Genomic DNA, 67,894 nt, shown 5'->3' on the forward strand with positions numbered 1-67,894 from the left:
AAGAGATAACACTACTTATTATACCTTTGCCTTAGTCATCAATGTACTGTCTCTTATAATTTTACAAGCAGCAGTTTCACATAGTGTATGGTCCAAAACCTGATTACTCACCAGGTAAGTATGAACAAAAAGAATTAAAACGTGGTTTTAAGTAGCCTGGTCATCAGATTTTCAAAATAAGGAGTTAAGTGAAAATGCTTACAAAAATGTCTCTGAATTCTCAAAGTAATGTGTATCTAACCATGGTATTTCTTCGTCTCATTCATCTTAATAGGAAAAGAGATGCCGTTACGGAAAAACAGAAAAATGACAAAAGCAGAATTTTTGCATGACACATGCAAATTTTATTCAATTCTTGAATGATCGGTTTCAGAATATAAAAATCTCCTTTTATGGAGAAAAATCTTCGGTATGCCCCAAGAAGAAAATAATATTTTACATCTTCTTCTTTCCTCCTACGCGTGCGCAGAAAAGTTGTAGCAATCACCATGGCCTCAAGTTGCAAGAAATAAATATGTCGGTAGACCGAGGATTTTGATACAATCTTCCAAAAAACTATTAGGACACACTAGTATTCCTCATCTTTGCATGCTCTGATTTAATGTTTTTACATGTTTTACTCTTAAAATATGTCGTGTGACCTTGATATTGACAACAACAAAGATACGGTAAATGCGACCTATTTTTTTCTGGCACTCATATTTTGCAGTCTTTCTTGCTTTACAGTGAGGATGAGTTCGTAAAACTTTGTTATATACCTATTTCTCATGTCTTTCGCTTTGTGACAGAAATATCTTAAAGGAAACCCATTATTTTTGACTCATTATATAACTTTAATCTTAGTTTTATAGAAAAATTATCAAATCTCAAATATATTTTCAGTAAAAGCAAATAAAAGCACCTACTATGCATTTTCTTATTGAAAATTTATTTAAAATATATATATATATATATATATATATATATATATATATATATATATATATATATATATATATATATATATATATATATATATAAGTAGCCACACATTTGGATAAAATTGTTATTTTTTCCCTTCCTCATACCGTACGTCATCTATTTACTCCTATTGTTCTACAATACATAATATAAAAGCCTGTGCTATCTCTAAATTTGTATTCATTTATTTTAATTTTATAAAGGACAGATGTCAACTTTTAATAAGACCGTTTGTAAGATTTCAAAGAATCTTGAATCATATTGAAATACCTGAAATGAAAATTGTTGCACGGAAAAAATTCAATTTCAAGCTTCATTTTGAGACACTTTTAATTAAATAATAATTTTATGAGTTAAATATTCTTCCTGGCTAAAGAGCGGATATCTTTAAATTCATATTCATGACAACAGACAACAGATAAAAGCAGACGCTTCTATTCTTTAATGTATAACAATGTGTAAATATCCAGGCTTTAACGAAGGAATAACTCTAGCTGATATTGTGGGAAAAAAGAGACAACTTTTGGCATCCATTGTTTATTCTCAGAAAATACATCACTATATTAAACATGTATGAAATTTTCTATTTCGGGCCAATAAAACAATATTGGATACAAAAAGAAATTAATTCGAAAACAGGCATTCAACAACAGATCCTAGCTAGCTGGCTGTATAAAACTTTTCGTTTTCTTCATCATGCTATTTTCATTTATTAAGCATTAGTTTAAAAAAGATTTCTCACATTCCTTCTATAATATTAACTCTTTTACATCTCTTTTAGTTTTAAAAAGAAAATACATGTAAAAATTCTTTCAAATATAAAAATTTGACGTCAATTTCCATTGAAGTCCAGATGACAAATCAACATCTTCACCAAATTGTCATAAAGAATTACACTTCTAATATTGTCATAAAGAATTACACTTCTAATATTGTTATCCATTAATTAAAGCACGTTGTAAAACACTGTTTTGAAATACCTTTAAGGACATGATTAATTGATTTTGTTTTGCTAATTAATGTACTGAGGGATTTATTTTGTGGTTTGATAATATTATAGAAAATCTAATGTATTCCCTGAAAAAGTTTAAATTCGACACTTCAAATATTTTTCAATATATTCCTATATGTAAGATAAGGATGGATGCCTCTTAAAGATTTTAAATAGGAAAACTTTGTAATTAATATGTATTTCAACAATACATTTCAGCTATAATAAGGACTGTACAATTGCCTCTATTAATTAATGTAAACGTTTTAGTATACCTTTGCCTTAAAGTCATTTATGGCGTATTTTTTTTTATAAGTTCAGACTAACTAAAATTAAAAAAAATCTTTCTATTTGTTTTATTACTTTATTTCATTACACAATTTAAATCAATCATGTTTCAAATATATAAGAAATTTAAACCAATAACCGATTTATTTACCGACTCCCCATTTAAATAACAGACACAGTTTAAAGTCAATTTAACTATGGAAACATAGGGTTATTAAATTTTAAGTTCAAAATCGGTGAAAATTTTATTTTGAAGGTAAATAACATATATCATGTTTATCTACACTCAATCTCGTATTTTTATTTTTTAGCATCAGATACGCCATATATAGCTTTAAATGTAGCTTTGTTCTCATTCAATTTGACCAAGTATTATGTTCTCATTCAAACTCGTATGAGCATAATTACAAATTAAATAAAAAAAACAGTTCATGTGCTTGTAATAGTATTAACCATCTTTTTTTAACCACAGCTTTACATCACCTCTTTTGAAAAGTTTACACCAGACATACCTTGCATAAGCTTTTATAATATTTCATTTTTAGGCACAGGTATCTCCTTCCCGTATCTTTTGAAATTGCAATTAGTGTCTAATTAAATTTCGTCTTCGGTCTTTTCCTTCTATTTTCTTCCCTTTCTGAGTGGGTGTCTTTGTAACTGGGGCGTTTTAAACCGATTCGAGCGTTTTTGTTCTTTTTATCGGAAACGACAGTAAGCATTCGGATAATTTTAGCTCCGAAGATCACACATCTATCTGGATGAGTAAGTGATGTTCTGTACGCCTCATATGCATCTGTGTAATACCCGGACAATTGTTGAGCGATCCCAAGGATATGCCAGGAGATGTTTTTTAGATCAAAGGGAACAAATTTTCCTTCATCAGTATCAAGTAAGTCCTTCAATTCGCATAAGGTATGGTCGCGGCCTTTTATGTTTCCAAGCCGTATGTTGCTAAGGACAATGAGAAAAAGTGTCAATACGTATGGAGGAACATGAAAACATGCGTTATCTGAATGTGTTACATGCTGTTCTATTCCTAATTCATCTAGATAGGAGACTAAAGAAGAAAGACCAATATCTACAGCTACAGCTTCTCTAAGCTTTGTAGTCCATGATTTGCCCTTACCATATTTCATGAACTCAGCTTTTTTGACAAAGCCATGTATATATAAAACATGATGTTGTTCTAGATCTTTCTTTATCTTTCTCGCATAGCTAAGGGCTTCTTCATATCTGGACTTTCTGTAAAGGTACATCCCGTAGAAAAGATTGTCCGAAAGGAACCCATGTTTGGCTGCAACCTCCAACAAGTAACCAGATTTACAAACATCACTTGTCCTTCCGGAATTAAGTACAAGAAATGCCAAATGGGTGAACAAAGTACAAACTTGTTCTCTTACAGCTATCATTTGAACAGGAATCAAGGTTTCCTTTTGCATAAGTCTTTTTATGGTGAGCATATAAATTTTCAGGTACGGTAATTTTGCAAATTCTAAGTAAAATCCTACTTTATGATTAATCTCATTGAATAAATTGAAATCTAAACTAAAATTCCTAATCACATGAAGAGGAGTCTTCATTTTGTACTTTTCAGGGATACATGGCATTAAGCAGGTATAACCCATGCTATATAACAAATAAAGTTTTTCAAGCAACTTCATTCTGGAACTACCCACAATTTTAGCATGAAACATGTTGTTTTCCTGAATGAAAAAGTTTGGTAAATTACCCTTATAAATACAAAATATTAAATGCTTAAAGCAATTCCAAAAACAGTTTATCAAGTTTTCTGGTGACCAAAATGATTCTTCCTTTTTCTTGTATCATGTAAAACATTATAGTTTTCAAAAAGTAGGAACACAACAGTTCTTTATCATCCATCAATGGCTTGATTATTTTGCTGAGAAAAATCTTGAACAGGCCATAACACGTAAACTGAACATGGTTCATGCAGTGTACACATTTCAATTCAATAAGATTGAAGGAAATTCGCCATTCATAATCCTGTTTTGGCGAGTTTTTACGACCAATTGGAACAAAATGACAACCTGTTCTTCTGGCGTATTGCAATACGGTAGAATCGGGCCAACCTTTCGTTAGGCAACGTTTTATCCATGAAGAGACTACTTCTGGAAGAATATCACATTTCATTGAATGAGCATTGTCATATCGAAGTCCATTTCCTAACTGACCTCTTGCACAAGGTCCGTGTATTTGTGAATTTTCAACAACTAATTTTTTGGTGGATTCCCTATACTTTGAACTCGACATGTAGGTTCCTTTTTCCAATGTGACATAACTATTACGAACAATAGGCCAATCAGACCACTTTTTGACTTTCAGGAGGACGGATCCCGGACTATCATTACAATACTCCATCATGATCAATGTTTCTTGGTTGTATAGGTTTTCGTGGCTCGGATGATAAATAACTTTGTGGTCAGTCCACCAGTAGAGAAAATCGGCGTCAGATTCTTCAAATCGGAATCCCTCCCTGTGACTCCCAGTCACCACACGGAAAAATGTAGGGCGTTTTCTACAGGGTAATTTCACTGTCGATGAAGCTGAATTATAGATAGTTTCTTCAATATCCATTATCTCTCTCCTGATATCCACTATTGTCGGAGTACCAACCTCCATTTGAAGCAATAGGTACACTTCCTGAGAAAGATTTGATTCACTTTCCATTTTAAACATGTCCGTATGCGTGTTTTGTTTACAGCTGGGCTGGTACCCTGGCATTACGGTCTCTACTGGTTCCCTGATATTAGAGAGTACAATCGATCAGATTAAAGGGCAGGTAGCCTAATAAGTGTTTTATATTAATAAAGCAGGATGATAAAAGGTGTAACGCTTTTGACAGGTCAATGTTTTGTGTAACTAAGCGCAGATCTTCTAAATGACAAATTTGAACGGTCTACTGTGTTGTATCGTCACTGCACACCGTGAGAAATTCTTTGAATATTTAAAAAGACGATAGGATATATATAGCTGAAATGAGAAACTTTGTCGGTATTTGTCATTCGCTATATTCAAATCACGTGCATTAAACATGCACGTGATATGAACTCAATAGCACTCAACAAAACTCGATTGATAAGAAAGAAACTCATGGAAATTATTTAAGAGAACTAAGTTATCAAATCTACTTTTGTCACAACTTTTGTAGAGAATATAAGGATTCACTGGTATTGACCGACTGTCCAATACTACATCCAACAAGGCGACGACAGAAACTGTTTGAAAATCTCATGTAGAGAAGTTAATTTATAAGAATTTTATCTTAATTTTTAATTAACAGTATTCTTTAAATAAATATATCATTATTATAAGCAGAATATGAACCAATAACTTCCTTTAACAATTTGCACAGAAATTAATTTAAATTGATGTCGAAATATCTTTTACTACTTTAAATTAAACGTCAGAGACGAATATAACTTTCATGGCGGAATTTTAATTTTTGGAAGGTAAAATCTGGTTTTAAAAAATCCAACTCATGAAATATTGTGTTTTGCGTGTATGGGAGGGGAAGAGATCCCTGATACGCAAATTGATTTAATTTGATTCATCGAGAAACTTTTTTAATACCTTCTGAATGATAAACCCATGCCCTCCAGCATGATAGAACGTAGCAACGGTAAACAATGCTTGACGACAGGTGATAGCCCCCCCCCCCATTCCCCAATTTACGAATTTTTTCCCACCGCTGCAGTAATGTTTGTCAATAAAATGCTTTTGTTAGCATAATACTACAAGTCAAAAGGGTGTTGGGGACCGATTGTGGAACTATTCTGGTGGAAAGGTTAGGGCCTGCATATGAAATTCAAAATTACATATACAATGCCCATGCTTATTGACAATTATACTAATATATAATTTCTATTTTGTACAATTTTACTAGTAACTTATTAATTTTATTTTATACAGATTTTAAGGTGCGCAAAAGTGTCTGCAAGCTCTGTAATTAATGATTCTATTTTTTATTCATATTTTAGCAATCTATCTTCCAATCAAACCTTCGTTTAAAGTGATAGGTATACATGAGGCGCCGTTCTGGTATTAATTGCTGTAAGTGATATCGCTTATTCAAATAGGTGATATCATTGAAAAGGGGATTATATCACCTATTGGAATATGTGATATCACTCATTTCAATAGGTGATATCACCTACTCGTTTTGAATTGGTAATATCACTTATTTGAATGAGTGATATAACCTCTTTAAAATTCTTACTACATTAAATAATGAGTGGTCCCTTCTTTACGACAATGTAGCTTCAATGGAAAGTAAAGACTTTCGATGAATTTATTTCTTAGCATTCATTAAAAAAATGAAATTTATTTCCTTACTCTTAACCAAACATTTTAATTAGATAATACAAAATTTTCTGTACTTATTGAACTTAATTTGAGCCACATCCCTTTGTATTTGGCAATGATTGGTCAAATAAACTGAAGATTCGCCATATGATCTCCCTTTTGTGCAGACAATGAAGAAGGAGGGTAGATGGGGGGGGGGGGGGTCGTACGTTATACGCATATATGTACACAGAAAAGGATCAATAGATAAACCCGATTTTAGATATGAAAAACTGATTCCGATTGACACTTAGCAAATTTGGGCTGCCCTATTCCCCTGTGTTATGGTCTAAGATAATTTAAAATACCATATATAATTGGTCCCTTTGAAGTTACATGTATATATTATTTAACTAGCAGTCAGATATGCCATATTTACTGATTGTCACTCTTTTGTTGTGCTTTACAATGTCATATTAAATGATTAGAGAGGTAGTTTCCAAGTTGAAGTAAAACATTCATATTTTCACATGACATTGTAATGAATCAAAACTTCAAAAATATTTTTGAGAACTATCTAAGCTCTTAAAATTTTCATTATGTTTCTGTGCATCATTTATAAGTTTAGTTCTTTTTTAGTTGTAAAAAGGACAATTTATGGTAAAATGTATTTCATTTTCCACTACATTCAAATAACATTTTCCACCTTTTCTTTTATCTCTTATATATTCGAATAAGTGATATCACCTATTCAAATAGTTAATATCACTGTATTGCAGTAAATACCAAAACGGCTCCACTCAGGTATACTGCCTGAGAGAAAATTGACTAAAAGCACTATATCACAATTTTTAGTAAGCATTCTATCACTTTGTTTTGTTGTTCGCTGCAATTCTTTATCAGTGTGATAAATATTCTATATAAAAAGAATCTTCTATACACATATTAAAGAATAAGCAATAAAATCTTTATATCGATATTGGCATTTTTTATTTGCCTCAATATACATGTATACATTTAATAATTTTACAAATCCAGGAGGGTCCGACCCCCCCCCCCCATCCCCCTAGAACTGCGCATGCTCTTCTTTTTTCTGAATTTTCTGAATTGCCTTTTCGTTTTATTTATTGTATTAAAAATCGCTTGGCACTATTTTTAGCACAGGGGCATGTGAAGAGTTATTACGTACAAAACAGGTAGTCGGAGGACTTTAAAATCAAATTACATCTGTTAGAACTGTTCAGTAAAGGCTAAATTAGACATCATGTATTGTGTAAAATTTTGACAATATCGAACGTAAATATACACATTATATGTGACCTAATGTTTGTATTTTATTTAATGTATTCAGATAAGTTCATCCGTGGTCTAGGGGTATGATTCTTGCTTAGCAAGTGATAGGACCCGGGTTCAAATCCCGAACGATCCCTTTTTTGAAATTTTTTTATTTATTTTTTTTTTTTTTATTTTTTTTTTTTTTTTATTTTTTTTTTTTTTTTTTGAATTAGTAAATGATAGTATTCAACCTATGAATTAAAAAAGTTATGACGTCTGGCATGTGCAAACTTATAAAATCATTATTACAGTGTGATAAATATTCTTTTAAAAAAGAATCTTCTATGCACATATTAAAGAATAAGCAATAAAATCTTTATATCCATATTGGCATTTTTTATTTGCTTCAATATACATGTATACATTTAATAATTCTACAAATCCAGGGGGTCCGACCCACCCACCCCCCCCCCCCCCCTTAGAACTGCGCATGCTCTTTTTTCCCTAAGCGGAGGACACAGATTCTCTGAATTAGCTTGTATATTTTATCCTGAGATATAATTGTGGATCGATTTCCAACTAGAAAATGCATACACATCAAAATTGGTACCGTATATGATTTACATACAGGTAATTGATGTTTTATTCACATGTCCTTAAAATATATTTAAGATTTTTTTTAATAATTATATTCATATAATATGACTAAATATAATGATGAAGTTTGAAGACAATTAATGGGTGGATATAATGACTTTGAGAATTCAGTGTCATTTTTGTGGGAAATATCAGTTACTTACTAGTAACTTCTGATTTTAAAACCCAATAGACGGACAAATTTAAATTAAAACAATTCGTTCCATTTATAGAATTTATTAAGTATGATTACACTATGAACACAATCATCAATATTTCGACTACCAATCAAATTCAAATACGTATTGGTTAGAGACCATTCTTCAAACATTTTTCGTGAGAATAAATTATTTATTGGCAAGGAATTATCAAATTTTAAACAGAAGTTGCTTTTATTAATGAATTAAACTGAGTTGCCCTTCCTGTGGGAACAAGATATTATCAATAACTAGCGTGTCTTAACATTTTCTCTATGAACACATTTTTCAAATTATCTCGGAATCTAATTCTACTATGTGTTTTATGGTGCAATTAAAATTCAAATTCTGGTACAGTACATGAGCCCTATAATTGTCTCTAGAAAAAAAATGACATCTAGCATCAGCTGATGAGAAAAGGGGTTACTCGAATCCGGTGACCTAGATACCTAAGTACATGGCATTCTTTCATGATTCTCTATATGGCCAATTCCTTTAGTGTGTAAAATTCCTACGAATTTGTGAAAAAATGATGTTTCAAACTTAATTATTGAATCTGCCTTCAGTTCGTGATGTAAGGCTTTTTTTTCATCGAATTGGTAGACACATTACCAAAAACGTTTGCCAGAGTTACCAAAAACGTTTGCCAGAGAAATCTTTTAAATTTTAAACTAAAAATCAAAAGAATTTCAGTAGAAGTTAAACATTGCACATGTGTTAACAAATAGTGCGTTTCGTTTGTGTGATTTATAAATATAATTTTAGATTTAAAATTAACCCCTCAAATTAACTTCAAAGGTGCAATTTTTAAAATAATTGTGAAGCTAATTATAAGCGTGTTGTGCAATATTTCAATGATGTTTTATTTTCATAGGAAATAAAGGAGAAAATTTTCAGCGGATGTAAATATCTTTAACAAAACAAACAGAAATGTTATATTCCTATTCCTTAGTAGCACGCTTACTGTTAAAATTTATTTTGATATTTTTTTGATGGTTGGGATTTTTTTTTCAATTATTGTATACAAAAGCAAGGGAAGGAATGGCATCACTTCCATTCACTACCTCCAACAGCTTTATTTGGACAACCTTTTGTACGAAATATCATATAATGTGTTTCTCTTAAGTTAAGGGTAAGTTCAATGTACATGTATCATCCATTTCTCAATTTTCTTCAGATAACATTTATATTGACCGATCATCTTGGTACTTCTTTTCAGCATACATTGCTGAATGCCCATCGTCGGAACTCGAGGGTTTCTCTCCGTTACACTACATTCCACTACACTGAATATAGTGTAATGGAGAGAAACCCCGTGGGTTCCGACGATGCTGAATATCAGTACATTTAAACTTATAACAATAAATAAAGCCTTTGGGATAACTTTTCCTAGGACAAGATTCCTTTTTTATGTTGGAAAACATTGTATAATGGGCATCATTCAGGTCAATTCATCTTTCTATCTTACAACATGAGCCGCTTTGCTTCAGTATTTTGAAATCAGACATACAATCATGTTATTGATTACTTGGTTACAAAATCACTTCAAGGTAGGTATGAATTTGATAAATTGTAGTTGCGACATCCTTAAGAAAAAGATAGTTTTAGAATAATCATGAGTATGTACATGAAATTTGACCCCTGTTGTGGTTCCAGCAAAAACCAAAAGTGATGATTTGAGCAAGTTTGGATCTTCACTTTATATGGAAACTTTCACCAAATTTTATCTTCTCCGTATGAATTTTCTTCAGAAAATTTTGAAATGAAGGTATCCTATTTTCACATATTCTGTAAACAAAATACACTTGACAAACAGGCATACTTTGAACAAATAAGAAAATAACTAGGGGAGCTAAACATACTCATTCCTCTGTTTATTTTGCAAAATCTGTCTAATCGAAGCTTGTCTTTTGTCTTTTTGCTCTTCCCTCCTTCGCTTCTAAGTGGGGATCTGAAGATCGTTTCAAACTGAATGACTTGTTGTTGTTTTTTTGTTTGTTTGTTGTGTAACGTCCCTCTCGAGAATTTTTCACTCATATCGAAACGCCACCCCTTGCCGGAGAAGGGCTGCAAATTTTGTCCTATACTCGGCACTCAAGGCCATTAAGCAGTGAGGGATCTTTTTCCGTGCCAACACCTACTGCGACACGTGACCTCGGTTTATACGATCTCATCCGAAGGACCTGTCTCTACGTCCCGCAGTAGGATTCGAACATGAATCAGCTCCTTACTTCGCGACTCTATCTAGCAGACGTTTTGTTTTATAAATCAGATACAGGAGTCAGCATTCTGATATTGGTGACTCTGGTTATTGTACAACTAACCGGATGAATTAGCGATAATTTATAAGACTCGAATGCTCCAGTATGATAACCGGACAATTATTTTTTGAGAATAGTCTTGTTGTAGTTTAATATAAAAAAAATCATTTATTGGCTGCTTGGTCCCTGCAAATTTTGTTGCAATACGTCGAACTCTGGCAAATTATTGCAATTTAAAAAAATGTGAAAAATAAAGTTCGAAAAAGATTCCCCTTACCTCCCAACCCCCTCCCCCCACCCCCATCCCCACCGAAATATATGAAGGAAGCGTAGTTTTCTTTTTGGTACTGTTTGTTTGTTTTTGTTTGTTTGTTTGTTTGTTTGTTTGTTTTGTGCTTGTAATTTTTTTGGGAGGCTGCCCCTATGAAAAACACGGGCCTGTCAAAAGGCATTATAACGGCTATTCAAAAAGGCATAATCACGCTTTTTTCGAAAGGCGTAATAATGCCTTTTTGAAATGTATTATAACGCATTCTGAAAGGCGTGATAAAGCCTTTTGGAAAGAAAGGCGTGATAAAGCCTTTTGGAAAGGCGTTATAACGCCTTTTGGAAAGGCGTAATAACGCCTTTTCAGATGGCGTAATTACGCCTTTTTCGCGTTATTATGCCTTTATTGGAGTTACAACGCCTTTTTACTTTTCACGTTATTACACCTTTTTTGCTTTAAAATGCCTTATGAAAAGGCATTATTACGCCTATTAATTTTTTTCACCCAATGATGGGTCTTAAAATGCTTTCGTTATTATTTACTTTGTTGCACATTTCTTTTTAATAATTCTGCAAATCTTTGTTGTAAGATGCCCACTTGTAAAAGTGTAACAGCGTGTTCCTAACAATAATGCGCCGATATAAAAATGATTAATGACCCCCGTAGAATATAGACCAGGTGTCATTATTCGACGTCGAAAAATGACTCCGGGTACCGCCCTAACTCCAGAACCCCTGACCCTGGGGCCATGAATATCATAATTTTGGTAGAGGGCTCAATGCTTATTACAATCAGGTAAACAGTTTGCAACTGACTGCTTGATGTCCAGGATTAAAGAAATTTGTTAAAGATTGCACTCATTTCGATGGTTTTGGACCTACCCCTAAGGCCCCCCCCGGGGGGGGGGACCATGAAATTCACAATTTTTGTTTCCCTTTACTCATAGATGTTCAATGCCATAATTGGTTGAAATTGATTCAGCGGTTGGAAAGAAGAAGCTGAAAATGACGCACGAAGACTGACGAAAATGGATAGCAATACGTCACCTGAGTGACTCAGGTGACCTAAAATTATTTTGAAAAAATATAGTTTGGGTTGGTATTTCCTCCTAGTTTGAATCAGAGAAGGTCTTCAGCATTACTATGCATCATTAAATCGCATGAAGATCTCTCAATTATTGGAACTCTTTGATTATACAGGGAATAAGAAGAATAACGTTCAAAATACGTTGCAAATCTCCTAATTTGGCCCAGTCTTATGTTTTCATAATTAAAAATGCTACAATTTTTGTGGAAAGCGCTTCGTAAGAATAGATTTATGGTACCCATTTAACTATTTTTACATCACCCTCTATGAAAAATTTTCGCCAGATATACCTTACATAAGATTTCGAAATATCTTATTTTTGGGCACAGGTGAGCTCAAATATTCTTCCCCTATTGTTTAATCTTACAATTAATTAAAGTTTGTCTTCGGAATTTTCTTCCAGTTTTCTTCCTTTTCTGAGTTGGTGTCTTTGGGGGCGTTTCAAACCTATTCTAAAGGTAGATATTACTATTAATCATTCAATAGATGTTCCAAATTCGACGCATCATAGTGGGAGGGGGAATGTAAACCTTTTTTTAGGATTGTAAAAAACATCAAAAGCATTTAAAGTACATGACTGCAGTCCAAATATCTTCCTTCATTGCACTTGGACAAACCGTGCTGTAAATTGCAAAATACTTAAAGCTTTTATGACTCATCAATTTTCAATTTAAAAATACTAGACTTTGACCCCTGCGTGCACGGGTTGACATTGTTATGAATGCATCCATGTGCATATCGGATATTTACAAAATAGATACATCGACACATTCATATTGTAAGGTACTTTTGAAATAAACAATGAATGTGAATATAATTCTGTTTTTTTTTTTTTGTTTTTTTTTTTTTTGTTTTTGTTTTGTATTTTTTTTGTTCTTAAAATTGGTGCGTAACGGCGTAGCGCAGAATGGGTTTGACCCCCCAGTTAGCTATAAATCAAGTCATGAGTTCGAATCACGCCGGAGCTTACATAAATTTCACCTTTCCAAACAAATTTAATAAAAGAAATTATGGATATTTATTGAAAATATGACAACAACAAAGAGTTGAGCACTGCTGATACATATCAAGCAAAGTAATGAAAATGAAGAAATGTGCTAAGCTGGTATTTTTACACAATCAGTTATTAAACTAAAGGTGTAATAAATTTTGTAACAGTTTTAACACTGCAGGTCTTAACTTGTTCAAAATATGACCTCAACAATAAAAGAGTTATTAAGCACTGCTAACACATATACTTTATATGTACACAGGTTATAGACATGTATATAATCTGTAAAAGCAGAAAAGAAAATGGACAAATGTGCTATACTGGTATTTCTACACAATTTAGCAGATGTGAAGCAGAACAAATTATCTTGCAAATACCCCCCCCCCTTCCAAAAACAAAAACAAAAAAAAAACATACTGGTTGTTCAAGAGATCATAATAAAAATTAAGAATATCAAATATACTTTATCAAATATATGATATAAGAAAATGCTCTCATGACTGTCTGTTTTGATAAAAATTAATGTAATATCCTTGAATTAGTAATATTTTGAATCGATTCGATTAAAACCCAAACCTCGGTTTTTGAATAATTTTGATTCGATTTTTGGAAACAATATGTTTGCTTCAGTTGTTTTTAAACCTGTTATAGTTAATGAAAATTCGAAATAAATAGTAACCAATTTGAAAGTTTTTTTCATCTTTTATGATTCAACAAATGTAATGCGTTTTACTTTTTAGCTCACCTGAGCTGAAAGCTCAAGTAAGCTTTTCTGATCACATTTTGTCTGTCGTCAGTCTGTTCGTCTGTCTGTCCGTCTGTCTGTAAACTTTTCACATTTTCGACTTCTTCTCCAAAACTACTGGGCCAATTTCAACCTAACTTGGCACAAAGCATCCTTGGGTGAGGGAGATTCAAAATTGTTAAAATGAGCTACCGCGCCCTTTTTCCAGGGGAGATAATTAAGAAATATTGAAATTTTTTGGTACATCTTTAAAAATATTCTTCTCAAGAACCATTTGGCCAGGGAAGTTGAAACTAATGTGGAAGCATCCTCAGGTAGTGCAGATTCTAAATTGTTAAATTCATGACCCCAAGGGGTAGGGTGGGGCCTCAATGGGGGGTTGAAATTTTACATAGTAATATATAGGGAAAATCTTTAAAAATCTTCTCCTCAAGAACCTTTTGGCCAGGAATGTTGAAATTTATGTGGAAGCATTCTCAATTTTGTTTAAATCTTATCATGACCTTTCATGACCCTTGGGGGTACGGTGGGGCCACAATGGGGGAGGGGTATCCATGGGAGTATTTATAGGAAATTTTTTTTATGAATTTTCTTTTCCAAAACTATTTGACCAGAGAGGTTTTCTGAAATGTAATTTCATATAATGCACATTCGAATTTGATGATGACGATCACAGGGGTCATGATAGGGTACAACCACAATGGGAGAGGGGGGAACAAAATATTTACTGTAAATTTTACATATGAAAATCTTTGGAGAAAAAAGTTAGAATATGTTTCAAAAATTTAATATAAAAAACTAAATTTGTACAGATATTTCTGATTTGTTAAAGCTGTTTGGGTTAGAGTAATTGACCATTAAAATTAGTTGCTCAAGTGAGCGGCGTGGCCCATGGGCCTCTTGTTTATGCTAAGTATAAAATATATGGGATACAAAAATTATCATTATCTTAGATAAGCCAAGCAAGGGTATCCTAAGTAGGAAAGTAGGAACTTGAAGGTACTTCTTGCTGCAATAATGAAGTCTTTTCGGGGGGGGGGGGGGTACAACTCTTTTTGGATCATACAATATCATTTCCATTTTTTAATTGAAATCATACAAATATGAAACATGTTAAAATAAATGTTTCTGATTTCATTATTCAGAGCATAAATTTTTCCAAAATATTTAGTAAAGTCTGAGTTTAGCGCAAACTTTAAAGTTTACTGACCTTGACCGATTTTGGGACAGCCAATGAGAATGCATGGTTAACTCACCCTATATTTTACAAACGATCGATATTTTAGCAGCATTGATAGAATGAACTGTACGGGCCGCAAGGGCTGACTTCAGACTTCCTATCAAGCGTAGTTACCATGACAACCTTATATATTTTGAAGATCTAGCCTAGAACAGGCTGTCCCTTCTATATAACGTACTGAAGATCAATAACAATAAACATATTTCACCCACTTTTTTTTAAAGTTAAAGAAATCTTTGGAGGTGAAGTTATAAATCTCAGCAGTGAAGGTAATAGTAGACATGGCGAACAAATTCAAGTTGCAACCATTTAGACACATTTCAAATTGAAAATATCGGTTATATTGACGTTATTTAATTAATAACTAATTAATTATTTATTATTTATTAATTATTTAATTATTTCGATTTATTTCAAAGTTAAGAAATGAAAATAATGTTATTGTAATTTTTGGCGGAAAAAGAATGCCTACTTCACCAAAATGTGATTCTAGCTGGAGTTGTAACACACACATCCCCCCTCTTCCCCTCAAAAAAGCATAAAAGAAAGGAAGGATAAAATAAAATCGGGTAGTTACATTAATATTGCTTCTACGATCATGAGCTTTTTGCCTCCGTTGAGATGGCCAGAGACATAAATAACATAATTATAATAAATGTGTCTCCGAGATGGCGAATGATTACCCACTCGGCCACAATATCACATTTGCATGGATAAACCCAGAAACGTGTAAATTTTCATTGGAAATTTGCTATATATTTTGTTCATATATATTTATGATTTCTTATCTATACTACTATATTAAAATAATAGACTCGAATTTGCTATATATTTTGTTCATATATATTTATTATTTCTTATTAGAGAAATTATAAAATAACAAATATATATCTACTTAGTACAAATTACTTTTGTCTTCTCTGATTTGAACACCGTGATTTAGCGTGAATGTAATGCGCACGCGCAAGATTGTAAAATCCAAAAAATCCAGATGATTTCCGGAATTTTTGGAGGAATTTTCGTTGATTATTAATTAGCGAAGCTTAATTGAGAAAAAATAAAAACAAATTGGTAATCTTCAAGTTCCAGTGATGTTTAAAATATATAAAACAACAGACAATACTCTTCCGATTTATCGGTATTAAAGGCCAAAAATTCGAGTCTATTATTTTAATATAGTAGTATAGATTCCTTAGTCTAGTGGATGCCGCGCACTCGAACAGTTTTTAAAAAATGGAGGACGAACTGCTTGAATTATTTTATAAGTTTGGAATTCAGATTGAAGGAACATTAGAAGAAAAAACGTTGGGGGATATTGAAAGCTGGCTGTGTTATGCAGTTTCAACAATAGTAGAGCAAGAGTGGATTCCTGAGGGCTGTCTTTTTTCGATGGAAAAAGAAAGAGGAGAATTTCAAATTCGATTTCAAAGTGAACATGATCACTCTTGGGCGGGCGAGGGATTGATCTGTCATACGGAACACGAACATAAATTTTACAAATACCTGATCTTGATGGAATATTGGGAGGATGGTCTGGTTTCTCTGAGTTCTAAAGTCAAGAATCCACTTGCAGGTAAAATTGTTCGTGCTTGTCAGTTTACATTGGAAAATGAAACATGTATGTCAAGTTTATTTAAATACATGAGATTTTTAAAACGGATATTTAATACTTTGTCCTCTCAAAAACCCGAAAATTGTGATTTCGTTTGTACACCAAAATACAATTTATTCTGTATACCTATATGGAAAATAGAGGAACAGTTTAATCTTTTTGAGAAGTTATATTTTGGACTTCAAAACGAAATCGGAACTCCAACAGAATTAGCTATAAGAAGAAAAATTAAGGATATTGAAGGTGAGATTTATAATTCAGCTTCATCGACAGTAGTGCAAAACAAGATTCCCACGTTTTTTAGAGTTTCAACTGGAAGTCAAAGGGAAGGATTCCGACTAGAAAAATCTGACGACGATTATCTTTACTGGTGGGCAGATCACGTGGTGATCAGTCATCCAGAACAAGAAAACCAATATAACAAACGTCAAACAACTCTGATCCTGATGGAGTATTGTGATGATAGTCCGGGATCCGCTCTTTTGAAAGTCATTAATCGGTCTGGATGTAGAAAGGTTCGTAATAGTTACGTAAAATTGGGAAATAAAACATACATGTCAAGCTCAAAATACAGAAATTCTACTCGAGGATTGGTAGTCAAAGATTAACATGTACATGGACCTTGTGCAAGTGGCCTGTTGAGTAATGGAATACGTTACGATAATGCTCATTCATTAAAGAGTGACTTTTTCCCTGGAGAAGCAGCTTCATGGATAAATCGGTGCATAGAAAAGGGTTGGCCTTCCAAATCTGTACTAGAATACGCCGCAAAAACAGGTTGTCATTTTGTTCCTATTGGCCGCAAGGACTCATCACACCAAGAGCACGAATGGCGCATTTCTTTTAACCTAACCGAACTTGAGTGTGTACATTCCATGAACCATGTTCAGTTTATGTGTTATGGGTTCTTCAAGATATTCCTCACTGATGTTATCAATCCAAATTCCCACAATAAAGATCTGCTGTGTTCCTATTTCTTGAAAACTATAATGTTTTACATGATACAGGAAAAAGAGGAGTCATTTTGGATCCCTGAAAAGTTTTTAGAATGTTTTTGGCAGTGCTTTAAGTTCCTGATCTTTTCTGTTTACAAAGGGAATTTACCAAACTTTTTCATTCAAGACAATAATATGTTTCAGATTAAAATTGTAGGCTTTAGCAAAGAAAAGCTGTTTGAAGAACTTTATAACCTTTACAAAAAAGGTTATGAATGCTTGAGCTCATGCATCGAAAAACATATATTACAACTGAATGAATATGAAAATCGAGCAGAGTATATAACACTTTGTTATGAGATTTATGCTTCTCTTGGATTGTATCTGGAATTCCCAACATCTCAGTTCTTAAAAAAGTATCGCTTTAAAATACTAAAACTATACCAGAATGGAAATCTGCCGGGATTTTTGGAAACAACTCTTGCTGTACACATCTGTGCGATTTATATAAATACGTGTTTTCTTCGTCTTATGGCCCCTCGAAGAAAAAGAAAAGCAGAAGCGATGGAAAGTTTGCTGTACAGAGCAGCCAAATACGGATTCCTTTCAAATAGATTATTCCTTGTGATGTACCTCTACAGAATGTCAGACTTTAAGAATGCCAGATTTGTTGCCGAAGAGCTGTTAAGAATATTGAGACACACTCGTGTGTTATAATTACCAGGAACACGTGCGAATATTGATTCGAAGTGCAGCTTACCATCAACAGAGTTACCTGGACAAGTGGCTGTAAATATAGCTCTCACCACATATATAAAATTTCTAAATGAAATTGAATTAGAACGAAATGCAATACAGAAGACTACTTGCAAAGCTTTCCATATTCCACCACTTGTGTTGACACTTACGCTCTTAGTCCTCTGCAATAAAAAAATGAAAAATAGAAAAGGCCATACCGCTGCTCTAAATGAATTGCAAAACCTGCTAGAGAACGATGCAGGGATATTTGTACCTGTACATCTTAAATATATCTCGTTACAGCTACTAGGAATCTGCCAACAGTTGTCCGGAGATTACCCTGGTGCGTTGGATTCATACAACAAATCCCTTTGTTGTCTAAATTCCAATTTGATTCAAGTAGCTACAAACGCCAGAATACAAGCGTGTAAAAAATCAATGACCAAACTAAGGAATGAAAAGCGCAAAAATGCAGAGAGAAATAATGTTTTATGATCATTCTTGCGGAAAAATAATTCATTCTACAAAACAAAAAGGACATTTGTAATTTAGTCTTAAATATTTGTATAAAATGTGTGACTTCGTAAAGAACCAAAAAAATTAAATTACATCGATGCATTTTAAAATATAAACTTGGTGTATCAATGTCATAGCTTCTTATGCTGGTAAAAATTAGCAATAAGTCCTTTAGCTTAAGTAAACTGAATTTTAAAAGAAATGTGTATGTATGTACACTTGGTTATCATATATCCGGTTTTTTCGCGTGTTTGAAATTTTGCGAAAAATGATAGATTTGTGCAGTTTTTATTTTGCGTAAGTTATTTTTTACGATTAAAAAATTTTAAAATGTTAATGTTTTATAGCACACAATAACCGACGTAATTTCTGCGTATTTTATTTTTTGCGAATTAAAATTGACCGCAAAAATGCGAAAAATAGATCATTACGAAAAAAAAAACGGATATACGGTATTTATTTGATACTTAATTAGACAATGTGGTGGATGGTTTTATAAAGGTGATCATTCCGATTGTCTATACAATAACCTTGTCAGCAAATACAATTTATCATTAAGTCATATGCTGACTGACGTTCTTCATACTTATTGTTAGGCCATAATTTACGGTTCCATTAATTACACACTGAATTGTCGACAGATTTTTCCGTTATTTACCGATCATGAGGCACACGGCGAGTGTGACCGGTGAGCAGGGGATGCTCACTAATACATGGCACCTTATCCCACCTCTGATGTTTTTTGAGGTCCGTGTTTGCTCTGCTCCAGATTTGTATTTTTTTAATGGATTTTGAGCTTGAATACTGTTTGTGATCTCCAAATTACATTAGTATAAATAATGATATACGGACATAATTTTTTTTAATTCTACCGCGCAGTGACAAGGTTTCGAAAGTCGTAGATTTTAATCCATTTCATAAAGAAAATTACACTGAATGTAAATATTAAGGATTTAATAATTTGTTCGCCCTCTATCGATCCAGTATTTTATCTATGGATCTGTGTTTTTCACGAAGAGTGTGTGAGAAAATTCTAAAATACATTATGGATAGGTTCCGCATACCATTTGAGAGTATTTTAACCGAACATACTTTAAAAGGAGAAAAAGAAAGAGAAAAAAGCCAACAACAACAAACAAACAAACAAGACAACAGAAAACACAATACAGAAAACAAGAAACGCTGCTCTTGAAAGTCGTAGTACTAGTATGTCTCCTCGATCGAAGTGGTGTAACATAAGATTTGAAATTTGAAAGCAGATAGCAAATAATATCTTAAGATTTTGCAAAATTTTATTTATTTAAAAAAAAAAAATATTCCCCCATATTTGTTTCATGACAATGACGACTATTTTGGATATTTAAACCTTAAAATCTTAGATAGACACTCACATTTCAATATTATTTTCACGTAGTGAAATACAATTGAACGGAAAAAATCGTTTGTACCATTTTTTTCTGAAACCAGTTGCAAAAATAAATGGTAGTTACTGAGAAAAATGTGATTTAATTTTTCAAGTTTGAGTGTTCAATGGAACAAGTTGCCATTTTTAAAAAAAATTTAAATGTTAAGTGCACAACTAGACTTTTTGTTTATAATTTTCATGAAGATTCATTACTCTGTTAGATTACTTCAAGAGCGCTGGTGGGCAAATTATAGAAGGGACACTTGTAACAATGTTTTACTCACCTCCACCCCCTATATATAAGTACAGGAATGATATTATATTGGGGATTGGCTCTGGCGTAGATCGTACTCTGTAACTAAAACACAGAATATGATTTCCCCCTTAAAAAATGAATTATGGAGTGATATTTCTCTTCTATGGTCATTTTTCCGTGGGGGAAATCCTACACTAGAGCTATGTTCCTGAGAGAATTCCCGTTCTAGAAACAGTATTCCTAGTAGGTAAGATTTCAGAGGGGAAAATCTACTCTACAAGAACAGTGTAAATAAATAACTAAAAACGTACTTCAATGCTTATTGAAGGTTAAATACTAGTATTTACTACAATTACATCATTGTTATGAATATGTAACTTTTAAAAGTAATAGGAAAGATTTCTTGTCCTAACTAGTGGCTAGCATTTAAATAATTCTTATAAAGAGTAGATGTAAATGTATAACTAACTATTATAGTGAAATTTCGGAAAATGTTAACAATTTTTTATTTAGGGGAAAACAAAACAATATTGGTTACAAAAAGAAAATTAATTCGAAAACAGGCATTCAAAAACAGGCTCTAGCTAGCTTGGTGTAAAACCTTTGCTTTTGTTCTTTTCTGCAGAACATCATTCACTAATCATAAGATTTTAAACAGTTCTCACATTCTTACAATCACATAAACTCTTATCTTGTTTTACCTTGTTTTACCTTTTATATTTAAAAAAAAATACACATAAAACAAATCAACATCTTTTCATAAAGAATTTATTTCTAGATTTGTGAGTTATTTGTATTGAATTGCATTAAATAAGTATGGGCGCTTTGATATTATTTTATTTTAAGTTTTATTAAATTTCTTAATAACTTGATATTTATATTGAATTCAAATCTAAGCATTTCAATGTATATGAATGTATTTTTCCTTGCTTATTTGTCTTTTGCACTTTGTTAGTTTACCTATTCAGTTTTGTTGTTTATTCCATTTTTATTTATGTATTTATTTTATTTTATTTTATTTTTTTGTATCTTTCCATGCATATTTGCCTCTTGCACTTTTTTATTTACTTATTAAGTTCTGTTGTTCGTTGCACTCTTTTATTTTATTTTCATTATATTGTATAATGATAATATATGCTAGGTAATGACTTTTGTGTATAATTTATCCTTTTCATTTCTTTCTTTTCTAGTTTACATTAGAAATTAATATAATTTATTATGAACAATTTCGTCATTAATTGTAAACCATTCTTAACATTTGTAACCTTGACCTTCTTGGAGAGGACTTATATAGGCTATGCTTGATTCTAATCCAATTAAGTGATTTGACGTTACATAATAAAATACTGATTTAATTAAGTATGGGCGCTGTTGTTTTGGTAAACTCGTGCCTTGACGGAGACGGTGATTTTTATTTATTTATTTATTTTTTTTTTTTTTTTTTTGATTGTTTTGTCATTATTATTATTATTATTATTATTATTATTATTATATATTTTTAATTTTATTTTAAGCATTGATTTTTTTTCTGTATTTATCTTGTTGTGGGAGCATATTATAGGAAATCTAGTATATATTCGCTGAAAAAGTCCCACTTCATTTGAAGCTTAGTTTAAACCATACTTTATTTGAAATATACAAGATTGATAACATATTAATGACTCTCCTGATAATTTGTTGAAGTAACAGATACTTTTTGGGTAGTACAAAATAATGCGATAGAGATGATTATAATACAAAAAATGTTTGAGTTTGAAGCCACAAATATATATATATATATATATATATATATATATATATATATATATATATATATATATATATATATATATATATATATATATATATATATATTCTTCAATGTAAATTAAGAATGATTTTTAAGCTTCTATAAAGGAAAACTTGATAAATATGTATTATTGCAACAATAAAGCCTGTACAATTGCATCTAGTAATTAATGTAATATTTTCAGTATCGATTTTCCTCAAATGTAGTTCAATTCTTATTGAAGGTATTTCCATCCTCTCAATTTTATGAGTTCAAAGTAGAAAAACTGCATTTATCTTCAATGAATATAGTTTAGATTAACGAATAATCGCAAAAAATATATAGGTTATCATAATTTTTAAGATGTATGACATAAATAAACAGATGTCAGCATTAAAAAAATGTACATTTTTAGTAAACAGTTTTATAAAAATAATGTAGAAACTGGTTCAAATACATAATTGTGATTCTGAAAGTTCCAAAATAATTGCCTCTCAATTGTGAATATCAGGGAAACCATTTTTACATTAGAAGTACAGTAAGGAAAATGCCTGAATATAGATACTTAAGAAAGAGTTATTGCCTTAAGCAACACTTTTAAAGATTGAATAATTGATTAAATAAAAAAAAATATTCATTTTTTAAAATTCTTTTACTAAACAATATTTGTTATTACACCCATTGAAAAACATTCTTCTAAAAGAGATGTTTCTATGGGGTATGAATTTAAATTAATAACCCTTATTTTATTATTTATTTTATTTTTTTTTATTTCTTTTTTTTTTGCAAAAATCTATGACATCACAGGAGGGTGGAAATACCTTAAGGTCACAAGCAACGCAACTTACATCTACTTTGCTCTCATTGATAATTTTCTAAGATATACCAAATTTAAAATCACAGTACCATGTTCCTAAACAAAAATTCAGCATTCATTGGCGTTTAAGGAGTTTTAAACATATATTAAACGAGGAAAATCCTTGTGTATATTAAAATATATTGACAAAAAGACAGTTCTGGTTGGTGTTTCCTCCTAAGAAGATGGGCGAACATAGCATGCAGAAAGCCTATAGCTTCAGATATATATCAATCATGTTCAGTTTGTGAATTTTGACAATTATTATTGTCTCATTATTGAAATTCATGAAATTATGATAAACAAAACTTTTCTGAGGACAATTTTCTCAGCAAAATTTATTCTTTTATTGAAAAAATATTAATGTGGTATTCGTGATTAAAAAAATATTAATGTGGTATTCGTGGGGTTCGAACCCTAGCAATAAAAACCCTGAGTATCATTTTCTTTCGAGACTAGCACGCTAACCACTAGACTACACAAGTCCTGATGAAGAGTGGCATTTAACTCATGTTTGTGATATGACCCTTGACTTAATGGACTTCAAGTATTTCTCGAAAAGATACGAATGTTATGTCATAAAAGTATATTTTTAAGGTATAGTGGGTCATTGCTCCATATTTTTGGTAACCAAAAAATGTATATTTTTATGCAAACTTTGAGCATTAACTTTCAAAAAGGTGGAGCGAAGACCCACTCATATCGAAAAATAGTGTTATAGTATGAGAAAATGACTCTTTTTGCTCGCTTTGGTGTGTGTCTAATATTTCACAGGCAAATAATTTCACTCTTTGAGGGATTTTTGCAAATTGTAGAGATTTTACATAATGTATATTTTAATGTTAGACGAAATATCAAGGAAAATTCTGATATATTTGAAATTTAATTTTTCATCTTCATGTTTGTCACACTATAGGCTTACCGCTCGTCATGTTCACCCATCTCCTTTGATTCAGAGGAGGTCTTAAGCATTACTAGGCATCATTAAATTACATAAAGATCCCTCAATTATTGAAACTCTTTAATTATACAGGGAATAAGAAAATAACGTTTAAAACTACGTTGTGTATGTCCTTAAGTATTATGTTCTCGTTCAAACTCGTACTGGTATAATTAGAAATATTTAAATTCTGAGGAAGGAGCTTCGAAAGAAAAGGTTTCGCCAGACATACCTTACGTAAGATTTCAAAATATCTTATTTTTAGGCACAGGTGAGCTCATTGTTTATTCTTGCAATTAATTAAAGTTTGTCCTCAGAATTTTCTTCCGGTTTTCTTCCTCTTCTGTCTTGGCGTCTTTGGGTCGTTTTAAACCGATTCGACTTTTTTGTTTTTTTTTTTGAATCAGATAAGACAGTAAGCATTCTGATAATTTTAGCTTTAAAGATCACACATCTATCCGGATGAGTAAGCGATGTTCTGTAAGACTCAAATGCTTCCGTATAATATCCGGACAATTGTTGAGCAATCCCAAGGACATGCCAAGAGGTATTCTTCAGATCAACGGGAACAATTCTTCTGTTATCATTATTAAGTAAATATTTCAATTCCCATAAGGTAATATCGCGGCCTTTTATGTCTCCAAGTCGTATGTAGCAAAGGATAATGAGAAAAAGTGTCAGTACGTATGGAGGGATAACGAAATGCGTATTTTCCATCCTTCCCACATGCTGTTCAATCCTTAATTCATCTAAATACGTAACGAAACTAGAGAGACCAATTTCTGCTGCTACACTTAGCATTGAAGTCCATGATTTGTCCCTGTCATATTTAATGGATTCTATCGATATAAATGAGTTTGGTATATATATAACATGGGGTTGTTTTAAATCTTTCTTTGTCTTTCTCGCATAGCCTAGAGCTTCTTCAAATCTGGACTTTCTGTAAAGATACATCACGTAAAAAATATTGTCTGATAGGAACCCATGTTTGGCTGCAACTTCTAACAAGTCACCAGATTTACAAAAATCACTTGTCATTCCGAAATTCATTACAATAAAAGCCACGTGAGTAAATAACGAACAAATATGTTGTCTTAATGCCATATTTTGAACAAGAGTGATGGTTTCCTTTTGTAGAAGCCTTCTTATGGTAAGCACATAAATCTCCACGTACTGTAATCGAGCAAGTTCTACATACAATCCTACTTTATTATTAATCTCATCGAATAACCTAAAATCTATTTCAAATTTTCTTAACCCATAAAGAGAAGTAAAGGATTTTCGCAAAAATATGTACTTTTCGAAGATGCATGGCCTTAAGCATGCATAATCCATGCTACATAACAAAAAAAGTTTTTCAAGCAACTTCTCTCTAGCACTTCCCACAATTTTGCTCTGGAACATGTTGTTTTCTTGAATAAAAAAATTTGGTAAATTGCCCTTATATATACAGAAAATTAAACGTTTAAAGCAATTCCAAAAACATTTTATCAAGTTTTCTGGAAACCAAAACGATTTTTCGTTTTCTTGCATCATGTAAAACATTATAGTTTTCAAAAAGTAGGAACACAATAGGTCTTTATCATCCAACAACGGCTTGATTATTTTGTTGAGAAAAATCTTGAATAAGCCGTAACAAGTAAATTGAACATGACTCACGCACTGTACACATTTCAATTCAATGAGATTGAAAGAAATTCTCCATTCATAATCCTGATTTGGAGAGTCTTTACGGCCAATAGGAACGAAATGACAGCCTGTTTTTCTGGCATATTGCAATACGGTAGAATCGGGCCAACCCTTTGTTCGACATCGCTTTATCCAAGATGAAGCTACCGGTGGAAGAAAATCACATTTCAATGAATGAGCATTGTCGTAGTAAACTCCATTACCCAATTTACCGCTTGCACAAGGTCCATGTATTTTTGAATTTGCAACTACTAAGTTTCTGGTGGATTCCCTGTACTTAAAGCTCGACATGTAGGTTCCTTCTTTTAATGAGACATAACTATCACTAACAACACTCCAAACAGACCATCCTTTGACTTTCAGGAGGACGGATCCCGGGCTATCATCACAATACTCCATCATAATCAATGTTTCCTTGCCGTATAGGTTTTCTTGTCCCGGGTGATAAATAACTTTGTGGTCAGTCCACCAGTAGAGAAAATCAGCGTCGGACTCATCAAATCGGAATCCTTCCCTTTGACTTCCAGTCGCCACTCGGAAAAATTTAGGATGTCTTCTAAAGGGTAATTTTACTGTCGTTGAAGCTGAATTATAGATAGCTTCTTCAATGTCCCTTATCTGTCTCCTGATATCCACTTCTGCTGGAGTACCGATCTCTAATTGAAGCAATAAATATACTTCCTGAGAAAGTTTTGATTCACTTTCCATTTTAAATAAACCCTTATGCGTGTTTTGTTAACACCTACGGACTGGTACCCTGGCTTTATTTTCTCTACTGATCCCCTAATATTGGTAAACTGTAAACGAGTGCACGACGTATGGTGTCCCGATATGGCCATTTGCAAAAGTTTAACAGCACGTTAAGAACAACACTGCGCGTTGTTCATAACACGCTGTCACGCTAACACCCAACACGCTGCCACAACACGCCGGTGTGCTATCAAACAACACGCCGTCGCTCTGACAAAACTTTACACAATTTAGTGCTTGTAAGCGCAGCGGCGTGTTGTGTAAAGTTGCGTAAGCGTGGTGGCGTACTGTGTTTTGTGTGACGGCATGATGTGTGTTAGTGTGACGGCGTGTTGTTACTGACGTCCTGATGCACATTTGCACGTGACAATGCGATAGCGCAAGGTAAAAACGCGGCGGCGCGTTGTGAACACCGCCCTAGGGCGTGGTCACTTCGCGCTGTTACACTTTTTGCAAATGACCATCATGACGAGTGCAAGTCCCAGTATAATGGGTCAGAGAACCACTGTTTGTTTGCTGTTTAACGTCCCTTTCGAGAATTTTTCACTTATATTGAGACGCCGGTGGAAAGCTGCAGACTTATACTCGGCACTCAGGGCCAGTGAGGAGTGAAGGATCTTTATCGTGCCAACACCTATTGGGTCACGGTACCTCGGTTTATACGGTTCTCAGTGGGATTCGAACCCGCGACGTAAGGATCTCAATCAACTTTTTACTCCGAGACTCTAGAGCAAACGCTCTAACCACTGCACACGCGAGCGACGAGAACCAGTGTTATAATTAGGGCTGGGTATCGGTTGGGAATTTCGTATTGCGATATATTGCGATAATTGGAACTGTATTGCGATATGTATTGCAATATTTTTGGGAGAACACTGCGTATAATGTTTAATTTTTATATAAGACAGTCCTGCGTTCCATAGAGTTGATTCTTATAGCTTGGTTTGCATGGCCGTAGGAACCGGGGGCCCGGGGGGGGTGCAAACCCCCCCCCCCATAATTTTGCCGATATATAGAATACTATAGGAAACACAGCTACTATATGCTTGTGCCCCCTCAATAAAAACGTCAAATGGCCTTTTTTTTTGCTTGTCAAGGAAATTTGGTAGTCGATATTGCCCCCCAACTGAAAATGTATGGTTGTGCCCCCTCAAAGTGAAATTGCTTCCTACGGGCCTGGTTTGGAAGTGTGAAAGGTCAAACGTGTTTGCCACAGAGTGAATGCTGCTTGAGTTGTCCGATTGGTAGATATTTTGGAGTGAAGAGTATGTGAGTGGTTTTACCAGTTTGATATCAGGTGCGCATGCTTGGCGCCAAATACAATTATTTGATAATTACTAACTCGTTCCACCTTAGGAAAAGCAGGCAGAATTTATCTCCTTCTCCATATAACCTAACATTTCATAAAGTTGACAAATTAACAGTTGCTTTAAATAAATTACATATCTTGTTAAAAAAAGTATATGCTTAAAGATAATTAGTTTAGAAATGTCATATTATTAATACTAAGATAATTTATTGTGTGTGTATATGTATTTTATTTGAGTCAATTATGTTCATGTTACAAATCACCTGAATTTGTCATATTATCAAAATATGAATATCGAACCCTTCAACTGTTATCTCTACATACCAATATATCTAGGGCTGTGAAAGGGACCTGTATGCTAACACCTGCTGGTATCTACAGGGAAATTCTACTGTATCCCCCATTGTTAATCCTATGCATATTTTGGCACGTATATCCGTTCGGGAATTAAGGAAGCTCTAAACATAGGCCCTATATTGTTTGATACGAGTCGTTAGTTTTAGAGAATTTATGAGTAAGATTACAATAAGAACAAGAAACTCGACATTTTTTTTTTTACATATCAATAGCACTGACTTATTGGTTAGTGACCATCTCTCCAACGTTTTCGGGGGAAATAATTACGAAGTATATTCATTAGCAAAGAATTATCAAATGTTGCACAGAAAATGATTTTAATGAATAAGAACTGAGACACCCTTCCTATGAGAACAAAAATGAACAGGGACCCTAAGTAAACTGGTTAGGAGAGTCATACATATGCAAGTCTCCTGGTAGCGATTTATACCACCTTCCACCCATCTACCAGAACCACTTTTACGAAATAGATTTTTCGGCTTTGGACAAATTGTTCACGGTTTTATTTTTTCGACTTTTTTTCCCAGTGGAGCGTTCCCCTCCCTGAAAATAATATTTGAATCTACGGCAATATATCAATATCCTTTTTCAAAAATGTATCATGTTGCCAATTTTGATCTTCTAGGTAGAGGTGAATTCAAAATCTACATGATAGAGGATTTGTGAATCCATGAGTCATTTCTATTTTGACTACCTAAAATGTCACCAACCGAGAAGCCTAAAACAGGACCAGGAAATGCAGTGAAATAAATCGAGACACCTCCCTTTCAGAATTTTTAAGAATTTCTAAGATTTCCGCAAATAAGATCATTCTTCATAAAAATTCTCTCTAGCTTAATTTTGTCGTATATTGATCTTATGATATTATGTTTAATAATTAAACGAAATGATTCTGATACGTCGGTCGTGATGATACGGCATTTTAAGCAAAGGACACATGTAAAGTTTGAGCAGAAGAAAAAAAAAAACATTAACAGTGATGGCCTAGTGACCTTTGCATTATTACTTTGCGTTCTCTGACCAATTCCCATCTGCTGGAAGTGTCTATTACTTTCAGAGATAATGTGTCAATTCGTGTCCTAAACTATGGGTTGTAAAAGACACAGCGACAATTTATGTTCTTCGCTGACTTTGTCAATAATCAGACTCATGCCAAACTCTCCAAGACGTGTTCATTATGGAGAAGACGGCATAAAAACAGATACTTGTCTTCTCTGCAGCAGCGAATCGTTAAATTAATTTGATCTATATTATTTGGACAAATTCAAGAAATATCAGTGTACTATACGTTTTAAAAAACAGTCATTGTTTTATGTCATCTATACAGAAGAGCACTCTCTAATATGATTGAAAGACATTTAAATTCAATATGCACCATAAGGGAAAAAATTAAAATCTTTTAAAATAACACAATTAATAATTTTGCTATTCAACTCACAAGACATAGGGTCCTTAATTATGAAAAACCTGCTCTTTAAGTAGTTTTATGTGAAATCTGGAAAAAAAAAAATATCCTAATACTGGATTGAATTTCTCTGGCAGACTGGAAATGACAGATTAAAGGAAAAATGCATTTCACATCTAGTGTCAATGATGGAATTCCTACAAGAAAATCAGAATATTACTAAAACGCAATAAAGAATGTAGATTTTCTTTTCTAGTGGATCTGCCTTTAATGAAAATGGCATCTCCTATCATAACAAGCTCTGATATACAATCTAGTCATGTACATAGGCATTAAGATTATGCTTTGTTTCTCTTAACAAATGCTTTGCTACAATATCTCACAAAATCGGGGCCTTATTTTACAAATGAACCTATGCCTATGACCAAAAATAAAATTTGAATCCCCTTTCACCCAAGGATGCTTTCTGGCAAGTTAGATTGAAGTTGGCCCTGTGGTTCTTAAGGAGAAGTAAAAAATATGAAAAGTTTACAGTCAAACATCAGACAAAATGCGATCAAAAAGCTCACTCAAGCTTTTAGCTCAGGTGAGCTAAAATTTTAATAATTTCCTAGCTGATCACAATTCTCTATACATAAATATCCTATTTAACATATTTAATAATTTTTTCTTTCCTTAAATTTGACATTGTGAAGCATATATATATATATATATATATATATATATACATGTATGTGTGTGTGTGCGTGTGTGATATTTCCATTAATGTATACAGTCTATTGATCCTCATTCAGATTCAGTTTTTCATAGATCTCCAGGATTGGAAAATTTTCTTTTGCGTTGTTGATATGCAGCCAGGTTTGTAGTTTTGTAAATTCTCTCTTAGAGAAATAAAGAGAGATAGACATATTAGTGTATGAGTTATTTATTAGACATACACTTTAATGTGTATTTATATATAAGAAAATGCATACTTTTTAATGCACAATTGTACACAGTAAATTTTGTTAAACCCCCCAAAAAATGGTTAAAAGTTAAGGTTCAGGCACTGTATATAAATATCTGTACAGTATCTCTCTTACAAAATAAACCTCTTTCATTAACTAAATACAATATACATCCAAAACAGCTGATATTATTTTACAAAATTAAAAAGTTACGCTGCTAAATATTTACAAAGCTTTCAAACTCCAAGATCTTCCCCTGAATAAAATACAGTTTATTATTGTGTGGCACACTGATCTTCAGAATTGATGTTATCCGTTGGCAGGTCTTTTTTAGATGATTTGGGGCCCCTAAAACTTGTCTGTTGTGTTACACTAGTGGAGACTTTTGGTATAGAAAAGTCCAGTTCTATTCCCTTGGTGTCTGAAAAAAAAGTATACAAGTCATAAATATTTACTGGTCCTAAGTCATCTCTTAGAAGTGAATGTATATATACAAAACAACAACAACAACAAAACACACTAGATGACAAAACTGGAAAACATTTATATTTACTAAGATAATATTATACTCATGCCTGTGGTAGTATGTCCTTGGATCACTATAAAAATATATATTTAATATTTCTTGAACTTTGATAATTTAAATATATGTAAATAAAAAGTTCAAGTCATTGACTTACAAGATTTGCATCAAATTTCATTATCTCATTGCCTAATGACATTAATGGTCCCTGAGAATCCCATAAATTCACTACCTGATTGCCTAGCAACCTTGACCTTTGAAATATGAACTTTGAGTCCTTTTATGTCACGGGTAACAATACAATGTACTTATCTGAGAAACCATTTCATGCAAGAGTTCAAGATTAGCAATCAAGACATAAGTTTAACACACAAATGGACAGACAGACAAATGTGCCAAAAGAAGAGTAATGTCTCCCAATGGCCAAACAAAAAATAAACAAGCTAATTCAGAGAATTTGTGTCCCCCGCTTAGGGAAAAAAAGAAGAGCATGCGCAGTTCGGGGGGGGGGGGGGGGGGGGGTCACACTGCCCCCCCGTATTTGTAGAATTATTAAATGAATACATGTATATTGAAGCAAATTTAAAACAAGAAGTCTGTGAGCCAATGCTCACTAATAATACCCCCGCTCTGATGTGAATACACAAGTTCAGTTATGGACAAAAACAGTGATAATCAGGAAATTGACATCGGATTTGTAAAAACTGAATCCCAACATATGGCATGCCTAAACAAAGAAAAAATTTCAAGCATCTGCGATGAGTAGTTGCTGAGAAAACTACGACCAAAATTTATTATGTATGGTACGGACAGACACACGGATAAACAGGTAGTTGACATCGGATTTGTTTCAAAAATGAATCCTATTATATGGCATGCCTAAACAAAGATTGTGCTAAAATTTCAAGCATCTGCAATGAGTAGTTGCTGAGAAAACTACGACTAAAATTTGTTATGTGTGGTATGGACAGACGCACGGATAAACAGGAAGTTGACATCGGATTAGTACAAAAATAAATCCCACCATATGGCATGCCTAAACAAAGAGTGTGTTAAAATTTCAAGCACCTATGATGAGTAGTTGCTGAGAAAACTGCGACCAAAGTTTGTTATGTGTGGTATGGACAGACGCACGGATAAACAGGAAGTTGACATTGGATTAGTACAAAAATAAATCCCACCATATGGCATGCCTAAAAAAAGATTGTGCTAAAATTTCAAGCATCTGTGATGAGTAGTTGCTGAGAAAACTACGACCAAATTTTTTTATGTATGGTACGGACAAACGCACGGATAAACAGGAAGTTGACATCGAATTCGTACAAAAATGAAACCCACCATATGGCATGCCTAAACAAAGAGTGTGTTAAAATTTCAAGCACCTCTGATGAGTAGTTGCTGAGAAAACTGCGACCAAAGTTTGTTACGGACAGACAGACAGACAGACAGACGGACAGACAGACAGACAGACAGACAGACACACAAGGGTAAAACAGTATACCCCCCTCTCCTACGGAGCGGGGGTATAAAAATGCCAATATGGATATAAAGATTTGATTGCTTATTCTTTAATATGTGTATAGAAGATTCTTTTTAATATACAGAATATTTATCACACTGTAATAATGATTTTATGAGTTTGTACACGCCAGACATCATAACTTTTTCATTTCACATGTTGAATAGTATCATTTAGTAAATCCAAAAAAAAAAAGAAAAAAAAAACATTAATAAAAGAAAAAAAGAATCAATCGGGGATTGAATCCTGGTCTCTAGCATGCTAAGCGAGCAACATACCCCTAGACCACGGAGGCATTTCATCATACAGCAAATTAAAGGCAAACACTAGGTCACACATAAAAGTCGGTAATGATAATGTCGTAAGAGTTATGCTTCTTTGACTACGTAACAAGAAGTTGATCTACTCATTTCCATAATATGACTCATATTGAGTTAAGTCTGATTAAATGCAAACATTAGGTCACATATAATGTTTATATTCACGTTCGATATTTTCAAAATTTTACACATTACATATTGTCTAATTTAGCCCATACTAAACAGTTCTAATAGATGTAATTAGAATATAAAGTCGGCCGACAACCTGTATTATACGTAATAATTCTCCACATGCCCCTGTGCTAAAAATAGTGCCAAGCGACTTTTAAATATACAATAAATAAATAAAAAAAAAAAAAACAGGGCGGGACACTTTTAGAGGGGCGAGAGATGCCATAGGGAGTTATGGTATAAAATTTCTTTGCAAAAGCTCAAAAGCTTTTTGAGATATATATCGCCCAGAAACGAAAGTGTTACACACAGACGGAATTTGTGAATTTACAACCTTGAACTTTGACCTTTTGACCTCAAAATCAATAGAGGTCTTCCTTAGGCCACAGGGAGTTGTTATGTAAAATTTCATTGCAAAAGCTTAAAGAATTCGCAAGATATCACGTGGAAACGAAAGTGTTAAAACAGACAGAATTTAGGAATTTATGACCTTGACCTTTGACCTTTTGACCTCAAAATTAATAGGGTTCTTTTTTAGTCCATAGGGAGTTGCTATGTAAAATTTCATTGCAAAAGCACAAAGGATTCTCGAGATATCACGCAGAAGTGAAAGTGTTACAGACAGACAGAAATACAGACAGACAGACAGACCCAAATTAATATCCCCTGCTTTCAGTGAAAGCGGGGGACAAATATAGTTTGTCTGGCAATTCTGCATTAGACTGAATGTTATATTAATGATAAACTTTACTGACAGATTGCAAAGGGGAATAATTTGAGGTTGTAAAAGAAACTCAACATTATTCTCCTTTTCATTCCTTACATTTTTGGCCGAGAAACCATTCATTTTTTTCTGCTTGCTACATTTGTCAAATATTACCTTCTAATGGTTCTTTCTTTACAACACTGGACAATTTCCCATTTTCTTCCCTGGTTTCAAAAAGAAAGACATGTAATTAGTTACAAATTGTGTAGACAATAAATTTATAACACCCAGACTCCTCTTCAAACATTACAGAACTGTCTATTATTAAAGTCTATCATGTTACTAAATACATGTATAGATTTATTAAGACATGTAAACAAGGGGAATCTTAAATAATAGAGCATTGTATCTCACAGTTTTTTGTAATAGCATTGCATTCAATAGTTTTACTTTCAAATCTATTACACAGCTTCGCTATGAAATGGGAAAAAAAAAATTCATCAGACATGAATTTGCAATATCCTTGTTCCCTATAGATATATTTGACTGTGTTTGGTTGTTTGATCATGACTATAATCTACCTTTTCTGTTGCCGATTTTCTTTGTAATGTCTTAGTTCTGCCTCCATCTGTGTCACTTTATTGGTCAGTTTTTTATTCTCTTTCTCCAATCGTTTGTTCTCGTTTTTCAACAGAAGATTGCTATACTGATCCACTGCTCCAGAACACGATGCCTTGTACGCGATGCTGGAGTCATTGCTGCTGGTATTACTACACTGACTACTGTTATCACTGGGCCTCCCCACTGGGTCTTGGAATAATGTCTTTTTTGTTGGCGGTATAAGAACTATACAAGAATAAGAGAGAAAATGTTTTCAACTCCCATAACCTAAAATCCCTTATCCCAGTTTATACAAAGATATTTAAAAACATGGAGTATGGTAAAGAATTTAGGGTTAATATGAAAAATGCATAAAAAATAGTAACTCAGATACAAACCTGTAGTTTCATTGTCCTGCTGCAGACGACGGATTTCATTTTTTAAGGTTGATATCCTCTTTTCATATCTGTCCACCACTTCACTCAGTTCTTGTTCTCTGAAGGTGCAGAATATATTCAATATGATGACAATACATGAAACTCAAAGGAGCTGAAGCAACAAAAAACAGTGACTGGACAAAAATCAGTACAGTGGCGCCATGTTAATCCGGAGTCCCGGACGGCATAAATCCAGATGCTGCACCTTCCAGACAATATTTTTTGGGAACCAATTTTTTCCACGTTAGTCTGTCTCGTTAATCTGGAAATTCGCGTTCCGCATTTGATTTCTACTACAAATGTAATATTCCATGGAAAACTGACTCGTTTATCTGGACGGTAATTTTTCAAGAAACAACTTTTTCGCACCTATCTTACAGAAGTGATAATTGTTGTAAAAACATTTCAATGCTTCAGTTTGAAGGCTGTTACCTGTGCCTTCCAAAACAAAAGCATCTATGTGTTTACAAGAAATAACCCAGAATAAACATATATCTATTATGAAGCTTGAAAAATTTAACTTTTAATGTGCATTTATTAAATATTACTCCATTCAGAATCATATTGCTAACGGTATATAAATTTATAAAAATTGAAAGTTATAAATAAATAAATTGTATATAAAATGAACAATAAATCACGAGCGATTTTGTAGTGGACTTGAGTTGCGTAAGTTGAACAAAATCCATTTCTCAAATCATCAATATACAAATGTATCTGAAATGTTTTGTTTTTTTTTAATTTCGTAAGACAGTTTAAAAAGGCACATAATTCAAGGAAATTTCTTTCTATTTAATGTACTACAATCTATAAACATACATTTTTTTTTAAAGAAATACATAACTGGCATTAGGTATAGAAGTCAATTATGTTTTACAAGGTATTTTTTAAAATCAAAATTTAAACTTAGAGTTTGTAGAAAAAATATTAATCATGCAGATGACTTGTGTTTACACTGAATGTTTACGTGTACTTATATTGCATGTTTGACATAGCTTGCAGTGTTCAGTTACTAGCAGTCCTATGTAATGAATATACACGGTCAGTTAATATTTGAGCATTTTCAAATATCATATCACATGAGCTTGAATAATTATAAAATATGGTGAAATAAAACAGTAGCAGATCAAAATTTGGTCAGCCCATGCATTCACACACCAAAAGGAAGGAGAGTAAAATTAAAGGAAGTCTTAGCATAAAATTGCCTTTCCATTTTTTATTGTGTAAATTAAATTTTAAATATTTTTTATAAATAACTTCCTTTAAAACTCTAAAAATAAAATCAATAAACCGACATATTTAAATATTTTTTCTTTGCCATCAGATTTGATACCACTTTTACATGTACATGTTTTGAAAGGGTATTCTGAGAAGTGATTCACTTCTCAGAACAATTCCTTTATCCGGACGAATACTTTTGGGATGGAGGCGTCCGGATTAATGAGGCGCAACTGTGTTAGGCTTTGCTATTAATTAGGTTCAGATTGATAATAAACAGCTATATCTCAAATTATGATAATTCTGTTAATTACCTTTCTTTAGTGGAGTCTTTGGCTTTTTCCAGTTCCATTCGGAGAGCAAAGTTCTCTCTCTTCTTGTCTGCAAGTTCTCGGGCTTGTGGAGTAAACATGTCTTCTTCATGTCTCTCTGGTAATGAGTAAAGTCAATAATGAAGATATTAAAGCCTTTAATTGAAAATAATTAGTTAAGATTGAACTTCTTTTAATTCCCATTAATATTTTTCACATTAAGAAATAAACAATAGTTTACAAGCATTTAACATGTAATTTCATTCTTGCAAAGAGGTACTCCATTGTTTCTTTTTCAAAACTTTCATAAAACTTGATATGGCTCTTGATAAGTACCACTATACCTGACATTTTCCTTGACTCCTTAAGCTTCTTTTCCAGGTCTAGTTTGTTTTTCTCTAACTCCGCCACTTGTTTGTTGAGATCCACCACCTGCTTTTGGTATACTCTGAGATGTTGGATCTCCCTGTCCTTGACCTGTAGATCCGCCCACAATTTGTCATTTTCCTTCTCCTCTTTGGACAGTTTCTCCATGATCTCCTTTCCCACAACCTTACTGTCCACTTCCTAAGGAGATAAATATCAGCCTGTTACTACCCATTCATAACTTTGCAAGATATTTTTAATTTAAAAGCATAGTACCATCAGACTAAAAAGTGTTCTCAAATAAGGCTCATTTCCCGTTACATAAAAGTTTGACTTGATGATGATTTAAGTTCATATCTCAAATGTCATGTTTATATCTCAAAGGTTAAATATATTTTATATAATGGGGTCCATCAGAGGATGAGCAGGCAAAAAAGATCTGAGAGAACCATTACAACTACACATAATGGAGCTTAGTCCACAATTCTCTTACATGTACAAAGAATTAGTAAAAGAAGACAGTCCAAGAAGGTTTATTAAAGGTAAGAAGCATTATGAGAAATACAGACATAAGGGAAACAACTGCCCAATCAGTAACTGCTCCAAATGTTCTTTTGACAAGAGTTACAGGTTTTGACTTGTTATACCAGCACAAGCAGTTAAATGTGTTTAGATATATTGACTCACCTCTAGCTCCTTCAATAGATCTTGAATAGATTTCTTTTGTTTTTGAATGGTTAGCCTTTGAGAATTGAATTCAGATACCAGTTTTGCTCTCTGTAATATGAAATGAAATTTATGTAATAAAAATGCTTTAGGTGATGAATTCCAATAAGTAATGGACTGTCCATTTTTTCTTCATTATCTATGAAACTTATTGATAAGAAATATTGTTATACTTTTAAAATTAGTTCCTATATAAATCTATACTAAAAAATGTCTAACATTTCTATTAAATGTTTTACTGAGTGGTCATAAAAAAAAATCGATTTTTGACTGCAGAGTGAGATATTGGACCTGTGGACAATATATTGGACTGCTTATGTCACACTGTGGGCGGGATCAGCTAAATCTTATTTGCATTTGTTGGTATGGAAACCAGCAAGATACATGTACATGTATGACAAAAAAAATTAAATAAATGAAAGGTGCATGTATAACAACACATTTATTGATTGGGTTCTTGGGCAAAACGTGTTTTACCAACCCTAACAGCCTCAGGCAAATAGTTTGGTTCTTGGGTCCAACAACGGCATGTTGCCCTCGAACCCAGTCAGTAAATGTATATTGTTCTCATGTAAATACTTTTAAATTTGAGAATTTTATGTCCATCACAGATGTCGACTCACTGATAAAGCTGTTTTTGTTTGTTAAAAAGATATTAGCCTGTTTTCAGTAATACTTTTTCATTTTATAGTACTTTACCTTACTTGACTCTGTATTTTATATACCTGTAAATGTGTTCATGTACCTCATATATCATTGTATGGTCTGGGAGTAATAAATAAACAAGAAAGTGTGTTCATCAAAATAGAAACAACTTTGGCATTTGACTTTTGAAATAATTTCCATGAGACCCTAGGTCTATAGGTGTATTTCTTGAACAACTCTCCATCTATGTAAATATATAGCATGCAGGCTAAAAACAGGTAATCAGAGATTACAGAGCTCACCTCAACAAATGTTGTCTTTAAGTAAGGTAAAGTCCCACACTAAACTAATAATCTAGTAGTGTGCATCCCTAGATGCAACATTTATGCAATTTTGGACTTATAGGGCTTGCGGTTACTTGGGAATGGACTTATCTAAAAACTTTAAACTAGTCACTCATCCAGAAAATGTAAGTCAAATCCAGCATCTGAAGCAAGTTTGAGCGTGTTCATCCCTTGATGCATCATCCATGCAAGTTTGGTTCAGATAGGCCTTATAGTTATTTGGAAAAGAGATCTGCTCCAAAAACTTTAACCTGGTCACTCATCCGGAAATTGTAGGTCAGATCCAGCATCCAAAGCAAGTTTAGTAGTGTGCATCCTTAGATGTATCATCCATGCAAGTTTGGTCAATATAGGACCTATAGTTACTTGGAAACGAGACCTGCTCCAAAAACTTTAACCTCCTCCAAAAACATTAACAGCATCTGATACCTTGACTGGTACAATGAAACCCACTAGAAGCATCCTCCATGCATCTCTGATTAATATAGGGCATAGAAGTACTTGAAAAGAAAACTGTTCCAAAAACTTTAACCTGGGACGCCGACGGTATTACATAAGTTCCCCAAACTTCGTTGAGGTGAGCTAAGAATGTCTGAGTCATTGCAAGTCTCAACCTTTGGCTTTCACCTTTAATTAGGTGCCAATGAAATAGAGGTGTCTTCCTCTAATCTTATCCCTCTATGTAGCTGCAGATCTGTAGCTTGCTGGTCTGAAAAAAATTGGGATGGACGACCAGAGAGCTACTGTGTCACCCATTGAAAAAAGTGTATATTTATTGTGCACAAAAATGTGTGCCGTTTCTACTGGTCAGAAATATAGTCACAGTGATTTCTGAAGAGCACCTGTATTTCTAACTAGGGCCCTATAAATATATCATGACGACTGTCTAGTAGTGAACAATACCTTCATTTTCTCTTCCAGGCGGAATTTTTCTCTTTCATTCTTCAAAGTATCACACTCTGATTTTATCTGCTCTATTTCTTTCTGTTTTCAATAAAAAGAAAAGAGTACTGTCTGATAAGTACAGTAAATGATTTCAACAGAAAACTGAGAAAGACTGCACACATTAGTATTGTTTCACAGTAAAATTAATGTAACAGATTTTAAATCATTTAATCAGTTGCTTGATATAGAAACATCTCTAATTTATCATAAGATGATTTCTACAGGAAATTAAAGAAATTCTCATTCTGAGCAGCACCCTGCAGTTAAACTATGGAATTTTCAAAGAATGAGATAAAAAAAAATATAAAAATTCTGTTCTGTATGTTTTATAATTTCTTTTCATCTGTGTTTACATGTATATAGTTGTTGTAAATGATGTAGCTTTCTTTCTCTACCAAATTTACCTGTAAAATCTGGGGAATACTGGCTCCTGACTGCATTTTCTTTATTACTTGTTCAAGTTCAGAGTTCTTCCTCTTGTAGTTTTGAACATTGACCTCTAGCTCTGATATGGTATAACGGAGTTCCTGAACCCCTTCCTTCTCCAACTGAGCTTGGAGACTCTGGAGCTGGGATCGAAGTGAACCAAGTTCACTGTCTTTCCTCTCTATCTCGGCCTGTAGTTCCTCCTTTACAGGATTCACAATGCTCTGGTCAGATGCCTAAAATACAAATTACCTGTGGTACATTAAGCTTTCAATGCCACTTGAAACATACATTTGTATATTTTCTGTTCATGTTTGAAAATACAATAACCTTTGAAGTAATCCAGAAAACTTAATGTAATACATGTATCAAGATAAGATGTTTTACATATAACTCTAAATTTCCTTTATAAAATGAAATGTCTTTATAATGCTCTTCAAAAAACAAGCAAGCAATTACAAGTGCCTTCCTATCAAAGACCCCTCTCAGCAAAGAAAAAAACCTAGAATGATGTAGATCATAAAACAAACACTAGACTGAAGAAGATCAAAACTCATACTAGTATGTCACTGCAGCACAGTATTTGATCTTCAAAGTAGAGATTGTACAAATCCTGATGAATGATGCTAACTGATTTCAAACTTCATTAACAGCGCAATTGAAAATCAGTAACTCACCTCTTTACGTTTGTCCTCAGTAGCCTTTATTTTACATTGGAGACCCTCCAGATCACTCTTTAGTGACATCACTTCCTCTTCCTTTGCTGTGATCTTCTTCTGTAACTCCTTGGTGACCTTTTCCACTTTCTCTTCCCCAGCTTTTAGTTCATGCTCCATGGACTGAAGCTCTTTTTCTAGGGAGTTGATTATGGAATCTTTTTCTACCATCTTGGTTTGCATTTCTTCTAGAGCAGAACTACTAGCACTTTGATCCAAGTTCTAGAATTTGATGCAAAGGTAGAATTTTTTAAAATATTTTGTTTAAAAAACCCTTTTTTTCACTCTTAGGAAAGTTACTTATCATAAAATATCTCAAGTTACAAATTTTCTTAACCCTTTGAAAACAACCTTGGGTTAAGTCCATGACATTCTTCGGTTAAAAAAAACAGCACTTATTTGCCATAGCAAGCTACAAATGTTTCTTTGAGGTCAATTCACAAATATTACTGCCAGTGACTTTGACATGTTCACGTGTCCTCTTATCAAGGTTACAGCATACATTCAGAAACATAACTCAAGGTTACAGCACACATTCAAAAACATAACTCAAGGTTACAGCACACATTCAAAAACATAACTCAAGGTTACAGCACACATTCAAAAACATAACTCAAGGTTACAGCACCAAAAACATGTCTCAAAATACAGCATTTTTTCAATTACATGTGACTGGCAATAATTGTTGCTATGAGCTTCTAATTTTTTCCTCTTGTAAAAAGGAATCGAATTTCATCTAAAAATATTTGTCTATATAATTCCCAAATACTTTGGTTATGTGAAGGTTTTATAAAGATAACAAAAGCATATATAAATCACTCGAGTGACTCAAATGATGTAGAAATACTGTGTAGTAGGATTAGAATTCACCTGTTTGAGTTCCCACATCTCCTCACTCATACTCTGTATCTCTGACTTTTGACTCTCCACTTCAGATTCCAGGAACTGACACTGCTCCTGTACATCTGCCACCTCCCTCTCTTTATCCCTCACCGTAGATTCCAGCTGCATGTTCTTCAGCTTCAGATTGTGGATTTCTGTGTTAGCTGAGGCCAGCGACTGCTCCAGCTCCTCCATGGAATCCCGCAAACTGTTGGTCTCGTCTGATAACTCCATCACACGTTCCCACCGCGTCTGTAGAACTTCTTGCTGCTTGGCATACTCTGCCTTTCCCTTTTCTAATTTTGCTTTCAGTTTTTCGTTTTCAGATGAAAGTGTCTCCATTTCTTCTTTAAGATTCTGAACTTCCTCAGTATGGCTTGACTTCAAGTTATTAACAGATGAAAATTTTGATTCCAGGGATGTTTTTTCATCTTCTAACTTTTGAAGTTCACTCTGGAATTCCTTTTGCGTTTCCTCTAATAAACAAATTTGCTGAAATAGAAAGCAAAATTATTTATGTAAATAAACAATAATTGTAAAAAGTTAGGCCACCAAACAGAGCTCATCTTAAATCTTCATCAAGTTAGCTTTCAAGCCATGATTTTTTCAGTATCAAATATTTAGTAGCACTCTGTATTATGTTTTAGAATATTGTGGAATCACTTTAATTTGGAGGTCAATTGCTGGCAAACAAAATTTTACTGGTTCACAAGGAGCCTGATGTAATGTCATGGGTAACTCATCTATAGAAAAAATTCAATTAACCAATGTTGACAATTCATGATTATGAATTAAATGAGATATTAAATTGACTGAAGAATTGATCTTCAACTGGAATAGAAAGTCATCCGTTTCTGAGATGAGCTTAATATACATGTTTATATACTGACCAAGCTGTGTCTGCATGAAGATAACAAAGGGATACTTTTCTATGGGAATGAGCAAAATTCACTGGGATAGATATTAAGAAAGATATGAGTTACATACCTTACTGTGCATAAAAATACCAAAACATTAAAACTTCTTACCTGTTCAAAATGTATTACTTTCTTCTCTTTCTGTTCAAGTGCAGACTGTAATTTTTCATTTTCCTCTTTCACTGTCTGGATTTCAACTTCCAGTTTTTGACAATAATTGTTTACCTCTTCGTTTTCCTTGTGATCTGTTAGATCAGACACTTTACCATGCAAAGCTTCAATCTGTCTCTGATAGTTAACAATTTCCTCCTCTAATTCCTCCTGTCTTTTTGTCAGGCTGGTTACCCGTTCCTTTGTTTCCTCCAAACAGTGACTGAGTTCTAACACTTTTTCCTCAGCTTCTTCCCAGTTTTTGGTCACATCCTGCAGTCTTTCATTAAGATCTTGATGCACTTCTTTCATAGAGATCAACTCCTGTTTCACTGCTTCTGCCCTGTGGGATTCAACCTCCTCCTTTTCCTCCCTCACCTTTTTCCATTCCTCATGTTCCCTTGCCTCCTCCTCCAGTGAGGACAGCCTTTCCTTCAGGTGTTCATTCTCTACTGACAAAAGTTGAAGTTGTTCCTTTGTACAGCTCTCTTCAATGTCATTCCGCTGAGATTGTAAAACATCTTCCTGTTCCTCTGTTTGTGAAGCTTGTTCTGTATATGTAGATTTCTCAGCTGTGAAGTCTTCAGTCTGTGTTTCTTGGCTGTCTTTGGGTTCTGAGATCTGCTGACTCGTCTCTGATATCAGCTTCCCCTCCAGTTCCCAAACCTTTTCACGTGACACCCGGCTTTCCTCCTGGGCTTCTCTTAGATTGTCCTCCAGGCATTCCACTTCCTAAAAAAAGGCCAATTACTTTGAAAATGCTGTATTACATAAGGTGTTTTTTTTTAAAGCTTTTTGCTTTTGAATTTGCTATCTCCATGAAAAATGAAATTGAGCTGTTGGATTGTAAACTTTTTTTATTATTTTTACATCATTTACAGTAAAACATATAGTGACATGGCGAAGTGCCATGTAGAAACAATTTTGATTTGTAATAAATGTAATTCATTATACTTCTATCTATTAAGGAAGCTATAAACACAAACAAAAAGTGCTTTTTGGATTTGGAGAAAAATATTTCATATAGAGGTGTGAATACTGAGTCTATTTAGTTCATTTTCAACATATGGTACCTGCCTTATTTCCGCAGGAAAAATGTTCTCAGACAATGGACTATTCATGAACAGAAATCACTGTTGTTTACTTACATTGGGAAAATTAATGGAAATAATGAATTTAATTACTTATTCTTGGTCTAATATAATGCTAAGACTATTTTAATCTATTACAAATTGTGTAATTAATTGTAAATAACCATTTTTTCTATCTTACTTCTAAGGTCAGCTCATTTTAACTGCATAAAACTACTCTATAAGTAGAACTCTTTAGTGTGCAGTGTTTAGAACTTCCTTAAGCATATGTTTTAAAACTATAGGGAGTGAAATCACTTTGCTGTAAGCAGGAACTCATTATAAGCCGTTTTACTGAGCATAAAATGTTTCTTTCAAAAAGTAAATGTAAAGAATAAATGAATGCTTTATATTCTGTGACAAATCACAAATAGTATAGCTTGTATCTTAAGATTGTTATTCACCTGTTGATAGTGTTTCATTTGATCCTGGAGACTGCTAACTTCTTCGTTGAGCTCCTCCACTCGTTCCTGTAGGGACACATTCTCCATGGAGAGTCTCTCACACATCTCTGTGTAGTCCATACTCTCTGAATGGGTTCTATTCATACGACTGGAACTTTCAGACCTATGTCTTGTTGAATGATTCAATTTAACATTTTCTTGAAGTCTCTCATTTTCTTCTTGTAAACTAATAATTTTGCTTTCATTCTCATTCCTTTGAGTTTGTAGACTATTTATTTCCTCCAATAGGTTTGAAATATCAGAATTCTGTCTTTGCAGATTTTCATTTTCTTCCTTTAGTTTACACATACATTCCTCAAGCCTTTCAACCTTTTCTGTCTTATGTGCAAGTTGTCTCTGAAAGTCACAAATGTCTTCTACATATTTTTGGCAACTCGAGCAAGGTCTATGTACATTATTTTCTGGCAAATTCTCACTCTGCATGATTTTTTCATGAAGTTCTACACAGAGAGCCTCTTTTTCAGTAACAGCTTTCCTAAACTCTTCACACAAAGCCTCTTTTTCATTCACAGTATGAGCCAACTCCTCACATTGACTACGCAAACGTTCCAATTCCTCTTGAATTATTTTATCTTGTTGAGATTCGAATTCCTCCTGCATTTTATGTTTTTCTTTGGCATGTTCTTTCTTCATCACCTCCACAATATTTTGAAATTGTTCCATCAGTTCTGTTGGATCTTTGAGATTTCCCCTCTCTTGTTCTAATGTATCTATCTTATCTTGAAATTCCACAATGTTCTTTTCCAGCCTAGCTCTTTCCTCCTCATCCATAGCATTCTCTGATTTTGTTTCCTGGGATTCTTCCTGGAGACTCACATTCACACTCTTATCCAGTCTCTCCACATCCTCAATCTTCTGTAAATTACTAAATTCCTCATCCCCCCTGCTCCCCCTACACTTCACACAGTTCTCCTTCTCTATGTTTGTCTCTTTCTCTACAGATCCCATTAATTCTTTTCTGACATTCTCCAGTTCCTCTACATGTCTCATTGTTTCCTGGTGTAGATTTGTCTCCAGTTCTTGTATTCTCACTGCCTGTGACCTTTCGCTATCATGAAAGTTCTCTTTGAGTCTGTTTAATTCATTTTCCCTATCTTTCAATTGGCTTTCTAAATCATTCCGTTTTTCTTCTGCCATTGAAGAGAGTTTATCCATTTCTTCCACTTGTGCTTCCACTTTCTCTTCAAGTTCAACAATTTTTCTGTTTGCCTCTTCCAGCATTCTCCTTCCACATTCCACCTTGTCCTCTACAGTTTTAGTGTCTTCTGAAGATTCAAGGCTTTTTCTCCAGTCAACCAAAGTATTTTCTAGGTTCTTGTTCTTTGCCTGAAGGTCCTCCTTTTCTGAAACATGTTGTTTAATCTCCTCCTCCAATGAAAGCACTCTCTGATGAAGCTCCTGGATAATATTATTAAATTCACTGGATTCTGCTGTGGTTTTTAACTCTTCTACTTCCTGTATCTTCTCCTCCAAAGCATTCTGAAGCTGCTTGTTCTCTGCTTGAAACTCTTCCACAGTTTCTTCAAATACTTTGATAGTCTAAAGAAATAAAAACAAATACAACCAATATATAATCAAATAAAACTTTCAATCAAATTGACAAAAGTGTCCAAGAAGTGAAAACAAGAGGCCCAGGGGCCACATTGCTCACCTGAGCACTCTGGCTAGGAAAAAGCACAAAGCAGTTCAGTCTTGAAAAGTTTTGATATAAAAGTGGTTCGAGGGGGTGGGGGGTGGAGGGTGTTAAATTGGACTAATTTGAATCTATACTTCATAGGGATGCTTTTGAATTAATATGACAAATAATGGCTTTGCTATTCGTAAGAAGACAATTTTAATTGATATATCATTTGTATTCCTTTGTTTGACTATGATCCCCTGTTATGGCCCTCTATTCTCCTGGGGGGTCGTGATTTGAACAAAATTTGAATCTACATTAATTGAGGATGCTTCCATTTAAATATGACTAATTATGGCTTTGCTGTTCTTGAAAAGAAAATTTTTGAAGATTTTTTCCTATGTATTCCTATGTAAAACTTTATTAGCCCATTGTGGCCCCATCCTACCCCCGGGGGTCATGATTTGAACAAACTTGAATCTACACTAGCTGAGGATGCTTCCATTTAAATATGACCAACAATGGCTTTGCTGATCTTGAGAAGATATTTACAGATTTTCCCTGTATATTCCAATGTAAAACTTTGATCGCCCATTGTGGCCCCACCCTACCCCCGGGGGTCATGATTTGAACAAACTTTAATCTACACAACCTGAGGATGCTTCCATATTAATATAACCAATCATAGCTTTACTGTTCTTGAAAAGAAGATTTTTAAAGAGATTTTCCCTGTATATTCCAATGTAAAACTTTGATTTGAACAAACTTGAATCTACACTACCTGAGGATGCTTACATATAAGTTTCTATTTTCAAGCCAAGTGGTTCTTGAGAAGAAGATTTTTAAATGATGCCAATTAATTTTTCACGAATTCATAATTATCTCTCCTTGGAAGAAGGCGTGGCCCTTCATTTGAAAAAACTTGAATCCCCTTAACCCAAGGATATTTTGTGGCAAGTTTGGTTGAAATTGGCCCAGTAGTTCTTGAGAAGAAGATGAAAATGTGAAAAGTTAACGACAACGACGACGACAGACAACGGACAAATTTTGATCAGAAAAGCTCACTTGAGCCTTCAGCTCAGGTGAGCTAAAAAAGGTTCTTACCTTCTCCAATTCATGTACTCTATGTTCACTCCTATTTTCATCAGTGACTGAGGAGCTCCCTTTCATCTGTTCCAGTTGTTCTTCCAAATCAATAATTTTTCTATTTGCTTCCTCAAGTTTTCTCCTTTCTTCCTCTACCTCCTCAGTTTTATCATCTTCCCCGCTATGTTGTTTTATTTCCTCTTCCAAGGATACAACTCTCTGTTGAAGTTCCTTAATAACAATGCTGTTGTCTTCATGGGATTCTGTCACAGTTTTTAATTCTTCCAATTTCTGTGTCTTCTCCTCCACTGAATTTTGTAGCTGTTTGTTCTCAGATTGGAAATCTTCCACAGTTTCTTCAAATATTTTAATTGTCTACAAGATTTACAGATAAATAACCAATACTTCATTACTATAAAATAAGCATGAATTCAAAAATCAAATATGACCTTTTAAAAAAAAATCATTTTTACCTTTTCCAATTCCTGCACTTTATTGTTGAGCACCTCTACTGTTCTTTGGTGTTCTTTTAGTTCATCATTGGAGGTTTTTAATTTTTCAACTGCCAGTAACTGTTCCTCATTTGCAGACTTCAATTTCTCAACTTCTGACCTTAGACCTTCATTAGATGATTGTAACTTCTCCACCTCTGACCCTAACTGCTCATTAGTTGACCTCAACCTTTCAACCTCTGATCTCTCCTCAATGCTCTCTTCTGCTGGTTTTCGAATATCATCTAGTTCTGATTGGCACTCCTTGACCTTCTTGTTTTGAATCTCAAGTCTGTGTTCCAAGTGGAAATTCTCATCTGACAATGCAATCATCTTCTCCTCCATGGACTTCATTTTCTGAGTTTTCTATGAGGAAATTAAAATTTCAATAACCTACTACTTTGTTTTGATAGTCAAACATAAAAAAAAAAAAATCTTTTTGAAATCTTTGTTTCTACCAATATATGAACATCATTGTCTTTACAATAAACACACACAGATTACAGATTTAGTGTAGATTTATTGTAATACAAGAATAGTGAAAATAATAATAGTGAAGATAACGAACAAATTGAGAGAATTCATGAATATCATCAATGTTTCTTCTTTTTTATTCTCCCCACCAAATCAACATAACACAGTCTGATGACTGTGGGTGTACAACTTACTTCTATGAATTTTTCCTCCAGCTCTGTCAACTCTTTTCTTACATTCTGCATGTCTTCATTTGTCCTTCTCTCTGTCTCTTCTAACTGTAAAAAAAATTAAATGTTTATTCCATAATCCTTGATGCTATTTCATCTTAACTATAGAAATACAGATTTTCAGTCTATCAAATTTAGAATGTTACACATCTTGATGTTTGAACATGATTACCCTCCATACATTAGCAATACCCATATGTACATGCATAATGATCTCAACACACGGTACAGATACCCATATGTACATGTACCAGTGTTTTCCCTTTATTTCAAAGTAAAGGGTCATAGATCAATAGTAACAGGCTTTGGGTTGAGGTTTAGGACAAATCTCTGTGCCCCTTGTAACAATTAAATTTTAATTTTTTTAATTTCAAGGCGACATTTTCATCCATTAAAGCGGTCAATTTGGCCTGTAGCCGGTTCTTAGGGAAAACACTGTGTATATATATTTAATCTTTACATATAGGACATACACAAGTAATTGAATTTGTACAATAGATGCCTGTTTGTTACAAATTATAATCTCTACACACAGTAGAGAAATCTGTGCATGAAGAATAATTTGTACTTGTGATAGAGATACCTGCAAGTACATGCAAGATAATCTCTACACACAGCAGAAACCTATATGTACATGTATAATGATCTATACATACAGTGTAAAAATCTACACACAGTATCATTATCTCTACACACAGTAAAAACCTATATGTACATGTATAATGATCTACAAATACAGTGTAATAATCTCTACACACTGTCACAGTATCATAATCTCTACACAGTAGAAACCTATATGTACATGTATAATGATCTATAAATACAGTGTAATAATCTCTACACACAGTATCATATCCTCTACACAGTAGAAACCTATATGTACATGTATAATGATCTATACATACAGTGTAAAAATCTCTACACACAGTATCATAATCTCTACATACAGTAAATACCTGTATCATTCTGTCCATGCCTTCTTTGTTTGAATGCAGTTCTAGACGGTGATATTCTTCAATTTCCATCTTTTCTTTCTTAAGTTCTTCATAGTCTTTAAGTAAATCTTCATATTTGTCTTGCCTTGAAAAAGTAATTTACATATCATTAATCCAGTGTTAGTAAACATAGGTAATCAGAGATTACTTGATGATTGTCATCTATAAAAATACAAGTAAAGTCATATACCAAATGAATGCTCATAGAAATCCATTAGTTACATGAAGATCAACATTATAGGCCTTGCAGCATCTTAAGCAAGGCGATTAGTACAGTTAAACCTCATTTATCTCAAACTCAATGGGACTGAGAAAAAAACTTTGAGATATCGAGGGTAAAATACTTAAAGTGGTTGAAACATCCAAATGCTTTTGACATATCCATGGTGTTTGAGATATCATGATATTTTTACACACAATTTTTACTACAATTTCAAATAAATTTCCATAATATTTCTTTGAAATATGCTATAAAAGCATAACTTTACTTTTTAAATTTTTTATTTATTTAATATAAAGCATCTTTGGATGCTGTTATTTAATTGTTTTCAACATTTTTTACACTTCCTGTAATTGTCATCCAACAGTTTGAACAAATGAATAAATAATTTCCGGAATTTATAGTTGTGTACTAAATATCGGTATTTTAGTTTCCGTATCACGATACGTATCACACAATAAAAAATCACGATATACCGGTATACCTATAAAATTGAACATCCCTAACCTTTTAGCTCACTTGCGCTGAAGGCTCTTGAAGGTTTTTCTGATCAATTTTTTTCTGTTGTGTGTCAATTACATCGTTTTTGACATTGTCATCATATACCTTTCACATTTTCATCTTCCTCTCCAGAATCAAAGGACCAATTTCAACCTGATTTGGCAAAAAGTATCCTTGGGTGATGGGAATTAAAGCTTGTTCAAATGAAGGGCCATGCTCCCTTCTGGGGAGATAATCAAGAAAAGCAAAATAAGTGGGGTCATATAAAAATCTTTTCAAAAGCCAATGGGCCAAAAAGATTAAACATATGTGGAATTCTGACATATTGTAGATACAGTTATATTTAAATCATGGTCCCCAGGGGTAGGGAGATACAAAGTTTTACAAGGTGTTATATACGGAAAAAATCTTTAAAGAACAGTAGAATCAGGATTATTCGTATTAATATTCAAGCAACCTTAGGTATGCAGATTCAAGATTGTTCAAATCATGACCCATGGGGGTAAGGTGGGATCAAAATTGGGGATTAAGTTTTACGAAAGAATACTTAGGAAACAATCTTGCAAAACATTCTCAAGAACAGCAGTGCCTTATTTGTCATATTAATTATGAAATACCTACAGGTATTGCAGATTTCAGTTTGTTCAAATCATGTCCCCGGGGATAGAGAGGGGCTTATATGTCATATTGAGTACTGGAGCATCCACAAGTTAGGTGCATTCAAGTTCGATCTTTAATCTTTTGAAAAACCTTCTGCAGAGCAGATAGGCTAAGGCGATTCAGGTGAGCATTGTGGCCCCTGGGTCTCCTGTTCTCTAGGTATTTTAACTTCAATATCTTGAATCCTCTGATACTTGAAGTTTTTCCTCAGTCCCACTGAGTCTAAGATATCCTGGTTTGATTGTACATGTATTACTTACATGTCTAAGAGTTCCCTAGCTAATGGATCTACAATGAAGGCTTCATCATCGTCTTCCTTATCTTCATCAGACTGAAATGTCACATGCTTCTTTTCTGCTGGCTCCTGGAGTTTTCCATCGGACTTGCGTTTTCTGATGTGAGGAGGAGATATGTCTTCAATGCCAGTTTCGTCAGCCTCTGAATTAGGTTCATAATATGGTTACAGAATTCACACTATAGAGCAAGCAGCATAGATTTAATTTATTTAATTTATCTACTTATGATTTATGTTTAGGAAACACTGACCTTTGAATGCTTTATAGGTTAGAATTATAATGATCTTAATATCAGTGTTAAGTTTTTAAAATCACTTTTAAGGAGGCTGGGGGGTCAACAAATTAACCACAAATTAACCACCAGATTTAACTTAATTTTTTAGATATGATATCTTAAGCTGTCAACTATCATTTGGCAAAGAAAAATTTCAAAAATTTTAGTTTTAAAATTTGATCATTTTCTATATCTTCATATGGAGCTCTTCTTCTAAAGGAGATCAATATAGTCTAAAAATGGCCACAACCCCCCAGCCTCTTTAAAGATGTCTACCATTAAAAAAGTTCATTCTGTTGATGAAACTGAACCGCCTGGGTGAGCTGACAGAGGCTCCTTTTCCTGGACACCATGTTTTCCGTCGTTTGGACTAAAATAGAAATAAAGGCAACATTTAAATTAACCGTTCTGTCCCAACTGTCTTTTCAAGCACCTAAAAAAAATGGCACTTTGAATCCAATTCCTTTATTCCTTATTTATCCTTTGCTTCCACTATTATAATAACTTTATCCTTGATTTTTCAACTGAAAACAATGATTAAAACCAACGTCTTTTCTAACACCACAATATGTATTGGAGCACAAAAATTTTGTCAAAACAAACAAAAAAACAATTAATCATTAACACAAAACTAACCACTATTAAATTAGACATGCAACTAAATACATGTACTTGAAGTTACTGGATACACATCCATAAAAAAAAATTATAACCAAAACTACATTTAAAGTTCATTCAAATGACAGCATGATCAACTATCTATATCAATCATAATAGAACACTGTGTATCCAAACATGAAATTTTTGGTAAAACACATCTGCATGCAAGATGAGACCCAATCACAGTGGATTATCTACAGCTGTATACCTGTGGGATGAGCTCTTTTTGCTGTGTGGTTCCCGACTGGATGACATACTTCAAAGAGTTCAAAAGGTCGTGGTACTTTTGTTCCATTTCCTCTTTTTCTTTCAGTTTCTTCTCTAAATCCTCTTTCTCTCCTTGTAACTCAGAGACATCTATATTCTCCATCTACAGAAGATACATAAGTACAAATTGATTGAATAATGAAAATGCTACAATGTACATACTCATTGATACTTGACTTTAAATTTGACCATTATATACATGTACTACATTTAAAATTTTGTAACTAGTCTTCTGAGTGACTGCATCATCTATGTACAAAAATACTGCAATCTGGCATTTGTCTATCATCACTTTTTTCCCCAGTATATTACTTAAATTCTGAATCTTTCTAAAAGTCTTCTATGTAAACTATCTCTTCATGCAGCAACATCCCAAGGAGGAGCAAGATTCTGATTACCATAAAAATTAACGCCAAAATAAATTTCCATTTTCTTGTGCTTTACTATATACAGTAAAACACGGTTATAGTAAATATGCTTATAATGAATTCACGCTTACAGCAAAGTGATTTTCAATCCTGGTAGTTTTAAAACATATTGTAAATCTTAATGGTTATAACAAATTATGTTTATAATGAATCGAAATTGCACGTCCCCAGCACTTTTCTACAAGCGTGTTTTACTGTATTCAAACAAAGAAAAGAAAAGCTTTTTTGAATAAAACTGGAATGAAAATAAAGCCAATACATATCACAATATTACCGCTTTTATTTTCTCTTGCAGTTTCTGGATTTCTTTATGACTTCTCTTTAGTAATGCCGCATCAGAGAGAACTTCATTGACTATAGGTTTATTGGAGATCGATTTGGCTCTGGTTGCAAACTGAAAGGCATTATTTTTCATGTACAGGTAACAAGTGAATTCTTACATGTGACATTTAACAGTACACTAAGGACAGTTAAAATCAAATGCAATTTTTTTTTTTCAAATCTAAGGTTCATAAACCCTCTGCTCATTCATATAAAATGTTGCTTTAACTCTTAGATTCTCCAAAAGGAATGTATTTTTTAAGTAAAATGCAAACAATTGTAGCATAGCTTGCGGTGCAAAATTGGACAAAAAAGACATTTCAAATTGACAATTTCATAAAGGAACAATAGAGAATGATGTCATTAAGAGTTATCTCTCTTATCAGAGTATCGATGAACCTTAATAATAATAATGTTTCCTAAAAGACTTTAATTACATTCAAATCCCAAACCTGCATTTGCAATCTTTTCTGAAACCTGAATTTTTCATGCAACATTAAGAAAATCTGACCTTGAGAGTACTATGAGATTCCTCCAAAGAAGCTGGGGTGATGGTGGCAATAACAGCAGTCTTAGAGTTACCTCCCAGTGCATTCTGTAGAATACGGGTCAACTTCGAGTCTCGATATCCAATATGCTGATTACTGAAAAATCCAATCAGAGTTTAGATTATATCGCTCAAGAGATATTTGGAAGGCATCAGTCAGTTAAGAGAACGTTTAGGTAAATGTAACCAATATTAATCTGCAGGTTTCTATTTGCCAGCTATCACTGTAAATCTATCAAAATTATTCAAATCTTTCAACAAGGATATAATGTGGAATCATTTTAAATTCGTGGGGGTCATTGTTTGTGGGCAACCAAAATTCTACTGGTTTGTGGGTATGATTTTTGTGGGAAACTCGTCTATACAGAAGATTCAATGAACTGATATGTTGACAAAGTTATCACTCATGGCAATGTAAATTCATGGAGAAGGCTATCCCAAGAAATCCATAAACATTGGCCCCCCATGAACAATGATGATTCCACAACATATTTCTCCCTGCTTCTGACAATCTTCCATTTAAATCTGAATGTATACAATCTGATGAGAAATGTGAAATTGTCCTCCTAACCTCACTCCCTCACTGAGTTTGGCAATGATGCGAGCCAGAGTAAAGAGAGACTTGTTGATAGAACAGCCCTCACGGAATCTGTCTCCCGTGTTCTCTCCTGCCTTCTCTGATCCTGCCAGATCCACAAAATTCTGTACAAATATAAAACAGGTGTCAGCTGGAACTCCTTATTTAAAATATTTATTAACAGTTACAGTACATATACATCCATGTATATGTATTGCAGAAAGTGAATTTATTTCTCTTTTTTTCCTCACTTGTTTTTTTTTAATGCAATTTCTTTAAAGTGACATTTTTTATGGTAATCAGTTACAAAATTAATGGATTTTGTGGGTAAACTGTGAGTAACTTAATAACAATATGACAAATTACCCTGTAAACAGGTACAGTTTTCACACTGACACAAATTCTGTGCATTAAAGACAAATCATTTACCGATTTAGATACACTATTCTAATTTTCTATAACTCCACTGACTTTGAACCTTAAATAACATTGTTGAAAGTTAATATGAAATATAAACATTCCCCATACTCAAAATGTTAAGTTATGAATGTGAAAAAATATAAATATCTCGAGTTAATTCCTATAAAGGTATTCTATAAGAATACATGTACATGCATAAATTTTAAGTACAGGTATCATGTATAAACACTGCCATACATTTGATGAGGGAAAGCTAAATATGAAATACATACCAGGTGTGCCACCATCACAGCTGATTCATCATCTACCTGTCTGCTCTCTATAATCTACAAAGTCAACTCATACAACTTCACGACATCAACAACAACAGCAAATACAATGTATGAAGATTACAAGATAAGAGTTTTGGGTTATCAAAGGCAAATTCAAGTTGAATGAATTCAACTTGTTTATAACACTACAAAATTACTTTATCACTGAGTACATTGTAAATAACAGTGTTCATAGAGAGAAGAACATTAAACATACTATACGCAGTATACAGTGAGAGCGGGAGCTTCTGTCATTCTGTTTAGTCTCTGCCATATGTCTTCTTGCTGCATGAATAAAACACTAACTTAGCAACACAGAACTATTTTTTTTTTACAAGACTCAACCTTTTCATGGCTTCAAATACAAACCCTCTCCCTCCTTCAGAACAGCGTTCAGGTCGTCTTCATTCATCACATATCGTTCCTCTACACCAATCACATTCACATTTCTTTCCTGAAAAGTAGAAAATTCTACTGAGGTAAGAACACAAAGAATACTGTATTTTTCCAAATAAGTACAAAAGCACTTACAATATGAGAAAAACTACTAAGATGGTTGTATTTCACGTTATGTACATATAAACAGTTGATTTTTTATGTATTATTATTGGTAAGTACTTTAAAATTAAAAGAAACAGATTTACATGCAAGTATACCTGACTATTCCTTTTGCAAATTTATCATTTTTCATAACTGCCGCAAAAGCAATAGTCCTCTAATTAAATTCATGATAAGAAAATCAAAAGTTGACAGAAAAAATAAAATTCCTCTTGAGATGAAAGGTTCTCTTATCCAACAAAATTGTCATGGGTTCTGAATGTAATAGCAGCTATGTGGTTTTACAAATTCTTTTATGAAGTACACATGTTTTTAAGAAATATTTTAAATAAATAAATGTCAGCTTTGTTTCTGTCTTTCTCTTCTTAAAAAATAAATTATTTCTACACTTTATCCAGATTTGAGAAACATTAAATCTAAATGTAACCCCTTAAGTACATACATGTATTAAGGATACACCAAAGGTTTCCAAACGCTAGAATTTAATTTGCATGTAATTCTTTCATTATCAAAGATAACATAATAAAAGTATATATCATTTGAAAGCTTGTTAAATTTACTATTTAATTATCCTAATTTAAACTTTAATTAATAACTTATTTAAAAATTATTTAAATATTAATGTAAATTTTAGTGCTTAGATATTTTATAAATCAACTTTTTTGTATTTAACCCCTCAAAGTGGTCATTTTGCCTCAAGGTAGATTAAAGATTGAACTTAAAAACTGTATCTCAGATTTTTGATAAATCTTCTAATTCAAAAGTTACAGCCATTTGCCCTTCAATGTTACCAATTTATTAGCCTAATTTAACATTTCCCTCAATAATTCCAAAACTAAGCTAGATATCAAAAATCTGAGATACGGTTTTGTGAACACACATTTGAGAAGAAGCCCATCCAATTTTCAGAGAAATTGGTCAATAAATGAGGGAGCTGAATCCTTTGAAATAATACCACAAACTGTCTGATCTTACTTTACAGTAGAGGGCAAAAACCCATTACACAACAAAATCTGCCAAAGCTAGGAATATATGACACCTTGGAGATTCAGCTTTGGATACCTGTCACTTAGCGCTATTTCCTATGCATATTCACAAGAATGGGAGGTTCTTTTCTGTATTTAGATGCTTTTAATTAAGTAAAATAGGTTCAATTCTGAATCAGAAAGATTTCCCGGCAAAATGGCAAGAGCTAAGCTCCACCTCCTATTTTATGGTCATCAGTGATCTGTTAGATCTCCTTCTCTAAATCTAGAATCCCTGTAGTTTAATTACTGATAATCTCTTTGTGGCTAGTGAAGAATTCCCCAAGTGATCACAGTGATTTATTGCGTCTTTCATGAGCAGGCAGTCACAGATCAAATCAGAAGCTTCAATAACGGAACATTCACATGTGATAGTGTTTATGTTTCATTATTGTTAAATAATTAGAAAACCATTTCATAATTACCAAGAATTTTACATGCATTATAAAGCAGTGATTAACTTCTTTTTCTTAGCCAAAAATCTCAAAATTGTTGAAAATCTTGAAAAAAGCCTTTGGTGTATCCTTAAATAGATAACAATGCCAAAACTGAGACTGATAAATCTCAAAATACATGTACATTGAAAATGAAAATGAATTGATTTGTAAAAGTTTGTTTACCGTATCTTCCTGGATTTTGATGATTTTATCCTCAGTGGATAGTAAGTCTGACACCTTTTCATTGTAAATCTCCATATAACAACAGCGTACTAGGTACTCTCTGTCTGGAATCTTCAAAGAAATAAAGGAATTATAAGGTAGGCCTTGGACAAAATGGTTTCAACTTTATTTAAGGAATGAATTTACTAGCTACCCAATTTATATGGTATAAAGTGGGTTGGGGCAGATTACGCTTTATAAACCGCGAAACGGTTTATATGAAAAGCGTAAACTGTTCTAACCCACTTTATACCGTATAAATTGGGTAGCTATTAAATTCATTCCTTATAATTTAATTTTCATTCATTTAGTGTAAGAAAAAAGATTATTGCCCTTAAAAAATGACTTCAAATTGTACAAAATTTAAATGTAATGTCAGTTGGATCGATACGTTTTTGACACAAGTCATTGTGACGTAGGCAACCCAATTTATACGATATAAAGTAAATTTTTTATCCAATCACATACCGCATTATAACCAGAATTAAATTATTGTTAATTAAATGCAAATTATCATTTTTGTGTCACCTGCAGGGCAGAGTGACACTTATGGATCACTTAGTGACCTACTTTTAGAGTGTAATGCCACCACCCTCACCCCACCCCCCAGTGATGCTTTCATGATTCTAAGTGTAAAAGATATGACCTGGACACGAAAAAGTTAACAAAAGCATTCTATGACTTGTAAATAGATAGGCATATAAAACTTAAATCCCTCCATCCTGTAAACAACTATTTTAAGTTTATCTTCACAGTATTGATTTTAAGTACTTGATCATTATAAAGCTAATCTATATAAACCCATATTAAAAAAAATTCTCCTACCTACTTACCAATTTTTTTCATCCCAATTCAAGAGAAAGTGAGAAAGCAAGCAAACATTCTTAAAGATAGCCTCATGTATAAAGTTCTATATTGAGAAAAAATTAATGATGCAAACCTTGTCAATTCTTGTAAAAATTTCATTTACAGCCAGTTTAATGATTCCTGGATTCATAGCACTTCCTGACATTGTAAAGGTCTTGCCCGATGAACTCTGTCCATATGCGAAAATTGTTCCTTAAAAGAAAAATGAAAAAATCTGAAAAAGCAAATAAAGCTAGTTTTGCAAGAGTAGGGAACTAGCAAATGTTCATTGCCATGAAAAAGAATGATAATTTAAGTACTTTTCAAACAATGACCTCCTGTTCAAATGACACTTTAGCAACAAGAAAAAATGGATTTCAAAGTTGTAAGCATTTTTTCAATGAACAGTTTGTTTATGTCTACATTTGTTGATACAATAGGGTGTTTGACAATCTGAATGTTCAATAACATTAATCAATGTTAATCACGTCAATCATGTTAAATCTGAATACAAACTATGATACTAGTAATACATTGCTACTGTTAAACATTTTTTTTTTTAAAAACTGCCTCTAAATTATTTTTGTTACCATGGAAGCCTTGAACAGCAGCATCAATAATTGGTTTTGCAACTCCCTGGAACACATCATAGGTTGTCATGTGTTCATCAAATATTCTATCTGAAAATGGAACATTCATTGGTTGACTTTCAGAAATAACAAAAGAACTCTGTATTTGAAAAAAAAAGAGATAAAGACATTCCACATTCTTTACCAAAGGTGTAAGGTATCCCTGGTTTGCCATTCTGATCGAGGGGTTCCAATGTGTTGTCCTTGACATTCCACACCTTATTCTGTCCAGTATTGGCTTCCCTATAAGTATCAACAAAAGAATTAGTGATGTACAGGTAAATTTCAATTATCTTAATTTGTTATTAAAAACTTTGATGTTCACATATTAAAAAAAATTATCTAGATATATATGAAAACTAACCAATCTTAATAAAGTGTAAATAATGTATTTATATAGTTCACTATTGGTTAAATGATATTTCTATTTTCTAGTATAATTTGGTGTTCAGCAGTCTTGTAAAGAGTCTGATAAATCTATTCAAATAAAACAAACTTCCTACAATCAATGAACTATAATTATATCAACAATATCTTTAGTTCTCCCTTACTTTGCTATCAAAGGACGCACACGGATAGCCACCTGAATATTGTCCATCCCCCCTGCAAAATAAATCATTGTTATTAAATGGCTACATGGCAATGCATTTTTATAACAAAACTAAAACAGGGGTTCAAATTTATGGTGATCTGAGGTCCGGGACCTGATGTTTATGGGTCAGACTGGCTACTCAAGATAAGTCATCACCTACCAATAGTTTGCTAGACCAGTGGTATTAAGCAGAAAAAACAATATTTGAAAAGTATGAATAAAATTTTAAAAACCTTGTTGAAAGTGTTTACTTTGCAATTCTTGCAAAAGATTGGAAAATTAATCATGATAATCGGGATGAGCGGAAGGAGATATAATATCAAGAGATTTTATCTCCTGTCAGAAGAATCACAAATATGCATTTTTCATGTATCAATCAGACGTTCAGTATAAAAAAAAATACATACTAAGTTGCCTGTTTTGGAACATAACAGATGAAATTGATACTCCTGACCTCGGAAAACCATTATCAACATCTACTGATGCATCAGTAACAATGGTTTTTTTCTCTAGGTGTCAATTTTTGGCTGACACCTCCAAATTACTTTAGGAATGACTCTAATTCTTGGCCAAATTATTCGAGGATAACCTGGTTTGGGTCAGTTTACGCTTTATAATCCGCGAAGCCAAGGTTGACAATGGTGTTCGAAGGATGAAAATTTTCAATGCTACACTCAACTACATGCAATATTTATTATATTATACTGAATGTTTTATACAAATATATATAACAGTGAACCTTGTGCGCATAAGTTCTGCGCAGTCTCTAAGTCAATTTTTGGAATATCACCCATCATCAAGCAATATTGACTTGCTACGCTGGAGGGCATGGCTTCATCTTTTAGCAGGCAATAGTGTTTTTTAACAAATGTTTCTCGAGGAATCAGATTCAACTAATTTACATGAAAGTATATTATATATAATTACAGCAGCTGCAGCTTTTCAAAAGTTGGGTAATTTTACTATGAATGATTAATTTTATTACAAATTACCAGGGAACATTTGTCTACTATATTGAATTATCTGATATCACCTTACCATTCCAATTTATCTTAAGTACCCCTCTTCAATAATAAAAGACATAAGCATTATTAGACTAAAGTATGTCCTTGATTTACAGAAATTACACTAGCGCACCAGAGATAGCGAAGCTGAATGTGGGGGAAACATTTAGGTACGTTTCGTGTTATAGGCCCTATCATATTCTTTTTGCTATCGCCCATTAGATTATGCTAGTAAAAGATTTATGCCAAGCTAGGGTAACTAATTCTCAAGCCATAAACCCATAAAAATTATACTGTAACTGATGATGTTATGTTCAATATAAACAGAATAATTTGCATGATGTTCGGATGCCGGATGATCATAAGTTGTGGTTGGAAGCATTGAAATGTCAACTGTAAACTGATGACTAACGTAATTTGCTGCTTCTAAGAATACTGATGATTTTTCTTTCTCTGTTATGCACTTTCTTAATATAAATCGCATTTATTATTTAACAAATGGAACAAAAACATACCTATGCTTTTCTTTCATTCAAATCTTCCTCCATTTAACTGCAATAGCCAATGAAAACATTCCTTTCAAGGGACTACGGTATCGCTAAAACTCACGTCCGGATAAAAATGGAAATAATTTCATGCTTATTTAGGCCTGCCTATTTCAGGCCCGTAGAACACGGGAGGGGGAGGGGGCGGGAGGATCCGGCCCCCACTTTTTTCTGAGTATAGTACATGTATTTTACTTTAGTAAATTTTCCTTTAGATGCTGGTTGCCCCCCTTTTTTTTGATGTTGTAAGGTCGAGCACTGGCAAATTCCAGGATTTGTACAGTAAATTAGGTTTTTTTTCTTTTTTTTTCTTTTCTTTTTTTTTTTTGCTTGTCAGATATGGGAAGTTGCCCCCCCCCCTTTTGAAACCGTTGCTACGGGCCTGTATTTTTTGGTATTTTTGTAAAGTAACAGTTAACAGTAACAGTTAATGATATTTATAAACATATTATTATTTATATAAAAGTATCTTTCTTTTTTCTTCGAAATTATTTAATTTGTTATATCCCAAGATCAGATATCCACTTAATAGAAAATTATATGCGATTGATTGATTGATTGATTTATATCGACATTTATTACTATACACTCGAGATCACCTACTGCATCGTACGTATTTTACACTTTGAATGAAAGGGGGGGGGGGGGCAAATATGTTACTAAAAAATCTTAATAATACGATAAGAGGGAGAGGGCTATAAAAGGCTATGCATGCTGCCTAATCCCATTCACTTTTTGTGAATAAAATTATGTATAGATTAGAAAACATTTGGAATCCGGGAAAGTTTATTTGTTACCTGTATATGCAAGTTATTTTTTCTATAGATTATGTCGACATGCAAGATAATAATGTCAACAAGCAACATAAATATGTCAACAAGCAACATAACTATTTAAGAATTTAAAAATTATCAAACATCGTCTACATGTGACTTGCAACATGATATATGCAACATACTTATGCTGACATACATCTTATTTATGTCGACATGCAAATTATTTATGTTGACATGTGAGATAAATATGTCTACATGCAATTTATTTAATTAAAGGTGTGCTGCTTTCCGATTATATTATTTCAAAAGAGGCCATCTTCGCTAGCCAAGAGCTTCTGATACGCTACTCTCCTCATAAGCCCTTGGCATACGGTGTTAAAAAAAGTTGGGATTTTTTTTTCTCAAGTTGTGATTGGAGTTGATCAACATCGTTCGACCAATTAGCAATTGTTTTTTGTAAATGACGATATTTGCGTTCGGGATATATCTTGACTCTTTAATATCAGTAATGTAAAACGCAAGTAAACAATGATCCGTAAGATAACATGCCATTCTATGAATAGCAATGTGGTGTCATCCAATTTCTAAAGCAACGTGCAAATTAATATGTGATTAAGAATCTATACTGAAGATTTGCATTTTTACATGTTTAAATAACAAATTAACATAACTCAATACCTTCTTGTTAATTATTCTTTAAAAACAATTTTTTTTAAAATACGCTTTTTATTTCTGTCGATGACGCAATCTGTGCGTACCTGGTAAGAATCATGATCACGTGACAAAAACAATCCCGTCTTTTGTCAGCACCGTATGCCAAGGGTAGCGTATCAGAAATCCTTGGCTAGCGAAGATGAAAAGAGGCAAGTTTTTGCATAAAACGTTTGCAAAAAAATTAAAACACAAACTACTTATCTAAATCATTGTATATAGCAAAATATAACATAATATTAGACATGGGTATCTTGCGTTTAGTGATTATGGCTCCCTTAACCGAGAGCAACCCCTGCTCTCCTCATTAAAATGGGGGGGGGGGTCTGAGAATATTGTCAGTATCTTGATCGAAGATGGAGGTATGCACCTCAAATTCTGACCATTCGGAAAGGGGGGGGGGGATATTAGATAGATAGTTATGGATAAGTGTAAACTTTAGATTTAACCTTTTATAATGCAACACATTTTCATTGAAAGTGTAAATTAATGTTTGCGATTCTGGGAAGTGATTAAGAGTCAGATACCGTGTGTTATTATAATACTATGGGGTAAAAAATTTATAACAAAAACAAGTGCCTAAATGAAATAAACATGAAGTAAAAGATCAACAAATACTTTATTAATTACAATGTAATCCAAAGACACACTATTACAAAAAGTTTTTCAAGGATAAAGCAATTTATAGAACTTCACAATTTTACAATTTATTAAAATGAAAGACACATGCATCAGAAAATAATTTGATATAACAAAAGAACTTCATGAAGAAACAATTTAATTGTATCAAGTTTAATCACAAACTACGTGTAAAATACTTCTCTGAGTTTTCAATTTCTTTGAATATTACAGAAGATCTATTTCAGCTTATTTAGCTTAATATTCCTTTGAGAAGTTTATACTTTAAGTTACACGCAATCTGCCAAATTTATACAGAAAAAACAGGTTATTTGGAATAAGAGCTTTTGAGCTTGTGCAAAATTTGGGACTTGAAATGAAAAATAAAACTTTCTGAGTTGGTTTATCCTTAATTTAAAGTTCTCTGGTTTATTTGGTTCCCCCGTCTAGCTCACGATATTTTCCTTGTGTATGTGGGAAAAATATAATCAGTGCAGCACCTTAATTTAAACATTAAATTGAAATTCATATGAATAAACATCGATATCTTAATTGAATTATTGAGAAATAATAACAATAATAGAATGATAAGGACGTGAAATTAGACATTTTGTTACGGAATAAATTGTGGGGAAAACATTTGAACTTCAGCTTTAAATAAGTTTAATTCTGAGAAATCGGGAATGAACAATTTTTAAGAATCATAGTTTTTGTTGTTGTTGTTGTTGTTTTAATAAGAGAGGAAATTTAATACCGGAATACATGTAATACTAATGTGATTTAGTTTTCCTTTCAAGAAATCAATTTAATGAGCTAAATTTTCCTATACTTAAACTTAATGTAATGCAATTTTCTTGATAAATGTAATTTTATAGATATGGATAATTGATTTTTTTTAAAATGCATGAAAACCAAAGGCTGATTTGTAATTTCAATCAAAAGTTGTCAAACCACAACAAAAAAGTCGGTGAAATATTCGCTCATAAACAAATTTAAAAAATCAAACAAGAACAAAAAAAAAAAAAACAAAAACAAAAACAAAACAACAAAAAAAGAAGAAAAAACACACACACGCACACAAAAAACAAACAAATAAAAAATGAATATCAACGGAAAAAAAAACAAAAAACAAAAAAGGAAACAACAAATAAAACAAACAAAATAAAGAACAAAAACAATAACCCCCCCCCCCCAAAAAAGTCTAACAAACAAACGAAAAAATAAATACATTACAAAGGGGTAATTAAACAAAAGGGGAAGACACAACTAAGCAACTAAGCAACACATATAAAGATACAACAGAGCTACACAGGAATTGGAATAGTGCATGGTTACGTAAACAGTAGCACTTGTGAGGAAATGAAAACTGACGACGCATACACACACACACACACAGACACGATGAAGAAGAAACAGAAGGTGATGCCATATACAGAGACCAAAACAAAACGAAACAAAACAAACAACCACAATAGAAAAATTGGGAAGTTGACGCCGACAGAGAAGCACAGGAAGAAACAAAAGATGAGACAAACAGGACGATATATCGACACAGACGAAGAAAAATCACAAGGATTGCCAGAACAGCAACACTTAACATGTAATGTGTAGTTACAATAGAATAAGGTGGCAATGTAGATAAGGACAAAGAAGACAGATGATGACAAACATAGAGGGAGGAGGGTTGTTAGTAATGGGAATCAGACAAGGGATAAGACCTACAAAAAAAAAAAAACATACAAGAAACAGGAATTAAGATAATACCTGTATATGAAAAGAAGGCACAACAGTAGAATCATAGATAAAACAATATTTTGGACATAGAAGGGAAAATATCGGATCTGGATGAAATTAAATTGGAATTGTGATATTGAATATTTCTGTAGAAATTTCTAAATTGCATTATCAAAAATCAGCTCTTATATACTCTTACGACTAAGTAGGCCGGAAATAATTCTATTGTCTATTGCATGAATGTTTCTGTAATATATTGTGAAAATGGTCGAAGAAGAATCAAACTATCTAAAACAATTCCAAAAATATACTTGCAAATATGGGAGAAAAATTATTTTTTTCTATCATTTAGAATATACAGGAAAATATCGAAGCTAGAACAAAGGATAAAGAGTACATTTTCTTTTTGTACTAAAAAGGGGGTATTTTGATCTACTTTTAAATTAATATTTGGAGATTGCGTGTAAAATTGATATATATTACCGGGGATACATTATTATTATTTTGGATCTGTGATTCATGTACTGAAATTTATCAAAGCCGATTTTCGATTTTTATATCTAAGTCAAAAAAAGTTAAATTCCATCCAAAAAAAGTTTATGTATACTACAGATAAAAAGAAATTAAACCCAGGTCCCCAAATCCTCTTCTTGTGGTGGTGGTGGCGGTGGTGGTGGATGCCAGAAACTCTGTAATTTTTGCCACAGCCAGCTGCATACCCTCACTATTCCACACTTAATAAAATTGTAGACAGTATATAAGATTCCATGGGGAGGAGATCTTGGTACATTGCCGTTACGTTCGCAATGCTCGTTTACACTTTGTGCTATTTCTTCCAATACACTTATCAGGTCCTGGAGTTGCGGATTTCTCACTGGAGGACTACTGAATGAAAATCCTTTACAAAAAATTGAATTGTACAAGTTAACGAATAATTAACAAATAATTGAATGATAAAGAGATTTGGTCCATAATTTTGCGTGTATTAAGATAGAAAATTGCATTTCGTGCATAAATGGTATTGTCTTCCCACAAATTTTTATTAAAATGTAAAATTTGGTCTTCTGACTTTAGTCATAATTTTTTTTCAAAATATAAAATTTGGTGTTTTGACTATAGTCATAACACCAAATTATTTATTTTAATTAAAAAAAAATTGTGGGAAGACAGTTTTTTTGTTTTGTTTCTTTGTTGTTTTGTTTTTTTGTTTTGTTTTGTTTTTTTTTTTTTTTTTGTTTTTTGTTTTTTGTTTTTTTTTGTTTAGCCAAATTTAATTCTGATAATGAGATCTGATCTCATACATGTATCTCAAAACAAAAGAAGCACAAAAGCCACAACATAAATAAAATAACAACATCGACAAAATAACAACATGAAATTTTACACATTACGTACATAATTTATAAAAACTTCACAAGTATTTTATTTTGGCATACCTAAAGTTCCTATTACGGGTTGGAAGACCGCTCCAGAATTCCAGGTACATATATATCTTCCGCTCTCTTCAATATGGGTAAATCGATTAGCCCCATCTTCCCAAAGGAAAGGGGTGAGACTATCTCGCCATACAATTACCCATTTATATTGAAAATCCAAGCCTGCGGGCAATTTCACTCCTACAACCCATTTTCCTGAATGCATGGGGACTTGCTCTACAACGACAATCAAATTCACCTTCTGTAGTGAAGAACTATCGCAATATTAAAAAAAGCAACGAGTTTTCAAAGAAATAAAGGATATTCCTTTCAATCAGAGATGTGCCATTGTAGTCTTCAATGTGGCCATAAGTTATTTAAGACATTGAAAAGACGTGCTCTAACCCGTACCTGCAATTAGTGCATCCTTCAGATTCCAGTTCCCTAACTGGGGGATGGAGCCAGTGACAGCTAGTGCCAGCTGGTCTTGTGGAACTTCGCACTGACATTCTAGTTCAACCCGAACTAATCCCAACCTTGCTGAAATTTCACACACAGCCATTTCTACTTCTATGATAACCATGCAATCTATTGTGACGTAGAGGTAACAAACTATGACGTTGCATCTGACCTTTTTACTGTGACGTAAATAACCATCAACATAAAATATGTTCCTCTACAAATTACAAAGGATTACTCAGAGACATTTACAAATATTTTATTTTCACTATTTCATCGGATCTGCAACAGCTTCCAGACCCGTTCTTTTGGCCCGTACTACTATACTACGCTTGTGCATAGCACTAAAAAATCAAAAGATGTTCCTTTCAAGAAACAAATCCCCAAGAAAAAGAATCCCATGTTTGTCTTACCAGAGTACATTATTGAATATTCAACTCATTCTTGCAAACATTTGTTTTCTTTTGCCAATATTTTTATTAGTTATTAATCACATTTGACGAAAACATTTGCATCTCTTTCTTTTTACTGTTGAAAATTGGAATATTTCTATCTCTTTATAGACAATTGAAAAATACAGTAATTTATCTTCACCATATTTAGAATTTTTGTGAGTAGTACATTTTTTCTAGAACGAACATATTTTAAAGAAAGAAAACTCGTGCTGATGCAAGCATTCTTAGGTCAGCTCAGTTACCTCAGGTGACCTGTTGCTACCTGTTTTCTTCCGTCGTCGTGAGACGTTTGTAGTGCGTCGGTCGTAAACTTTTGAGAATTTTCAACTTCTCTCAATATACCAGCTTCAACCAATTTTAGCATATAGCATCATTGGGTAAAGGGGAAGAAAAATTATGAATTTCATTGTCCATGTCCGCCTGGGGCTTGAGGGCGGGGCTAAAATAGTCAAAATCAGTGCTATCTTTAAAAATCTCCTTTACTCCTTAACACCAAGCAGTCAAACTGTTGGCATGATTGTAATAAAAAATTGAACCCTCTAGAAAAATTACTAAGTTCGTGCCCCCAGGATTAGGGGTTCTAGAGTAAGGGCGAGGCTCTTATGATACAAAGTGAAAATGCATATTTTGTTTAAAAATCTTCTCTCCCCCTGTATATTTAGTAGATATACTTAATATGTGGTTGTGATGAGAAAACGTGTCTCTTCCAAAATAGTGAAATTCATGGCCCAGGATCGCTTGTTCTGATGAACGAGGGAAGGAGGGAGGGTGACTATTGATTATATAGTGACAATACATTATTTCTTTGGAAATCTTTTTGTCCGCTCCAGGGTATTAAGCAAACAAACTAAGTGCATAGTTATAATGAACAAGGGTGCCTTTTCCAAAATCCCTGGGTCAGGGGTTCTGGTGATAGGATGGGTTCTATTGATTATATAGTGAAAATGCATTAATTCTTTGAAAATCTCATTCTCTGTCCCTGCGTATTTAGCAGATAAACGAAGTGCATGTTTATGATGAGCTAGGGTGCGTCTTCCAAAATTGTGAAATTTGTGGTCCCAGTGCCAGGTGTTCTGGTGGGAGGGGGGATTCTATTGATTATATATTGAAAATGCATTATTTTTTGAAAATCTTCTTTTCTATTCCTGGGTATTAAGTAAACGAATTAAGTGGATAGTTCTTATGAGCAAGGGTGACTGTTCCAAAATTATGAATTTCATGGCTCCTAGCTCAGGGATTCTGATGTTAAGGTG

The 67,894-nt window shown here is 33.2% G+C and overlaps 3 protein-coding genes across 3 annotated transcripts; all 3 read right to left on the reverse strand.

Annotated features, from left to right (window-relative positions):
- Positions 1–3,994: 3,994 nt before the first annotated feature.
- On the reverse strand, positions 3,995–4,981 carry LOC133203845 (uncharacterized). The gene has a single exon (XM_061339645.1). It carries the CDS (start codon positions 4,979–4,981, stop codon positions 3,995–3,997), a length of 987 nt encoding a protein of 328 aa, XP_061195629.1.
- Positions 4,982–20,763: 15,782 nt separating this feature from the next.
- Positions 20,764–26,663, reverse strand: LOC133203852 (uncharacterized). Its single transcript, XM_061339656.1, has 2 exons — positions 25,926–26,663; positions 20,764–20,976 (listed from the first exon to the last, which is right to left on the reverse strand). Exons 1-2 carry the CDS (start codon positions 26,661–26,663, stop codon positions 20,764–20,766), a joined length of 951 nt encoding a protein of 316 aa, XP_061195640.1.
- A 4,067-nt stretch (positions 26,664–30,730) lies between these two features.
- Positions 30,731–60,485, reverse strand: LOC133205961 (uncharacterized). Its single transcript, XM_061341870.1, has 32 exons — positions 60,444–60,485; positions 58,884–58,935; positions 58,478–58,575; positions 58,294–58,383; positions 57,798–57,916; positions 56,819–56,929; positions 54,985–55,069; positions 54,833–54,900; positions 54,577–54,630; positions 53,879–54,009; positions 53,272–53,404; positions 52,714–52,833; positions 51,953–52,114; positions 51,361–51,454; positions 50,775–50,952; positions 49,095–49,218; positions 48,103–48,186; positions 47,417–47,800; positions 47,157–47,318; positions 44,180–45,625; positions 42,607–43,377; positions 41,567–42,070; positions 40,658–40,918; positions 39,959–40,216; positions 39,513–39,593; positions 37,582–37,671; positions 36,873–37,095; positions 36,532–36,646; positions 34,961–35,058; positions 34,544–34,808; positions 34,137–34,186; positions 30,731–31,144 (listed from the first exon to the last, which is right to left on the reverse strand). The coding sequence occupies exons 2-32, from the start codon at positions 58,928–58,930 to the stop codon at positions 30,999–31,001; spliced, it is 6,552 nt and encodes a 2,183-aa protein (XP_061197854.1). The 5' UTR covers positions 58,931–58,935; positions 60,444–60,485; the 3' UTR covers positions 30,731–30,998.
- Between the last annotated feature and the right edge of the window lie 7,409 nt (positions 60,486–67,894).

Source organism: Saccostrea echinata, unplaced genomic scaffold (genome assembly GCF_033153115.1).
Source record: "Saccostrea echinata isolate AGI-Se365-2 ecotype Australia unplaced genomic scaffold, CSIRO_AGI_Sech_v1 ptg000002l, whole genome shotgun sequence".
In the NCBI taxonomy this organism is placed as follows: domain Eukaryota; kingdom Metazoa; phylum Mollusca; class Bivalvia; order Ostreida; family Ostreidae; genus Saccostrea; species Saccostrea echinata.

Excerpts from the sequence above, each read along its gene's own strand:
- LOC133203852 (XM_061339656.1), bottom strand. The coding sequence starts at position 26,663 with ATGGAAAGTGAATCAAAACTTTCTCAGGAAGTATATTTATTGCTTCAA. Across the intron at positions 20,977-25,925 it reads AATTGAAATGTGTACAGTGC|AGTAGATTTTCCCCTCTGAA; the intron begins GTGAGTCATGTT and ends CTGTTCTTGTAG.
- LOC133203845 (XM_061339645.1), bottom strand. The coding sequence starts at position 4,981 with ATGCCAGGGTACCAGCCCAGCTGTAAACAAAACACGCATACGGACATG.
- LOC133205961 (XM_061341870.1), bottom strand. The coding sequence starts at position 58,930 with ATGGACAATATTCAGGTGGCTATCCGTGTGCGTCCTTTGATAGCAAA. Across the intron at positions 55,070-56,818 it reads TCAAAATCCAGGAAGATACG|GAAAGAAATGTGAATGTGAT; the intron begins GTAAACAAACTT and ends TCTACTTTTCAG. Across the intron at positions 54,010-54,576 it reads CTGTGATGGTGGCACACCTG|AATTTTGTGGATCTGGCAGG; the intron begins GTATGTATTTCA and ends ATATTTGTACAG.